Here is a 72,089-nt window from a genome sequence, read left to right on the forward strand (position 1 = left end):
GAATGGACAGCTCTCCGGATAAGAAAAAAGAGAAAGAAAAGAAGGATGCGTGATTATTGTTAACGTCATTAATTTTTATATATTTATTATATTATATTATTAACTACCTTATGTGTTAATTAAAATGAATTTTTCTTTCGAAACTTTAATTATGTTCTACGCTAAATACTGTTATTAATTAACTCATTTATATATGTATATATCGCATCGATATGCTGTAAATGGGTTAATTAACTTCCAGCTTGTATTAAATGCCATTAAAATTATAGTGTTCATAATATTGTTGTGTATAATTTATTGCTGTTATATTTAAATATATAACAGAATTCAATAAATAACAAAATAAACATTTGCGAGCGATAATTAAAATATAAACATGTTTAAATATTTAATTAAAATGTAATAAATACAGATTATTGTCTCGTTGGTATATATATGATATTTATACATTATCTATATTATGGGGTCCTAATTAATACGTGCAAATTTATGTTCACCTCTGTAACACTATGGAGTAGCCGTTCTGCTGTGACGCTTAGATGTATAGGGCAGACAATAGCTTGTATGGGGCTGGAGGTATGAAGGGCCCCCTTTGTCATTGTGTTTTCGAACAAATGAAATTCGTAAAATATTTCTTTCTTAATTAAGAAACAGGCTTAAAGAATTTCATTTTTGTTAGCGAAGTAACATTAATTTATAGGGGTAGGAACCACTAAAGGCACTAAATTTGTCTCCACGCCCGAAGCCCCCCACCCTCTCTCGACGATTATACACGTGTTTGTTGGTTTGTCGCATTTAAATCTTTTTCCTGTACTTAATTGAATTCTTTATTTATTATTTACAGAGGTAAGGAGCCCTCCATTGTTACACCACTAAATTAACTTAACTGACAGTTATATTTTAGAATAAGTATAATATTTAAAAAACCAAACAAATTCGTTAAATTCGTATACAATTCCGCATAAGAAACTAAATATATAGCATATAAATTAAATAAATCGGGTGGCCCAAAAATTATTTGGGCCACCCGATTTATTTAATTTATCGCATTGCCTTTTGTTTTCTGTGTTCTTGTAAATGCAAATTTATAACTGAAATTAAGTTTACAGCAATGTGTTTTGTTTTCACTTATACAAAAATGTAAAAGCATAAAAAATGTAAATAAACATCTGAAGAAAACAATTATTCATTTTTTTACAATTGTTAACTGACTTTGGGCCAACTCTTTCTATATATAAATTGATAGGAACAATCTATAATTGAAAATGTGCTTAAGTTTAGTGTCAAAAATAGAATTTTTAAGTAAGAAACTCTAAAATAAATATATACAGCCTAACCTCCAATAACGGAAACCTCCTAACAACGGCCAACTCTAAACACCATCCATATTTTACGAGAAAAATGAATAAATAAAACCTCTAAACAGCGGGAAACTTCCGAACAACGGTCGTTTTTTGTCTTCTTCAGTGTCCGTTGTTCACAGGTTTCATTGTAAACGAGTTATAAATGAGAACAGAAGCTACTTCATAATGTAATGATAAAGTATTTTTTATTAAATACAATTTTTTAGTAATTTAATAAATTTTAAACATTTTAACACATGAAATGAATAATTTTTTTAAAATTTTTCTAGAGTTAATTTTAAACTTAATTATAATTAACTTTAATTGCGTAATAGAATTTAATTCTATATTTTTCGCGCTACTTAATTATATTTAAGCTGCTTATATTTTTAATTTTATACAATTTTTTTCATTATTAAATAAACATATAAATACATCCGGACACCTCCAACAACGGCCACTTTAAATACCGGCCACCTGTACACAGCGGTCACATTTTTAGGAACATTTTTTAAAAGTAAAAATATATAGAAAACGACCTCCAAATTGCGGCCAATTTTCCAGATATTTTTTCTAAACGAAAATGCGTATAAAATAACCTGTAAACAGTGGCCACTCTTTAGGAAATTTATATAAAAACTGCATTCGAAACACCCTTCAAACAGACCATTTTCCATAAAGTTTTTAAATAAAAAGTGGCTATTTTTCAAGAACTTTTATTAAAAATTTATACAAAATAACTTCGAAACAACGGAAAGTTCCGATAAATGGCCATTTTTTACGTTTTAATATGGTCTTTGTTTAAAGGCTTGACTGTATCTATCTTAATTCTATATCAATATTATCATTAATCTCTTAATTATAATTAAATCATTAACGACAATAGAATAAATCGTAGTTTTATATTTTAAACATCTTTAAAATTAAGTTTAAATGATTTTAACGCATTTAAAACATTAATATGTTTAAAATTAATAACCAGACATTAGTAATTGTATACTCTATTATAGATAATTGCTTTGTTATTAATAGAAAATAAAAGATTATTCGTCGTTGTAGATTGTTAATTGAACAACTGGCAACAGTGACGACTTTTTGTAATTTGGAGTTTAAACGTGACATATACATTGTTATCTGGTGATAAAATAATGCACGTGAATTTTTCTTCTTATCGTAAATTTTAAAATGCTTTATCTGTAAAAACATACCTACTTAATCTTATAAACCAGAATGAAAATACCACTGGGAAAATGATAAAATATTAAACATTTATATATTTTTAAATGAAAAAATTAAATTTAATATAAGTTTTATATAAAATAATTCATTCTTCATACCTTCTCATTCACTCTTTCTGCTTAGTACTCTACTGGGGCTTCTCTTTCCCTTCTCATCCCCTCACTCCGTTTGTTCAACCTTAACTCTCTACTCCCTATTAATATATTTAAAAAAACTTAAATTTATATTATCTTTTATATAGGATGGCCCAAAAGTTAGTAAACTGAAATATACCATCAAACTTCTAATAACAGCTACCTCTAAACAGCAGAACGTTTATTAACGTTTAGTACAAAATAGCCTTTAAATTACTCTCAGAATGTTAATTGTAATCAATTTTATATTTAAATTAATAACCTTAAAACAACGGACATAAAATTTTATTTTTCATACTTTCTCATTCATGCTTAGTGAGACCTTCTCTCCTCTTTCTCGTCTCCTTAACTTCTTCGTTTCTTTAATCTAGACCTGAGATCTACATCCTAATAAAATACTGTATATATAATTTATATAATTTAAAATAAATTTATATTATCTTCTATACAGGCTAGCTCAAACCTTTAAATCACGGACACCTCCGTGTAAGGTCATTTTTCTGTTATAGTCAGCGGCCCTCGCTAAGAAATTTGACTGTAAGCTACTTGAATCATTCTTAAAAGTATATATCGGTTAACTAATTTTCGGGCCACTTTACCATATTTACTTTTTCATTCTTTTATTCGATTATTTTAGAACAATTTTATTAAAATAAAATTTAAATTTAATTTAACAGAAATTTTTTTTCTCGATTTTTCATTGTTTTCGTTAAATATATTCAATTTAAAATAAATTTTAATTTAAAAAAAATGTAAATTTCTCTTTTCTTATTAATTAAAATATGGCGCGATTAACTTTAATTATAATCAGTATCAATTTAATTCTAAACATGAAATTAATTAAAATTAAAATCCAGAAAATGACTAATTTAATTTTGAAATCGATAACAATTAAAATTCTGAATAACGATTAATTTAAATTTGAAATTGATTACAATTAAAATAGTTTGAAAGAGATTTATTTAAATATGAAATAGATTACAATTAAATTCAGAAATAAATTAATTTAAATTTGAAATTAATTATAATTAAATTTATATATATTTCCAGTGTAGAATTAACCAATTTTTACAGCAATAAAAAAATAAATAATTTGCAATTTTTTTAAAGAAACGACCGAGCTTTAATATAATATATTTTAAGAAAATTTTAAAGGATAATTTTGGATAAAAATAAATATAAAAATAAAGCTTTTGTTTTTTGTATTTAATAAAATATTTGTTATAGAAACTGCACATGCTTTATGTATCTGCATTGTCTCATAATTAGCAATATAAAAGAATATTTTCAGCAGCATGTGTTTCATACACGATATTATTCAGTAACACACTAAACTTGAACTATATCTGTCGTATCGAGTATCAAGCTTAAAAGAAAACTTTACAGGTAAATTATTGACAAGTATTTTAATAATTTAATTGCGCTTAACTTAATTAAAATTCAAATTACAGCTAGATATAATGGACATCTCCTTGTTAGTATTTTGCATCATTATGGCTGCTATATTTAGTAAGGCGATTTAATTATTATTTAAACTATTTAGCTCAATATTTAGTACTTAAATAAGTTTAACTACTAATTAATTATAATTAAAATCAGCAATTACACCTCCAATCTGTGGAAGAATGGACAGTGCACCTGATATAACGGATGCAGAAAATGAAAAAGGAAACAAATAATTGTGTTATTTTATAACTTTTATCCATTATTATTCTTTAATTTATGGTAAAGAATAATGAATAAATTGTACTTTTTATGTTTAATTAAGCTGTATTTTTAATTAAAATCTTAAAAAATCAACTTTTATATGTAAGAAATTCACTTGAAAGCAAAAGAAAATTATGCAAAATATGATTTACACATAGACAATATTATTGTCATAATGTATAACTTTTTGTCATTAAATGTAATGTATTATCGTTGATTACAATTAACATTATTGTGTGTTTATAAAATTGTGAAAATACCTTAAAATATTGTATAATTTGTGTGTTGTTTATGAATTTTTGTAATTTTTTTCCCTGGTATAAAATAAAATTTATTGTTTTTTTAGATGTTTTTAATTGGTTAATTGCTTTAAAAATAATAAATTTCATTAAAATCAGAGACAGTTAACCATATTGAATAGGAAGGATCACATCGTAAACAGGTTCGTAAGTAATAAAACAGAAATGTGATTTTTACAACGGTTAACCGGGGTTGGGCCGCCCTGTTTTATTGTAACAAGGGCCGATACTTTCTTAAATACAGTTAAACCTGTGAACAGAGACCACCGACTGAAACAAAAATTCCGGTTACTCAGAGATGGCCGTCATTTAGAGGTTATTACGTGTGTATTTAGAAAAAGAGATGTTTCAAAAAATGTGGCTAATGTTTAGAAGTGTCCGTTATAAGAGGTTCGACTGCATTAGACCAAGATTTTCGTATCTGGTCTTGACTTTCATGTATCTAACATTGTTCTGGAAGGAAAGACAGACAGTGGGAATTTATACGTCTACAATTTTTTCATCTTGCAGCCCAATAAAGTATGTTTAACTTCGAAATTAAATATCTTTTATAGTTATATGTAGCTGTATAAGCGAAAGCAGATGCTTCACTTGTTACGATGCATTTACTGCAGTTACAGCTACACACAAAAATAAAGTCATTGTGTCATTCACGCACCTGGCAAAACATTTGTTAAAAGACATAAGAAAAATAATATAAATAGCGTTTTAAATTTCTCCCTTATCCGTGAATTCCTGGCATTTTAAACATAGATATAAAATATACTCAGGTGTACACTGTATATGAATGAAGATTATCACTGACTTTATCTTGTTACTAGACAAGTGAATGATGCATTATTATAATTATCAGTTTGACTTATCTATTATATTTTGTAACAAATTTCATATCAGTTTCGTTATTTTACCTTATATAATTAGAGAAAAATACATTTTTATTTTAAAATAATAATAATATATTTTTTGGATGGGAAGGAAAAGAAGTATAAGAGAACTCAGGTGATCTGTCAAGAAAGAAGGCTTTCTATGGGAAATTCGTTTTATATTTCGATAATAGTACTTGAAAAAGCGTGTTTGTGTGGTTCGAACCCGCGACTTACTACCGATTTTTGATATTTTCGTCGGGAAAGTTATGTAACTTATTACTGGAATTTTTCAATATCAGAAAGTAAGGAGGGGTAATTCAAAAATTGTCTCGAAAACTGTGATTAATGAATGATCCCTGCTTAAACTAACAAGTAATTACTAGGATGTAGAATTTCCTCCTTTATTTCACAACAGGATTTAACGAGTAACTAACGGGAACGTTATGAAATAATTATAATTTTATTTAAATTTCACAACAGTATAAAATATAATTATCATCAAATTATTAATTATTCTGTGGTCATTAATCCTCCTGTTAGACACAAAGTAATTGTTTATTTAATGATGAGTGATACGATTACAATGGAACGTCGATTTAGCACCACCGTTTACTATTGAAATTGGCACCTAAATTTAATATAGCGCTAAATTGAGGAAAAGTAACCATTAGTATATATTCTCTGACACTTTATCGGGGTGGCGCTATTGGCGGGTGCGCTACATCGAGGTTTGATATGTGTATAATTCTGTAATTCACAGTATAAAATTGTAATTTTTTGATATTTGTAACGTATTTTTTTACTGTATCATTCATTATAATTAATCACGTTTTATTACTTTACTTTCATAACTGAACTTTGATTCATTGAAGTGAAATTACTTCGTAACACAACGTGAAACTTTGAAGTTATTGTAAATAAATATTGATTAATCGTTACGTGGAATTAAAAAATAAACATTTGTACGTGTGTATTAAATAATTATGCTTTATGACGGATGTATTAATTGAGTAATACATCCGATTTAATGAATTCTTACAATGTCACATCCTATATAAACTTTAATTGTGTAATTTTGTTTGTAGTAATAGTGTTTAGAAATTAGAAATTGAGTGGTTTTTGGTTGTAAAAATAGGGTGCCAATGGTCGAAAATACTTTTAAAATATTCAAAATTTAAAGAAAAATGCGTTAAAATAGCTTATAGGATCACTTACCACACAGTAAAGTTTGATTGTCTTGTACGGGTGCATCCCAAGTTCATTCCAGAGGCATGTATAAAACACGTGAATAGACTCGGAAAACACCACGTGGCCGGGTCAATCACGTGAATGCACCGTTGTTGAGCTGAGGTGAGAACCCGCGACAAAGTTCATTGGTTTTATCTATCGTCTCTTGCAGAAAGTGAATAGCGTTGACTGTTATAATTTTAAAAAGCCTGTTGTTAAGGGGTGTTAATTAATTAATTGGTCATAAACCAATTTTAATTTGTATTATTTTTACATTTGCATTGCTTTTTGGAAGTCGTAGAGGCGATGTGTGTGAATGAGCTGAATTCCAATAGACTTTACAATAACAGGCCTTGACAATCACTGGACTGACAAGGCGATTGAACGGCTGTATTATCGCTCATAGGGAGAAGCCGAAGTTAAAAAGAACTTAACACTATTAGTCAGTCTCGGGTTCGCGCCTCACCAACGTGTAGTTTTCCAGGTTTGACATCTTTAAAACCTGAATACTGGGCAGTTTCATATAGGAGAGACATTGCGCTTTAACAAATTTTAAGAAAATAAACATAATTAAGTATAACATCTTTAACTTTCATTTATACTATAATGCAATTAACAGGAATGACTTGAAAGAGGGTTTTCAAATTGTTCTTTGTTTTAATTTGTTTTAAGCAAAAGCCAGATTTCCTACGATGGGTTAACACACATAAATATTGACTTTTATGGACAGATGTTGTTAACGAGAAATTTAATTGCGTATTAGTTGTAAATTAATTTCACTTATCATTATTCTTGTTAACTAACATCCTTGTAAAAGGGAATTTCCAGTTATAGCCATGAGAATCCATCTGTCCAAAAGTATTTATACATGTATAAAAGTAAATGTTTTATTCAAAGGACTGTAGGATTAAAGCAACACAATATACGCGATTTTAGAAAAGGCTTTTAATGGATTACAACCAAGAGGAGTACTTCCAGGGAAGACTTTGTATAGAAAAGTGCGAGAACAGGGTGCACCTCGTAGAACTTTCTATAGTAAATTGCCAAAACAGGATGCAACTCATAGGACTTTCTACGGAGAACTGATCCATATTCGGGTGTTAAACACGTGAAGAAAATTCTTTGACTATCTCGTCATTCGGACGCGAACCCGTGACCAACTATAAACGTTAAGTCGTGTTATCCAGTGGGTGGGCACGTTTTATTTAAAGGAAGTAATTAAGTAAATCTGTAATATTTATAGAGCTTAATGTTAATGGTTTTAAAAAATATTTTATAGGAAATTAATTTCATAGATTATACAAATGGGGACAAGTGCCTAAAGGCTTCGACCTAAACAAAAAAAAAAAAAAAAAAAAAAAGAAAATACTTTATGCAATTTGTTTTAGATTAATTATTATAATAATATATTGAAGTAAATGTATTTAAAAAATATAAAAATATTAAAAATAGTGTATAATATGTTATAATTTTTTCATTAAAGTGTATTATTAAAGATAGAAATTTATTTTTAGTTAGAGAAGGAAGTGAAGGAGAGAACTACTATTATTTAAAAGTAAAATGTAATTTTTTCCTGTTTTATATTTAGTCCCAATTAATTTACGAAGGTGTAGAACTGAAAACAGAGAGAGAAGGAGAGGGGAAAAAGCAAAGAGAGAGAGAGGCAGAAAAGGAGGAAAAGAGAAGGAAAGAAGAGAGAAACGGGAAAGGGAGAAAGAGAGATGTGGAAGATGGAGAGCGACGAGGATAGTGAGAGGAAAAAAGAGAGAGATAAGGAAAAGGAGAATAGGAAGAGAGTGAGATAGAGAAAAACATAGATGTGGGTGATGGAGAGGGACGAAGAGAGTGAAAGGGAAAAAGACAGAAATGAGGAGTAGGAGGGAGAAAGATAGCATAAGAAGAGAGAAGAAGAATGAGAATCAGAGAAGGGAAGAGGTAGGGAGAAACGGAAAAAGAGAGGGAGAATGCAAGGGAGAAAGAGAACAGAAAAAGAGGAGACAGATAGATAGATAGATTGAGAGAGGAAAAGCTGCAAAACAAAATGAAATCAGAAAAACTTGAAACACTTCACAATAAGATGTAAGAATAAAAAATAATTCTAATAATATAAACTGCACAAAAATGAAAAAAAAAAAACATTTCGATAATGAGTACAAAAATAAATAACTATAAATTGAATGTAAGAATATAATAGCTGCAAAAATAATGGCTTAATCATGCCATTTCCTGAATTTTATATATAAACACTGCATGATAATAAATAAATATGAAATCAGAATCATTGACAATAAATTAACTTCAAAGAGTTGATTGAAAATAAAGTTAAATAATGAAAAATTAATAAAAATTATTAAATAAATGTACAGCGATTAGACTGCATGCGATCTTTTATTAATTGCTGATCCGTGAAGCGACGAGTAATACAATAAAACCTGCATAAGCCGGACTCGCATCGTACTGAATACTATTTCCGGTTTGGCAAGTTCCCGTTTCGCACAGGTTTTTTAACGTAGAAAATCGCTACATTTCGAAAATTGTTTCCGTTCTAAACAGATTTTACTGTATATAACTAACATAAAAATAGGGTAGAATAAAACGGCGTTTTATTAGTAAATTAAACTGAAATTATAAGTTAATAACACGGCATATCACTAGCCTATCTTCGTCTAAATATACATAATTTAATAATATATACAAGCTGAACCTCTGAACAACGACCAGTAACAAAAACGTAAAAAAATGGCCGTTATTCGGAGGCTATTTTGTATGCATTTCAAATACAAATTTTCGTAAAAGTTAATCTATAGAACCGTATGTATCAACCGGTGGTACGCGTACCCCAATGGTACTCACACAGAAAGCACACCGGGTGTTCGATTGAGAAAGGCTGAAAAGACATGCTTTATATTCTATTAAAGTAAAAACAACGGGTTACATCTTAATCACTAAAATATACAGTAAAACCTGTTCAAAACGGAAATTTGCCCAAACGGAAAAAGTATATTCCGGTTTATGCAGGTTACACTAGAATATAAAATCGTATTCGAAGAGCGATTATTAAAGTATTACGAGAAAAAATTTTAATATAATGTCATCAGAGTAAGCAATCTTCAAGGTTAACAGCGCGGGAAATCGCCATGTACAGTATACGTAACTGTGACGTCAGTGTTGAAGTAATTTCCGTTTGACTTAGCACACGCGACATCATTGTGAAAGCTGAAGTCTCCAGGGATTTAGTAATAGGATCGATTACTTTCCTAAACGGAAATGATTTCATCAATTCGTTACAATGCCCAAGAATAGAAATTTAATTTAATTCGAATTTTTAAAAGGTCTTACGATTAAATAGATTTTTTTAAAGTCAAATAGTAGTGTACTCAGTAGAAGGTTTAGTTCCTTTTCGATTTGTGGATAGGATAAGGCAGCACAACACACGAAAGATTTGCCTTATAGGAGGGCATTCTATTGAAAACTGACACATATTTACATGTTAGACACGTGAAAAGTTCACGCTAGTAGGTGCGAACCCACGACCAACAACAAGTTTTCTGTGGAGTATTATTCATTCGACCGCGGCTTTCCTTTTTAAATGAATTTTAGGAAAATATGTATTCACATAGAATAATATTATATAATTATGGGATATATATATATATATCATAGAATAACACGAAGCGCTATTATTCAGGTCAAGGATATAATCTAACAGATACATAAAATAGCTGATCAAAATGAATTTGTTCAGCTGATCTTATTTCGAAAGATTCTTCTTCCTGGTCTTCATATACTCATATTGCATCTATTGAAATTACAATAAGCAGTACAAAATAAGCGTGGAAATCGAATCTGGAACCCTACTCGAAAATTAGTTATGAATTCTTATGAAGATAAATTAAATATTAGATGACAATTTCCGATGTAAAAAGCGCGTGTTTAATTTAAAATATTTATTGACATTGAAACAAAGTAAAATGTTTACAGATGGTTGCATTCAGCATGCAATAAATATATATAGTCATTCAGAATATAAAATATTGTACACTGTTATTTGATAAACAGATTTCACGGTTGCTGAGCATGTGGGACACTCGAAAGACATGGTTTCGGACTACACCCAAAGCACATTTATCAGCATATGTTTTCATATTTTGTCCAGAAATAATTATATTTCATGGATTATGGAAGAAGGCAAGACAAGATATGGGACATCTGCCAGAGATGAGTGCGTCTCTGGAGGACACTCTGCCTCTTTTTAGGCATTACACACGTGAAGAAATTTCGAAAAACTCCATGTTGTTAGTCCGTAAATGACGTGAACCCGCGACTAATGGTCAATGGTTCGCCGAGTGAACGAAACCACTGATAGTCCTTTATTTTAACGACTTATTAATTTAAATAAATCCTACAATAATAATTTTCAAACTAATTTTTATCATGGCGATATGAAGATTAAGTATGATGAAAGCATTGAATTTAATCTTCAGGTTACGTGAAATTTTGAGGGATTTATGGAATTTTCTTGCAATATTGCATAAGATAAGCCTCATTTTTACTGTTATTAGGAACCTAATATGCAATGTGATTGGCCAATAATGATGATAGTGAGAAACCAAACCGTCATCAGAAATACCACATGGAAAAATCCTATAAGATTTCATAGAACCTTCATAAAATAAGAAAATACTTTATTGTGCAGTCATCTAGTAAATCAATGAAATGTTGAGGAATATGCACATAGATTGCATGGCCATTATTACTATACGAAAATTAATCATGTATACTATATTTCATAGACTATAGTCATACCTCGATATAACGCTATCTCTATATAGCGTCACCCTCGTTTAGTGCCAATAATAATCATCCTCGTTAATCCTTGGGTTGTCCAATGATTGTCTTACAATGCAATTCTCGATTTAAAATAATTTAATATCGATAATGAACCCCATAAAACATTTTATTTATTCATTTTATGTATTGTCTGGCTACACAGTTTATCCTTAATATTAGAAGGTTAGGATCTACAAAAGAGAGTCTAGGCTAAAGGGAGAGTGAGAAAGAGAGAGAAGGGCGAAGGGATACAGGGAAGGAGAAAGGTAAAGAGGGAGAAGAAAGAAGATCAACAAAAAGTTGAGATAAGAAAAAAGAAAGAGAAAGAGGGTGAGGAGAAAGAGGCCAAAAAAAAAAAGCCTTTTATTGGTCAATTTCTCTTCCTCATAGAAAGAGGGGAAAATGAAAAAGTCCAAGAAAAAGAGACAGAGGGAGAGGAGAAAGAGGTTAAGAGGAGGAAGAGATAGAGGAAGAGGCTACTTCTCGGCCTTTTTCTCTTCCCCTAGAAAGTGGGGAAAGAGAAAGATACCAAGAAAAGGTGAAAATGAGAAAGAGAGAGCAAGAGAAATTACTGACAGGATAGTTTCTTCAATAAAATTAATTCGTTAACTTGTCTTATTAATAAATTCCTGATTTATATTTAAAAATAAAATTGCAGTTTCCACTTTCCAGCACAGAAACACGCATTTCAAAATATCCATTATTTAAAGACAGACAACCCTTCACTCTATGTTTTTGTATACAGGTAAATTCAAGGAAAGATGATTCGAAAAATAAAAATAAATTAAGTGGTTATATATGATGACGTCTCTCATTATACATAATTGTCTAAACGTGAGGATAATTTCTAATCATTTTTTATGATAAATTTATTATTTACTTCCTTTTTCCTTTATCTATAATTGATATATTCAACATTGTCATGTTTCCTATGATGATTAATGATGTTTACAGCGATTCAAATGATAATTTTAATACATTTAGTTACTTTTATTGACTTTAATAGGATTAAAATAAAATAATCCTTAATTGTTTCCAGATTTATTAAGTTCAATGGGGTCAAACAAATTATGAAACGGCTTTACTTACGTTACTGATATCAGGGTCGTCCCTTATATCAAGATCATTACTTACACTTTCTTATATAAAACGCTGTATTGCTTTATAACTTAGCAATTTAAATTTCCGGAAGTTTAGGTGACTTAATTTCAAATTTGGATGCGACATAATTATCCAAACTGGCACATTTCCGGTTGATTTAGTGTACATAATTTAAAATTCATTTTCTACGAAGAAATTTTAAATTATTACTTCTGTTTCAAAATTTTAAAGTTAGATTTAATTTCTATACACAACTTATAATAAAAATCTGCATTAAGCAAACCACTTACGGCATTTTCGGGACATTATTTAAAACGTGAATTATCAACACGTAGTACGCGATCTACCATCAAAATTCTGTTACGCAATGAAAGAGAATAACAAATTTTCATATCGACACCAATTTTTATGCATTTATTAATTCGATCATAAAAACTTGTCTGTATTTTTTTTTTCTATATTTAATTTATGATGAGTAAAAATACAGGATTCTCCACTAGATAACAAAGTATGTCTGTTCATTCCTTTCATTCAAAACAGGTTATCCTTTACACTGTATTATGCAACATGTTAACGCCTAGTATTGAAAATAAAGTTCATTATCCCAGCAAATTCCCGTTATAAAGCAATTCTGAAACTGACTTTGAGTAACGTAACATGGGATAATCTGTATATTGACCTTACTTGATCTTTAACGCAACAGGGATAATTCATATATTTACCTTATTTTAATAATACAAATGAATTTATTTTTATTATCTAGGCAACCTTAATGTGCATTTTCTTACCTATTTTTCTGTATTTTTTGTGTACAGTAAGCGATACTAATGGTGGCAACTAAGTGTCTTAGTTGGAGCACGTTAACCTTATGAAATACAGGAATAAATCACGATTATTTTGTCAGAAAATTAATTTAATTTTAACAAAAATATAATTTTTATACACATTATCATTTTTATTTTATAATAATGGAATGAAACAATATTTAATTTATTTATTTTTAATTAATTTTTAACACTTTTAAGTCGCCTGTCTTTCACAATACGTGCGTGGGTACACGCATAAAATTGCATGTCTTTTAGTTTCGTTTTTGCTAATTACTTATATAAAATAGAGATTTAGAAACTTATAAAGCTTAGAAACGTGATTCTAATGGAAATTTTCGCATTTTTATTTGCTTTAAAGTAATAATTATCGTTAAATAAAATGTAAAATGAAGCCGTTTTTATGGTAAAACACTAAATTTAAATAATCCTTCCTTTATAATAAGCGTTTAAATTTAAAAAATAATCCGTCAAAAAAGTTAAAATTTTGAGTGGCGCCATCTCTTATGAGATTTTTATTTAGAAACTTTTATATAATATATATTAATTATTATAAAATGGCAAGAAGCTTAATTTTCAAGATAGAAGTATTTATAAAAAATTATAGAATCTTTATTAACTCTGACCGCTCGACCTGTATTTACCAAAATTTAATCCTCATACCTCCCTAATACACAAACTTCCATACAAAATTTCAAAAATTTTCGACTATAAAGACACGGGAGTTATAATCAAGCTTCAAATTTGGTAAATAAAATAATGTTACACACACCCATACGCACATACAGACACATATGCTCGCAGAAACATCCATACATACAGAAAAACGTCTACTTTTCCGCATTTCTCGAGCTGCCTCGAGTCCAAAAATGCAAAAATGCAAAAATCTTAAGGGGAAAGGGTAATTTTTTGACAAATTGTACACTCTATCTGTTATGCAATACTTTTCCTCTGGTATGCATAACAGAGGAAAAGTAAGAGAATTTTAAACACATTACACAAGTTCTAGTAACTTCTTACAGTTTGAAGTGTTTACATCCTCAGACACAGCACTTTAAATTGCATTTGTATGCATCTAGAAATATACATACTTATTTTTTCCCAATAACTAAACAGGTATGTAGTGTCAAATGATTGATGTGTTTGGTATTCGTTTGTTTCGAGTCACATCGAAACGAAAGTAATTTCCACATAAAAACAGGTAATACGTGTGTAATTTCTTTCCTGATACACTTCTTGGTATTCGCGAAATATCTAGAATAACCTGTTGTTTTTTTATTATTTTTATTTCAATATCGCATCCTGTTCATGATACTCGAAATAGAAGCAGTGAGAATTACTGGATAAATTTATGCAGTGAAGTACAAACAATTGTAATTTAATGATTCTAACTTACGGAGTTAAATACCGTTAATTTAATTAACACTCGAATTTCGATTTTCTCTCCCCCAGAAAACACTATTTTCCTCTACCTTTGATTATGTCTAACCTATAGCTTTTAATTAACCTGTAACAATAAGAATAACCTATAACCTATAACAAAAAGAATGGTGAGATCCAAAACTTAGTTAACTAGTGTATCACTATTCTATACACAATTCGTACTTTCATTCCGATTTTATTAATGTATGACCGGTATTTGCGTGTGTACCGACGTTTGAGCCACCCTTTAGGTTAAAAACATTCAATCAATTGCCTAAAGGAAGCGATTGTATTATCAGAAAGTGCTGTTTAAGGTGGTCTCGTGTACGAAGTTAGCCTTTAAACCTTATTTTCGATGAAAAAAGGTTGTTTTTGTATGTAAAGTATATTTTTGTACAGTTTTATATGATTATTTTAAAGAAAATGCGTAAATAAATAGAATTTATAGACGAAAAAACGTGGTAAATTGTTATCAAGATAGCATGACTAAGTATATTTACAGATAAATATAGAGGAAGAGTAAATTTGAAAGTCATTAACAGAATTTTTGTATGCGTAGAATTAATAGGATTGTTTGTTTATTCGTAAATTTTACGTAGGAATGATCATCAATTTATCAAAAAATTAGGACAGTGTTACATTTATTTATTTATTCATTCAATTCTTTCCAGTTTAATGAGGAAAACCGAAGCTCATCAAGGTCTCATTTAAATTAGATCGATTTTGTAATCGTTATGCCCTACAAAATCGCCGTTTTTATCTAATTTAACACCGGATTAAGGGCCCTTGACATAATAATATAATTTAGTAGGCCCTAAAATTATATTTTTAATACGTTCTCGTGTTGTGGGTTACATATCCACATCAGGGCAAGGGACTGTATACAAATAAATAAAGTCGAGTTCTGAGAAACAGACACACAGACGTTCTCGTCCAGAAAAACTTGAATATACTCACCTTAATTACGATCTTGGATAGGGGGAAAATACAAAATGATACGAGTATACAAGTAAAATAATTATTTAAGTACGAGTATTAACGTTATGTAAAGGTGAAAAAAGGGGGTAGGTACTGTACTTCATTCATAAACGGAACCGGTTTTCCTGTCACTGTTGCATCAGAGCATATAAAGCGAATTTTCCGTTTTCATCTTGCATTGCCATTCACGCATCCACTTGGATAAAGTACAATGGATACTGTAACAGTAGAAGACAATGCTGACAATCTAGCAAAACGTTTCGGCGTTTACGATTACGTAGTTTTTGCCGCCACTCTATCTGTTTCGGCCATTATTGGAATTTACTACGCTTTCAAGGGTCAAAAAACTACCAAAGATATACTAATGGGTGGGAAATCAATGTCAGTTTTCCCTGTTTCTATGTCAGTTCTTGCCAGCTTCATGTCTGCCATAACACTACTTGGAACACCTGCAGAAATGTATACTTATGGAACACAGTATTTCATGATTATAATTTCGTATGCCCTACTGATACCAGCGGCATCGTATTTTTACTTACCGATTTTTTATAAGTTAGAATTGACTAGTGTTTACGAGGTAAGGTTATTAGATATAATTTAATCTAAATTTTGTATATATTTTATATTATTTTTCTACGTCTGCATACTCTAATATTTATTGCTCTACGTATACGTTCATTGTTATATGATGATTAGTACTTTTAACGTATAAATTAATATAAAAGTCACTTAATCTTTATTAAGTATAAAAAATAGAAGTAAATTCCGAAAGAAATGCGCAAAAAATTTGCGAATATAATTTAGAATTAACGCAATTAAATGCTGCGCGTTATACAACGATTTATGGGAAAAATTCAAATAAAAAAATAATTTTATTATTTAAAAAATTACTTTTGCATTTTTTGCATAAATTATTAAATATTTAATAATGTTAATATTATTTTTCGCCATTTTGATGAGGTGTAAAGATCGTCGAAGGTCGAACTTCATCGGAAATCTATACCAGAAAAAATTAATTTTCGCACATCACACAAAGATATTTGGGAGAAAAAAAGGGGGAAAACCTATAAAAATCGATAGATATTATATAATTTTATTATTATATTATATCATTAATATTATCACTATAATTTAACTTATTAATGTGCGTACATTTATAGAAATGCTAACCTTATTATATATCGTATTGAGAAGTCGTGACCCAATAACCCACTGTTAGTAGGACAAATTAAACAATACACTACAGATGATAATTGCATAATAATCAGATATGATATTTATAAAATAATACAGCAGTAAACAATTTAAAAATTCGTTGAACATCATACAATTTTTGTATTATGTACGGTTTATAAATTACTGTTAAACATCGTCTACCATAGAAAATTACCCATAGAAGTAAACAATGTCTTTTTTATTATAATTATATTCGAACCTGTAATTAATTACATCATATCCTCCTGTTAGACAATGGGTACAGGTAGAATCGGTTCCAGCAATTTATATATTCGATTGTATTCAGGTAACATTATCATCAGAACCTATTCAAGAGAGGATTGATAGTTACACAGAATAAAGTTTGATAGAATACAGATCAAAAAATAATATAACATTTTATTCTGTAACAACAATATAAATTCCTGACACAAAAAAGTATGATATAATGTTATTTTTATGCATTATGATACTGACTGTGCATCACTACTTTCAATATTCCACAAGTGAGGTGGAATATTAAATAATATTTTAAGGAAGCTCAGGACACAGCAAAGTTTTTCATGCCTACATAATTATTTATTTGTTGGAATAAATCACATTTTATAGAAAGTACAGTACTTTCTAATGCGATTTATAGTAGCTAATACGGCCGAACCTGTAAAGAACAGACACTGATCGGAACACAGTTGTTTGAAGGCTAGTTTTGTTCATATATACAACATAAAGAATTAATTAAAAAGTGGCCTCAGTTCACAGGTGAATGATGATAGCGGCTGGCCGTTATTAGAGGTTTGACTGTATATACATTATATAAAGAATTATACGTTTAAATTGGGTAAAAATGTAGAGTAAACGTTATAAAATGTTCATTTTTCATGATTATATACAGAAAAAATATGGTCTCCTTACGAAGGTTTCATTAGTTTTAAAGTAGACTATTCCCTTATTTATATTATTATACGTAAATTACAATAATTATAAGATAGTTTTTCGTATTTATTATACAAGTTAACTTTTTACAGTATTTAGAAAAAAGATTCAGTAAAACAGTGAGAACGTTAGCATCGATCGCATTTTCCATACAAATGGTATGAATTTATCATGTGTACTAATGTTAATGTTAAACAAACAAACAAACTTAATGTTAAACAAGATATAACACTGTACTAACCTGTTTACTGTATAATTGCAGTTAATTTACATGTCTATTGTGCTGTACGCGCCTTCCCTAGCGCTATCTCAAGGTAAATATACTGTAACTACACCTATTAACACCCAGTTAGAAGAGTTTTACTAACAAAAATTCAATTTTTAGTAACAGGAATAGCTGTCTGGACGTCTGTTCTATCAATCGGAGTTGTTTGCACCTTCTACACGACAATTGTAAGTAATAGTAAATGTACTGTACATGTGTACAAATTATAAAAGCAGGCCTACAACTTAATTTCTATAACGTTAGGGAGGTATAAAAGCCGTCATCTGGACCGATTTATTCCAAGTTTTAATGATGTTCGCTGCCATGTTTGCTGTGGCAATTAAGGGTGTGTCGGATGAAGGTGGGATCGAAAAGGTTTGGAAGATCAACGATGAAGGAGGGAGAATAGAATTTTGGAAGTAAGTGCAAAAATATACGAGTTTAAGTATAATTTATACTATAAAATTATAATTTTTCTTCTGTATATATTAGTTTTGATACGAGTCCCTTAACCAGACATACAGTATGGGGTCTGGCCATTGGTGGTTATTTCACGTGGTTAGCCATATACGCTGTTAATCAGTCTATGGTTCAGAGATACTTATCCATACCTACATTAAGTAAGGCGCAGAGGTAAGGAATAATTCTCTTACACATTGTTTAAATGAAGGCTTTACCCTCTTACCCTCATAAAAATAATTATATTTTAGTGTCATCATAATCAATTTCCCTGGTCTGAGTTTACTACTGTCATTAACTTGTGTAGTTGGATTAGCAATTTATGCAAAATACAAAGACTGTGATCCCATAAAAAGTAAACAAGTAACTACCTCAGATCAGGTATGTTATAATTGTGATATTTTTATGTTTATTTAAGTACGGGCCTTATAAAATTTAACGACATTTCCAATAGAAGTGTAACGAGAAAAAAGTAATATAATTAATTTTTCATATAAATTTACAGTTGCTTCCTCTGTTTGTCATGGACGTATTGGGAGAGATATCAGGAATACCAGGATTATTTGTTGCTGGAATATTTAGTGGTGCCCTTAGGTAATTTTTAATCTACATAAATTAAAATTTAAACTTATAAATTATTGATTTAGAAATGAATTTTTTTAAAATTATATTTATTAGTACCGTATCATCGGGAGTCAATTCCTTATCAGCTGTTACTCTTGAAGACGTCGTCAAAGCTTATATAAAACCTAATATTTCTGAAGTATGGGCTGCAAGAAGCACCAAAATTTTTGGTACCTTATTTTATATAAAAACAAAATTATTTTTGACTCATATATAATATATAACAATTTAAATTATGGCTATTTTAAATCATAAAATTTCCCTCGATTACGTGTTTAGTAACACGAAATCCTTGAAGACTTGTTTAAATTTCCCGTAATTGTCGACAAATATATGATGAGTAACGAATTTTAATCAGTTATTTTTATTTTTCCGGCTGTTATATAACAGCAAAAGAAATTGGAGAATTTTTCTGTACGTATGGATGTTAGTGTATGGTGAGGCACAATTTTTACATGAATTTCAAGATAAATAACTCTGTTCTTTTTGTCTAAAAATTTCTGAAACTTTGTATGGAAGCATAGGTGTAAGGGAGAGATGTTTATAGAAATTTTCAGGAAAATCGGACTATTGGTTCGGAAGATATGGCCCCCTTTCTTAATATCCCCGAACCGATATGAAGACTTACAGGTATGGGTAGCAATTATTGGGGATGAAAACAAATAAAGAATGCTGGGAAAGTCCAGCAAAGAGTTTATTCGTATGAAGTAATGTGTTTAAGTAAAACAGTTTTATTTTACTTTTTTCATCTATTGTTATTGCATTAATAATCTCAATTCTAGGGTAGAGTAAAAGCATGATACTTACAAGAAATCCTTCCATAGTTATGTAGAAACTAAAAAGTGCATATTTGTAGCAGTAGTGTAACAAACACTGATGTTAAAGGGCCTATTTATTACAAAGGTTAGAAGGTCCGAACCCCATGAATCCTTTCTTAGTTACGCTATTTATTTACAGTTGGGTTATGCACATAGAGTGAAGACTAGACTTGCACATTAGTTAAACAAGAGTAATCTGTTGCGTTATGAGTCTATAGCTTAGGACTTCATCTTTTTTTTACATTTATAATTATCCGGTGGAGAGGAAAGGCCTGTAATGTGTTATCGCTTAAGGCCATAAGTCTAAGTCCAGCGTTACTCAACATATTTGATGCGATCTTCACAGTTTACTGACCTTTTACTAATAAGGATTCACCACTTTGTAGCTAAATTTTAGTGTTTTATAGCACGTAAACCTTAGAATTTGCATAAAGAACACAATTAAATACTTTAATTTTATTTAATGAATGAGATATTTTACCGTCTAGTTATATTAATATGTAATTTTAAAACGTTTTCTTTAAATTTCAGCTGTGGCATATGGAATTTTAGCTATTCTTCTCGTACTTGTTGCGGAACAATTGGGAGATGTTTTACCTGTAAGCGAGAAATATAATTATCTTTATATAAAAAGAAATGCAGTAACAAGTTTTTTGTCCTAATTACAGGCTGCTCTGAGCATATTTGGAATGGTTGGTGGACCAGTCTTAGGCCTTTTTACTCTTGGCATGTTTTTTCCATGGCCTAATGCTACTGTAAGTATAATAATAGTAGAGAGTGGTTGCAAAGTAACTAGGCATTGCTAAATCGTTATAACTTTTAAACTAATAACGCAATCGTAATAGAATTTATGTACAAACATGCACTAATCAATGAAATAATGAAAATTTCTGCACTGATGGTGTCGAGTGATCGAGCAGTAATTGAGAGAGGCAGCACGCACACAGTGAAAATAAAGATGACCAACAGCCTATCTGTTTAGGAGCGAGTGCAGATTGGGCTGCATTCTATGAGGTGTAGGAATCAGAGGTTGATGTGCAAAGACTGCGGCGTGCAGCAAAGGGTGGTCATTCCATAATTCGTCCGGGAACAACTAAGAATTGTCATTCAAAGCTAAAACAATCACAGACTCGGTTGCGGATCCACAGAATACTGGCAGTCCATCCACATCACAATCTGAAGAAAATGCATTAATGGTCGATGATGCCAGTGTCTACATTAAATTTTAAGTATGTGAGCTTATTTTCATTTAATACTGTACCTGTACAAGAAAACTAATCTTTGTTTCTGTTTTATGTATAAGTTTAAAAATTATGTTGATTTTTCAATGTCTAGTTACTTTCCTCCAATTCTGTGTCGTCACACCAGTGAAAGTAAAATATAGTTTACCTCCTGATTTATTTTAATTAGGGTGCTATTAGTGGCTTTATAACTGGATTAATTTTGCCATTCTGGATAGGATTTGGATATTTTATACATAAGCCCTACATTCCCAAGCTTCCGATATCATTAACAGGTTGCAGCAACAGAACTAGTATTATATCCAATATAACGACGACGTTGATGACAACAGTATCAACGAGTACAGAGTATACTACAACATCAATGCCAGTTCACTAGTAAAATATTAAATTATTAGTTATAATTATTAAAATAAATAATAAATTACAATTAAGTAATAGTTTTTATTCGATTTTTTAGTGAGGGTGGTATACAGGACCTGTACAGAATATCGTACATATGGTACAGCGCCATCGGTTGTACAACTGTTGTAGTAGTTGGCTTAATTGTCAGCTTTTTAACAGGTAAATTATACAATAATTTTGTAAAAATTTCGGTTTAAAGAAATGATATTTTCATCAAGGTTTGATAATAAATGACGTAACAAAACACCTTCAGCATACATACAGAAATATGTACTTTAATTCGATGTAGTCAATTAATACAGTCATTGTATTATATACAAGTTGAAACTTACTAATCCGGCACCTTCGATTATTCGGTACTGTTGAGCCTACCAATGACCGGGGGAATAAAACCACTGAACACCGGTCGTGGGTTGTCGCCTCGCCAACGTTTGTAACACCTAAATAGGGGCCAGTTTCCCATATAAATTTCTTCCGGGAGGCATTCCTACTCGGCAGATCGCCCTCTTTTCACATTGTCGTATACAAACAAAACAATAATGGCAGCTATCAGTGGTGTATTAAGACCTTCCGGGCCCCCTCTATATAAATTTACAACATAAGCTAATAATGTATAATTGTAGTATATAATTGTTCATAAATTGTGACATTGAATAGCATCGGAAAATTGCTTTATATTTTCCAATTTCGGGTCCAGAAACACGAGGCCCCTACGCATGGGCTCACGTGTCTAGTAGGTTTCCTTGTAGGCATCCTTACGTGCCTAGTGGGTATCTTCAAGGTATCCTCACATGTCTAGTGAGTGTTGCCAATTATCCTCAAATAGAAAACACTGCAGTTGTGGCACCACAGCGTTTACTTCTGTTACAGCTTACAATAGTTGATGATGAAGTTGATTAATACAGGTATAAAAATGACCAAATTGCCATTTTGTTACTCTAAAACTAGTTCGGAAATTCTCTATTCCGCACCCGTCTGGTCCCAAGATTGCCGGATTAGTAAGATTCAACCTATATATTAAATATTCATGAATAATTCAAGAAAGATATTAAATATCCGAAGTTTTTATTACTCAAACTGAGCTTTAAAATATCTTTCTTTCCATCAGTTAAACATATAAAAGCATTAAAATATACTTAAAAAATCAATAAATATATAATTTTATCTTTTAAAATAATTTACCAAGGCCCAAAACAAGCTTGTGACATGGATCCAGCATTATTTTCTCCATTTTTTGAAACCATATTTTTCTGGTTGCCATTAAAATTTAGGAGGCATTTAAGATTCGGTGTGCTACACAAGGTACGAATTACGAATTTAAATAGCAATTGTTTTAAATATAGATTTTATGTTAAACACATATTTAATAACTTATTTATATTCCTAAAGAATGCAAGCAAAGAAAAAGTCGAGAAAGGGAACAGCTTTAACGTGTTTCAGATCTCTGAAAAGGGAATGGACGAAGAAAAAATGGAATTTTCAAATGGAATTGCCAACCTTTCTTACACGCCAAGCAGTTCTGATTTAACTTATAAGTCAAACGGTGAACTTAGTAAACGAGATTTGGAGCCATAGTAGACAATTAACACATAATTTATCACCTTGTTGAACGTGTTCATTAAGGGTTGTACTATAAATAATCTCATACACAGGATCTTCCAATAGACGGATATATTATTTTTATATTTGTTAAGTCAAATATAAAATAATAAAATCGAGTTGAACAGTTCATTAAGTGTTCAGCATTTCATATATATTTTCAATTTTTGTAGATAGTCGCATCGTTCATTGTAAACTTATTTGAACACTTATAAATGAAGCATATACAAGCTGTGTAGAGGAATTAATTGTCATTAATATTATTATAATTATTGTAAATAGTAAATATGTCAAGTGTTATATAATTAACACTTAATTGTGTAGTAAATTAACAGTTTATTTAAGTATAAACGTAAGTACAGAGATTTCAAAATGTGTATTTTTGTAAGTAATTCAGAGAGTCGTTAATAATTAAAAATTCGGGATAAATTGTATAAAAGAATATTTATAATTGAAAATAAAATTAATTTAATACTATTCCTAATTAGAAACGATAAAAAATTAAATAATAATGTCCAGCAAGGAGTTACATAACTTTTCCAGCAAAAAAAGTTAATATTGTGTATGGCGCCATCTGTTATCGTACTTTATTGTAAAATTTTTTATACTATTAATTATTATAAAATGTCAGAAAGCTTAATTTTGAGGAGAGGAAGGATAAGAATAATTATAATGACGATTATAACGAGTGAAATCTTCAGTAGACACATGACCACCCATCTATCTCTCTATACCCCTCGAGGGCCCTTACCATCACAAATTACTGTTATACTTTGATGATAATGGTCCTCTAATACACAAAATACCTGCAAATTTCATAAATTTTCAACGATAGACACATAAATTAAGCTTCAAATTGGACGAACAAAATTGTGCCCAATGTAACTTTTAATTGCAGTAATAATTTATTTAAATTAATATAATCGATTAATTATATAAATAAAATATTGTAAATTATAAATAACTAAACAAATAAAATTTATTTGTTGACTTTTTATATTTTTATTAACACAATTTCAGTAAAAAAAAGTAAAATATTTTTCCTGTATTTTTTCCTCTAAACACGTGTATATATGTTATATATTTAAAAAAAAAATACAGCAACGAGTTGTGTAACCTTCCAGAAAGGGTTTAAAACTGCTTGTGGTGCCATCTGTTATGATTTTTAAATAATAATCTTTATCTACTATTAATTATTTTAAAAGGAGCTTAATTTTAAGAGTAGAGCTGAGTTTTATCGGGAGAAATTGTAGATGATAATAGCGAGTAAAATCATTAAGTCCGGCCCCACTCGAGATATGAAATAGGAGTTCCTGTATCTCCCCACCCCCTCGATCTTTAATCACAAAAATTTCACTGGATCAATAACCTTAAAACTCAAACCTCTGTGCAAAATTTTAGAGATTTTTGACAAAAGGAACAGCAGTTATTAAGCTTCAAATTGGGTGAACAATAGCGTGCCCCCTCTACACCCAGAAAAACATTCAGAAAAACCCCCTAAATTTTTTGTATTTATGGACGTTTTAGACTCTAAAAATGTAAAAATCTTAAGTGTTATTAACAGCCGGAAAAGAAAAAATTAAATTTAAAACAGTTATAATTGAAATTATTTATTTATTGTTTTCCTTTGTGCTTTTTGTGTTATTGTAACAGCTGCGCTCTGTTCAAGTAAGAACAGATCGAAGGATACGGAAGTGTATAAATCGATTGTATAAAAGATAAAATAAAAATCATAATAATTTAATTTATAATTAATTTATTTGAAAATATTTAATAAAAAGAAAATAAACATATTTATTACTAAATAATCATGACGATGCTTATAAACGACTATTTTAATTGAGTAATTTAATAAAATTTCCGACATTTAAACGTGAATAAATTTTATTTTATGGAGTTAAAATTATGTTTAACATATGTTATTATTTTATTTATATTAAATAATTATAATTTAGTGCATTTACTTCTTCATATAATAGTTAATCTCACTAGGAAGGTGAAAGATTAGATTGGATTGTAGAAATAAAAACAAAAGAGTTCCTGTAGCACTTATAATTGTTAGAAACCGTGAAAATATCCATGGGTCCACCCGTTGGTGAGACACGAACCCACGACTGCTGTTCAGTTTGGCTTGATGGATAAGACAAGACAATACGAGGGCATTCTGTTAAGGGGGTGCCTCTCAGATGGACTTTCTATGGGAAATTGTCCCTGTTTAGATGTTAGACACGTGAAAAATGACCAAAAAACTTACGTGGCCGGACCATTAGTGAGGTGTGAACCCGCGACTAACCAGCGTAAAGTGGTTTTACCCACTCGGGCAAGGTAAGTGGAAAGAGCATACAGGATAGAAATTAAGTACTTCTCATAAAACTTAAATTGCAATTTCTTTGAATATGAAATTGTAATTTGGGAAAAGACAGGAAGTGAGAACACAGTTTCCTTTTAAGGGGAAAAAAACAAAAACATGTAAAGTTTAAATATCTGAAGTTTAAACAGTAATTTGCTATTTACACAGCAATTTTGCTGTATAAATAGCAAATTGCTGTTTAAACCAGGAAATGAAAATATCTTATAAATTAATCAATCATTTGTCTAAAATCGTGTGTAAATATTATTAAAATGTTCGTAATTTTAAATAGTAACAAACGTAATAAAAAGTACAAAGTATTAAAAACAATTGTAAAAACTTGACAGACAAGTTTATAAATTTAAATTTCACGGTTAAATGATCTTATGCTTTAAACAATACTTTGTCGTTTGGATAGCTTTTAATTAATTAATAGAGACTAAATACATAATTATAAAGTTCATTCATTCGTTAATTATAAAAATATTTAATGAAAAACGTAATGTTTTTGTAATATAATTTAATTGAGTAATTACGTAGTAACTATTTCATAATGCTAAACATTTTTTTATTTATTGTTTGATTAAAATTTTAAAAAAATACTTGTATCAAGAACGTGGTTTTACTTCATGTGCATTTAAAAAAATTAAGCAACGAGTTGCGTAACTTTCCATGCAAAAAACTTAATATTGAGGATAAATATGGGTTTTATATAAATGAAAATAAATTTCAAATGATAATAATGAGTAAAATTTTAAATCCCTCTTTTAAGTCCATCTTTAGCTCCTCACCCGCTTGACATTTAACTTCCGAAATTTTATAACATCAATGCCCTAATTTTCAGAAATTTTCGACAAAAGGCATGGGAGTTATTAAGCTTCAAAGGGGATAAGACATCGTAATGTTTTATTATCGATTAAACTTCTACTGTAGTTATAGTATTGATTTTAATCTTTCAACCTCTAACTTAATTACAATTGTGATTAAAATGCTTTGTTATTATTATGTGTTTCACTACTTTAAAGGTAATCGATAATTAATCTTATATAACAAATATGAATTTGCATGTTTTTAGCTTTTCAATTTGCGTACATCACGCGATATATTTTGTTCAAATTAGAATTTTTCATATTGAGATAACATTTAACATTGAAGGTACGAGTATATCGTACAAGAAATATTCACAATTTTCATTCATTCGAATAATTTAACATCTCTGGAGTAAATAGAAAAGTTTAACATTAGAAGGAATTATGAGGATTTCACATTTGTATCTGTTACTCACCATTTTGAAATACATGAAAAACGGTATGTACTGTACAACTATTTATGTATTGTATATAACGTAATTTTAATTATACAAAAGAAAGAAAAATATAATAATATATTTAATTAGGTTTTTACTTTCCTGGCTGTTATGTATACATAACAAAGGAAAGCATTCAAATAGTGTCAAATTTCACACTATGGGTGTGTGGGTATGTTGGTGTCTATTTTCTTTAATATCTCAAGACGGGTAGAGAATAAGATACCAGATTTGGCATGGTAGCTTGTGTATAAGGGGTATAAATCACTGTTATAATAACAGATAACTTTATATTTGTTTCTAGGTAATGCTTTAAATATGAACGAAACTATAATAAAAATATCTTCACAACCGGTAATTCTGATAACATTTTATATATTTAAAACACATTTAACAATTTGTAAATTATTTTATTTAATATTACCCTTCTATGTAGATTCCAATATACGTTTTAGTAAATGAAGAAAACAACGATATTGTCGGTGGAGCCGATTACAAAATTTTTAAACTGGTGCTTGAGAAATTAAAAACTGTCAAGTAGGTCGAAACTTTTTCTTATTGAACATTTGTACCTTTATATAGTTAACATTTTTCTATATATTAGATATGAAATTGTTCTACCATTTGTATTGACGATGGGAGAAAAACTGGAGAATGGATCTTGGAGTGGGTTGAATGGAAGACTACAAAGAAAAGTAAGGCGTATAATAATAACGATGCTTATAATATATTTTTCTATAAAATCAAGTAGGATTTTGTTAAATGTATTTTTAATTTAAGGAAATTGATTTTGGTTTGAATTCCTATTACGTAAATTACGACGCTTTTCAAGTTGTGGATTACACAGTTACCTTTGATTCGGATGAAGTTATCTTTGTTGTTTCTGCTCCTGAACAACTTTCCAAATTAACGACTTTAATTAGACCATTTGCAAAAGAGGTACAGTAAGTACTTTTAAATTAAAGAAACGGTATTGTTGTCATTGCTCAAATACACGTATACAGAAATTAATATCCCTCGATATAATGTTATTTGACACGAGTATAATATTACTTGCATATCATGACTAAACGATAATAAGGTAGGGTATAAATAACGGTCTTGTGGTAAGAAATGGTAGCCAAACATTCAGCTTCAACGTGGTAATAAAGTGTTAATATATAAATGACTTATAAAAGTAATTGATAACGATTTATCATGTAAATATTTTCTTTCTTCCAGGTGATTAACCATATACAGTATTGAAACACAGGGTGAATATAAGTTATTGGGCACATTTTGGGGAGGAATAAAAAAAGAAAACACAGTAAAGTACTCATATGTATGCTGTTTTATTTAGTACCAATTAAATAAAATAGCTTACACCTTAAATAAATTCTATATGAGCTCCATGGGTAGCCATGTGTAGCACATAAAATATTCACTTTCGCACCATGTGTTACATCAGTTATTATTTCACTGACTTCGCCAATTCGTTTTTTAAGTTCTTCGATATCGCAAACCCTTGTTGAGTACGCTGTCTTTGACAAAGCCCAAAGAAATCCAGTAATGTAATACAGATTCCACGTTCTATAAGGAAATTGGCCCCTATTTAGGTGTTAGACACGTGAACAATATCTGGAAACTCCGCATGGTCAGACGATTAGTGAGGTTCGAATCCATGTACAGCTACCGGCCATTATGGTGACAGTTAAGCATTAAATTATTTCGTAATGGCTAGAAATTCGAGAAAACAAGAAAATTACATTTAACATAATAATACATTTTCCCTATAAACATGCGAAAACTACAAGTTTTGTGCAGAAAATATACCGAAACTCACTTCATAAATAATCAAATATATTTATATAATTACAGGTCTGGTTATTGATATTAGTTACAGCAATAGTTACTGGTGTGTCACTTTATCTAATAATACAGAAAAGAAAGAAGATTGTTCAAGATGGCCAGAAAACATGGTACATAGAAGAAATTTTTTGGTATCTTTTTCAAACCTTGATATTGCAAGGTAAGCATTTGTATAAGTAAAGAAAATAAGATTTTCACAAATATGCGTAAAATAAATCCAGTATTAAAAGACACACAATAACTGTTCTCACTGTTTGTTTAAGATTAATTTCATAAGTGTACAGATTTTAATACAATAATATTCATATTATTTGAAATTCTTCTAAATATGAAACACTACTCTATTAAAAAATATTACAATTATCATTTCAATTTGTAATTTTCATATAATTTCAGGCGGTGAGATAAGCCATATTCGAGACAGTACCACAAGAATAATTATTGGAACGTGGCTATTGGCAACAGTTGTGCTTATTTCAGGTTATTGCGGTGTACTATTTTGTTATTTAACTCATTCTGTTTATGAAAAAGTTCCAACTACTATTGAAGAATTGATAAATGCAGTAATGGAGGAGACTTATTCTTGTGGAAATATATGTTTTTCGCCAAATGAAAAGTTATTAATGGTAAAATTGTTACTATCAGATTTATACTTTTGAAAAAAATCATAAATTTCTTAGTTCTTTGTATAGAAAATTATGTAGTAACGCCCATGAAAGTACTACTAAAAATCCATCTGTATTTTACAGGGGATAGAAAATGGATCTCTAAAGATATTAGGAGATTACATAAAAGATCATCCTGAAAATTGTGTCAATAGTTATAAGCAGGGTGTCGAATATTCTTTGAATAAAAAATTTGCATTTTTGGGATCAAGAAGTATAATAAACGTGCTGACAAAAGAGATGGGAGAGGAATTGTTTGTACAGTCAAAAGACTCCATTATTAATTACATGATTGCATTTCCTGTCAGGAAGTATTTTACTCTAAAACAAGAATTTGATAAAATGTAAGTTTAAATTAATTATTTCTTTTAAGAGCCATATGGAATAGGTTGATATATTGTGATACACAATACAAGAAGGTCAATTTGAAATTTTATATGAAGTTCCATAAGTTTATAACAATAGGAATTACGTTGACCTTCTTTATTTCTTTGACAAATAAAGGATGGTCACGAGTAAAGATGAATAAAGTCAAGTCATTTTAATGGTAGAAACTCGACGTTAATTTATTTATCATTGTAATCTACTAGCAAGTAGGCCCAGCGTTGCTCGGGCAAAAGTAACGATAGCGAAGATTAAGATTATTACCTTATAGTCACAAAAAAAGAGTAATTTCATCAACGAACTAAGTTTTTCTAAAGAAAGGTCGAATTTGAAAATCGAATGTTCTAATATTGTTCGATTTTCACGACGTGTTCTGATTATATCCTTCGATTTTCATTGAATGTTCTAAAGAAGAAAGGTCGAGAAAAACCGAACTAATCTGTTTAAATTTGAAAATCGAATATGTTCCAACATATTACTCTTTTTCTTTTTTTTCCAGCGCCCTTAAATCTTGCACGTCGCTTTCTCTTGTTCTCCATTCTTACTTAACACTTCCATTGTTACTTAACACTTTGGAACTTATATCTAGTACCCTAACTGTGCACCAAATTTCAACTTTCAACTCCTAACCGTTTTAGCGAATATTAAGATTATTACGTTATAGTCAACCTTACCCGTTTTCACAGAATGCAAGAATTGGGTCCTCCCTGTTTCCAGACTAATTACAGAATTTTTAGATAGGTCTAAAAATATGTTCGATTTCCAGCAAAAACGAAAAACACTGCAGCTGCGTCTTGCACGTCGCTTTCTCTTAACCCTTCCATTGTTATGTAACACTTCCATCAACGATGGAAGTGTTAAGACTTAATCCTGTCCTCTCCCCGTGGGGAGGAATTTTCGAAAAATCCCTTCTTAGCGTGCGTTCTCGTGACGTGCCCTAACTATGTACCAAATTTCAACTTTCAACTCCTAACCGTTTGTGCTCTTAACATTTCCATTGTTGACTCTTCCATTCCTAACGCTTCCATTGTTGACACTTCCATTGTTACTTAACACTTACGTTGTAACTTAACATTTCCGTTGTTGATGGAAGTGTTAAAACTTAATCCTGTCCCTCACCCCGTGGGGTTAGGAGTTGAAAGTTTTAAATTTGGTACACAGTTAGGGCACGTCACGAGAACGCACGCTAAGAAGGGATTTTTCGAAATTCCTCCCCACGGGGGAGAGGACAGGATTAAGATTTAACACTTCCATCGTTGATGGAAGTGTTACGTAACAATGGAAGGGTTAAGAGAAAGCGCCGTGCAAGACGCAGCTGCAGTGTTTTCGTTTTTGCTGGAAATCGAACATATTTTTAGACCTATCTAAAAATTCTGTAATTAGTCTGGAAACAGGGAGGACCCAATTCTTGCATTCTGTGAAAACGGGTAAGGTTGACTATAAGGTAATAATCTTAATATTCGCTAAAATGGTTAAGAGTTGAAAGTTGAAATTTAGTGCACAGTTAGGGTACCAGATATAAGTTCCAAAGTGTAAATATTAATACTTTAAGCACGTCAAATTAAATAAAACATGAAAAATCACCATACTAACATAACTAAATACGTTTAGAAATTAAATCGAATTATTCGAAAAATAAGTATAGTCTAAAGCAGTGTTTCTCAACCTTTTGGACCAAACGCCCCCTTTGTAAGACCCGCTTCTTAATTCGCCCCCCTATAAATTTTAACTGATAAAAATTGTACGATAATCCCTAATATAAGGTAGATGACTTTAGGCGTTAGTAAGATATATCCAAAGAAATTTGAAAGGAACAATAGTAGAATAACATTTATTAGTTATAAATTAATTTAATTTACAAATGTGATATTTTGTTCTCTACTTTTAATCGATTTAATTAGAACTTACAATATAAAGCCTTTGTTTAGAAATAAATGACCTAATACGCATTAGGTGACCAGTATGCATATGGCAACTCTCTCCTATAAGTAATAATTAACTTACCTATGATATACGGAACAAAATGAAATACGTTTATTTTAAAAATAATGCAAATATCATATATGGCGAGAGCACAACAGATCACATTAAAATTCAAATTTAATAATACTCATTACTGACTGCTCGACCAAATGATTGAAATCGTTGCACACGCAAAGCGAATCTAAGACATGCGCACTAGGGATTGCAATACCGGACTGTACGATGCAACTTTGTATTCACAGTCCAATTAATTTTGCCCGTTAGGGAGACATATAAAACATTGAATATACATTGTAGCAATTAAATACCAAAGGATAACAATATTGTTTTACAAAATGTTTTATTCGCTTCTTTCGCAACGCAATATAAAAATGCAGCGGCCCATCACTGCAAGCGGGTATTCAAAATGATTTCGCCCACGCAAAATGACTATCGCCCCCCAAAAGCGTATAGTCAAATAATCGCCCACTGTAAGTTTTCGATCGCCCCCAGGGGGCGATATCGCCCAGGTTGAGAATCACTGGTCTAAAGCAATGGTTCTTAACCTTTTTAGTGGTCAGCACTTCCTTGAATCTGAAAATAAGCTCTTGCACCCCTCTTAAAAAATGTGTGTATATTTTTTATTTAGGAAAAAAAATTATTGCATAAACAAATGCCATGTTTATTTACAATATATATTATTATATCACATAAAAACCAATATTTAAATTTTAATGGCTAGGTTGTTGTTTATTCATAATAATTTTATTGAAACGAGGCTATTTTTTGAGAGAGCCAAGCGTAAGTCATTAGATGCGTTTAAGCGATTTCTGGATTTTGTTTTGATGTGAAAAAGTGCTGAAAATCCCATTTCACAATGGTAGGTGGTAGAAAATGGTAAGTGTCTAGTGCTGTTTTTGCCAGTTGGGGATAAGCTTCTAACTGTTTACAACAGAATTGTTCTAAGTCTAGTTTTTCAAATTCCATTTCCATAGGCAATTAGCTTTTTTTTTTCTTTTTTTTTTCTTTAAAATTTTTGAATCTTGCACCCTGAATGCTCGCACCCCTGAGGATGCACGCACCCCAGGTGAAGAACCACTGGTCTAAAGGGAGAAAATTGAATAAATTATATTACATTTTTTAGGTTTTTTTATATTGATATATTCTTAACTTTTTATCATTTTATGTATGTTAAATTCTCATAAAAAGTATTGAAATATATTGTGTAAATTGCTATACAAAAGACATAATAATCTGTCAAAAACGTAATGGGTAAAATCACTTATTTTGTTTTGTGTAACTCCCATCAGTTATCATCACCACTAACAATACACGGCTGTGTCGTGTTCGTAGCGCCATCTGGAAGTTAAATTTCAAACTAAATATAATAAAACGTAAATTCGTTTTGTTCGAAGCGTGTACACTTTAACGTCAAATTAACGTCATTATCACGCTTTCTTTTAATAAAACTGCAAGAATGACATAAAATTGATGTAATGGCTTACATTATTCAGACAAACCTAATGTACATTTCTGTAAACAGAGGAAATTTATACTACTTTATCATTTTTCTTCATAAATTAAGGCTAATTTTAATAACTTCAGCAAGAAAAATTTCCTTAACTACGATTATTTAAGAATTAAAATTTAATTTGTTTATGGTACTTTCTCTGTTTATCATTTATGGATACGTCAAACATCGCCATAGGTTATGTAAACTTGCTATTATAAATGTAAAAAAAAGAAAAAATAAAATAAAATAATAAATAATAAAATACGAAATTCACTTTAAAATATATCGATTTAACTCAAAATAACATGTATTTTATTAAAATTATAATTTTGAGTAGAAGAATTAATTGTTTAAAATCTATATGTGCTGCACTTCTCTAGCAGTCTCTAGAGATATTATTTCAACATAATTTCGAAGTAAAGTATTGATTAATTAATAAATGTAAAAGAATTATAAATACAATTTAAATTAATTTATTTAATTTTTATCATTGTTTATTTAACAGAGTCTAAATTAAAAATATAAAGGTTTACCCACTCGCATACTCAACCCGCCTACACTCTGATTTAATCTTTAAAGTCGTAATTGCTAAGTAAAATATTCACTTCTTTTTGTTAATTTAAAAAAATTAATTGAAATAATCACTAAATTTAATAGTTTTATAATGATTAAATTTCTGAAAACATTAACAAATAATAACAGTGTAACAAGACTTTCCCTACTATTCACACCTCAGTTCCTTTTTCACCTAAGCAGCGTAAGTAAAGAGAGACCCAGAGGGCCTAAACCTCCTAAGAAATTTGAATGTTACAACATTACTTATATACATTATTTACGACTCTGCTCTTAATCCACAGTGGTACAGGGGTGACTCTTGGTTTGCACGTTCTAAATAGGGTCTACCTAATAACTCTTTACCTTTATTAACATTAAATGCTACAGTTTTTACCGTGTTATTATTATTTTTACGTAAAATTATTAATATAGAATAATATCTGATGGTGACTACTTTATCTTCATTGTGTTTGTTGTACAGGTTCTTTACTCTCCCATCAGTTTCATGCTGGAGATTCATTCGTTTTGATGCTATCCAGATATTTCGGAGTAAAGTATTAATTTGTAGCTTTCTGTAGACAGTTCTGACAACAAGAAACATTCCTATATTATGGCTGTCATTAGTTGTTAAATATAATAAAGTAGAAACAAAGAACATTTCTTACATTACACTTAAATTACGAGTATTAAGAAATGATGTCATATTATAAAAGAAAGTAATAAGAGCACAGACAGTAATATCGATTGTTGTGAAATTAATTAATATTTAATGTAATTTTTATGTCAAACATTCGAGAAAATATAAAACGAAAAAATTCACTAAACACATTCATACACTCGAACCTTCAAACAACGGACACCTCTATATAGATGCCAAAGAAATTATCTTTCAAATAACATTTCGTCAGTGTCCGTTGTTCACAGGTTTGGGTGTGTAAATGTCAATACTTCTCTAATTATTTATTTAAAATTATATGCATAAATTTATTATAAGGATGTAATTGTATGTATATTTTTATTATTATTTTTTTATATTAATAAAACAAAAACCTACCTAAAAGAGAAACATACTTAGCACTGTACATCAGCAGTTTACAAAGGTTTCACTGAATTATAAATTAAAATATTTCCAACAATGAGTTGCGTAACTTTCCGGGCAAAACAATTTAAAATAACGTGTGGAGAATCTGTTAGGATATTTTATGACAAAACTTTTTATATGATTAATTATTATAAAAAAGCAAGAAGCTTAATTTTAAGAGTAAAAATAAATTTCATAAAAAAATTTAAATGACAATAACGAGTAAAATATTCATTAAGTACGACCCTACTCGAGATATGACACATGTTAACCCTCTATTTCCCACCCCTCAAACTTTAACCTCCAAATTTAATAACGTCAACCCCAGTACAGAAACCTTGCAAAATTTCAGACGTTTCTACCAAAAAACACAGGAGTTATTAAACTTTAAAGAGGATGAACGAAGTCGTTTCTACCACACACACTAACATCCATAAAACCTTTAAATTTTAAGGTCCTCTGATACCACAAATGTAAGAATTTTGGGGGTCATTTTTTTAAATATTTGAACTAAAACATCTTTAAAGATATTCATAAAAATTGAAGAAAGATTACTTTTTCTGTCATTAAACATTGTTCTGGGAACAATTTAAATGGAAACTTTTTAAAGTTAGTTTCAACTTTCGATCGTTGGATAGTAAAATTAATTACTTTCTCTGTTACTAATGATAGAAACAGCTCTTACGTAAATGAATTTTAAGGTCATTTAAAATAGAGTAAGATTGAAAAGATTAAGTATAACTTGTCAATAATTTATTCTAATGAAGTTTTAAACATTTTTAAATCTTCAGACAAGAAAGTAAGTTTTAAAATTATTTTTAGTATAAGAAATACAATTGGTAACTCGTGGTTGATGAAGAAGAGGTGAAGAAAAATAAAAGCATTATGGAAACAACAAGAATGACTTCAAGAGATAAAGATTAAGTAACATATGAGCACCCTCATACGAAGTTGATGTGAAAAAAATTCTTCTCAACAATTTACAAAAACCAAAGGTACAAAGGTCAAATTAATTCCAAAAACGGTATGGATGAGATAAAAAGTATAAACAAGTGTAAACACTAAGTATTCATATAAAATATACACATTCTCTATGATCGTTCAGTAGCTAAAGGATTGTAGTGCTGAATCGACAGCATCATTGTGTAATTACTTTGGATAAATCTACGTGTTGGAAAGATCGATTACCTCATGTGGAAGAGAAAAACCATCACTAAATCCGCGGCATCATCCACCATGAATTTCTTCGAGTTTATGGAGTATTCATCATCTTGAAGATGATGAATAGTCCACATTCTTCAAGACCGTATTCCAAGCCCAGAATCTTCATTTTCATCTTCGAGTCCACAATAATCCAAGAAAAAATAACCTCGAGCATGGCACAGGTTGTTATTTGCTAATTGAACCTTTCCACTTGGGAGTATAGTCAACATTGAAAGAATTCTTATAAGATTATCACACAGATCAAAGGAAGAGGAAGATGGAAAAGAGTGTTAGGATAAGGCACGTGCACTCTGTCATAGGAAAATACTTTTCGGGAGTACATTTAATGGGAAAATGGCACCTATTTGGGTGCTAATTTATAGAAATTTATGACAGCATCAGTTTAAGAAAATGAATTATTAACATAATTAATTCTCTTAAAGTGCATTTCTTAATGGGTACGAGAATTAAATACACCTGCTACTTATCGACATCATTCACTATAATGATCCAACATGCCAGAATTATCTAAAATATTACACTGTTTATTGATAAAATTAAATATAATTGATTTACAAATTTTAATCATTTCTAATGTAAAAATAAAAACATTTATATTGTATTTAAACTTTTACAATTAACCCGCAAATACGATGTTTTTCAGCATATAGTGCGTAGTTTTTTTAAATTTTATTTTGTTTACTAACAAGCGCTTTTCGCCACAGAATAATCAATTTATCATTTTACGAAGTGAAAAAAATTGTTCATAAATAACAAATGTTTTAATTAATTTCAAATATTGCTCTAATTTAAAGTATATAATAAACATATTCTTATATGGCAGACATTGAGAAGATTGATCATCAGAACATTCGCGAAAGGGAGCTCTATTTGTTAGTTTCCTTAGTGGTGCTGTTACTAACAAGACGTGAAATTTTTAAGACTGCAAATTGTTAATAAACAGTCTCTACGTTTTTCAGTTGTTTAATAAAAAATGCAAAAGGGGTCCAATCTACTTCCTGGACCCATGTGAAGCTCTTCACCGCCCAATTTATTACATAAGTTAGTATCTTTGACCTACCACTTGTTTAAATAATAATATGGATTTTAAGAAGCTAAAAATCCAATCCTTCTTAAAATCCATATGGTTTATTTTTGTGTGGTTTGGTTTGGTGTTGTCATAGTCTGGTTTATTTTTACATAATTTTTTCACTTCATTTTACTTTTTTTTTACTGTCTATTTTTTACTATCTACTCTCTATCTTATTTCTTTATAGTCTCTACTCTCTCTCTATATATATATATATAAAGAAAGAGAGAGAAGAGAGAGAGAGAGAGAGAGAGAGAGAGAGAAATGCATAACATTCTTCTTGTCTACTTTCTAGATTAAATTATTTGTACATGGCAACCTACACCTGATCTACCGAGAGGGGATGCTTTCCAGGGAAACATAATAACGGAAACTGGCCCATATTTAGGTTTTACATAATAAACCCGGAAAACTCCACGTGGCCAGCCTGCTGGCACAACTCAGCTACTGATTAGCACGCTACTCTTCAGTTCACAGAGGAAAGGAGTGAAGAAACAATACCCCACACTGATAAAGAGTGTATTGAATTATGCATGATATATATATATAAAATACAAGAGTATTCTGTAATAACGAATCATTTTAATGTCGGATCTATACTAAACTTAGAAATTGAAGTCTAAGAAATAATAATCTTCATTGAATTTTTTAAAAAAGTTGTTACTACTGTAGCAACTATGATGGTCTTGATCAGCATTTCTCAAACTCTGGATCGCGATAAAATTATAATGAGTCGCGAAATGACTCCCCAAATGTTTGAAATTTATGGACTGAGGGGACCCTGAAATGTCGAGAAATGCAAAAAAATTCCGGGTTTTTTTTCTGTTTGTATGGATATTAGTATAAGTTGATTTCGTTATACAATATGCAGTGACTCTATTTTAACCAGGTTTTTTTTAAAATAAATTTTATATTATAAACATTTGAGTCGTGGAATCATTACAATTGTATTGGGTCGTATAACATACATAAAGCATGATTTGAATTTAAATTAGATTAAGTGTATTATATCATCTCATATTGAAGAAGACTTGCTTAAAAACAGTGTGAAAGCAACACGATAAAGAAATAAAATACTTTTATCTTGATGAAAACAGTACTGTACTGTACTATAAAATAAATGTACAGTGGTAAAGCAAAATGATCCAAGTATCAAATATACAAAACAGTTTCTTTACCTTAAATGTATACATGTGCTAAGACCAGTGCAGTGCTACATGAAACAAGTGCAAATGCCTATTGATTTCATCTTAATAAGCATCAACAGCTGCAGTTGCAGAATATTCTGAGGTTTATTGCTAGTTGATCTATACATCTGACATGAATTGCAATTGTAAAATGTAACTGATTTTTATAAATAAAAAGCATCATGTTTGCGAGTGACCAAAACACCTTCAGATGGAGACTTTAAAAAAAAAATTCAGCGACTTCATACGGTCGAAGAAATTTCGTGTTTGCAGAAGAAGAATCGTTCAAGACATCAAATCAAAACAGCAATTGTGCTGCTGTACAACTACAGGGTGACAAGAAGAAAGTTATTTGTGACATGCTGGAAGTTATAGGTGAACAGACCAGAGACGTCTTCAACGCCATTTTAAGTGAATAATGAGTATGGAGTTAAATGGTTTTTGTATTTTCTACTCTGTTGTTTAAAACATTTTCAAATTTATCTGTTTTGTAACAGTTTTCTATTGTGTTTAAACAAAAAACCTTTTCTTTGAATAGTTGCCGTACATGTTTCTGAAGAGTTTCCATGTACACAGAAATAAATATGCGCTCATTTGCCATGGACAATCAATTTCTTTTTTTTAAATCAAGAAATACTTTATGATAGATAATTTACATTTGTCAGCTTACAAATAATGTGTTGACGATAAAATAGATTTGATTTCATAATACATGGCGATCTGCCAAGAAGGAATATCTTCTGTGGGCACTTTGTATGCAAAACAATCTCCAATTAGCTGTTAGACAAGTGACGAAAACTTAGTAAACACAAGTTATCCGCTAGTTCACTAGCGTAAACCCACGACAAGCTATCAGTGTTCAATAATTTTAAGCAAATTGCAAATATTCTCTGTGTTACTTCAAGTATAAAATGACTTTATCTGATATTACATGCTATATATATAAGTGTGTAAATATATAAGTGCTAAAGCAAATGCCTATTGATTTTATTTAATAAGCATCAGCTGTGTGTAATAACTGTTAATACACACTAATATAGCAAATGGTGATTTGGAAAATTAAGATGTATTAGTATAATTGAGGTTATAAATCTGTGAACAGTTTTGTTTCTCATTTGAAATGGATTTCAGTTTTAAAAATCCAGAGAAAATATGATGTAATGTTTTATCTTGAGGAAACCGTGTTTTATGTTTTCTTTCTTGCGAAGACACAATGCACTGACAGTAGATTTAAAACACTGGGCAAATTTTCATCCTTTATTCGGTTGGAACGCTTTTTACATCGCGCGTTTCGGGCCGATGCCCCTCTTCAGCCAACTTTTATCTTTTCTTGGTATCCGTTATCTTCATGTTAAACCATGTTCTTCTCTCAAATGATGATATTCGCCGTTTCTATATTAATAATTTAGTTTTATCTTGAGGAAACTATGTTTTATGTTTTCTTTCTTGCGAAGACACAATGCACAATGTAATAAAGGATGAAAATTTGCCCAGTGTTTTAAATCTACTGTCACTGTATTGTGTCTTCGCAAGAAAGAAAACAAAACACGGTTTCCTCAAGATAAAACTAAATTATTAATATAGAAACGGCGAATATCATCATTTGAGAGAAGAACATGGTTCAACATCAAGATAACGGATACCAAGAAAAGATAAAAGTTGAAGCGGCGGCGTGTGAGATCTGTATACGGAAACAACTCTAGTCACTATGCAAAAGAACTCCCAGATAACATGCCGGTAGACGAATTTCAGATTCATGCTGTTGGAGTACTTGTACTCTGTCTATGCTTTCGAACGAGGTGCGGTCCAGTCTTTAATGGTATACAAACTCTTAACACCAACATTTAGGAGGTAACAACCCCCAATAACTGCTGTGCTGTTTGTACACATGTATTTGTAACACGTACAGACAATTTTAAGTTGGCTGAAGAGGGGCATCGGCCCGAAACGCGCGATGTAAAAAGCGTTCCAACCGAATAAAGGATGAAAATTTGCCCAGTGTTTTAAATCTACTATCACTGCATTGTGTCTTCGCAAGAAAAAAAATGATGTAATGTACTGTACTTTCCATCTGAAAAATAGAATTAATTTGTCATTAAATGCGTTCAGAATAACAAGTATAAGTGTTTTATAAAATATAATAGAATCTTTAGAAGAGTTCTCTTATCTACGAGCATAAAGTCGCCTATTGTAAAGTAAAGAGACACATTTCCAAATCTTTTCATAAAATTTAAAATCTGAAGATTTTAATGGCAGTCTTACATAAACTTTTATTAAATTATCAAAATAATTATCCTACCTTTGGTTTAGTTTCAGTCCAATGTTGCATCTTGCAAACTGTTTAATGTCTTGAAACATTTTTCGTCTGCAAGAGAGAAAAATAACAAAACCATTACAAAAAGAACACCTCCTTAGAGAACATAGAGTGTAATTACCGTACCTGCAAGTGAGCAAAGCAGATAGCCAAATATTATGCAAAAACGTGAATATTATCATGAATGAAAATACTAAATATTTCATAGAAGTATGAATTTCAAGAAAGAAAAATGCTCAATGGCAAAATACTGTTGCCCAAAGGATCCCAAATAAACAATTCCAAATACTGAATTTTATTGGGTATTAAATTGCTGCACAAAATTCCAAAGTTCTTGATGACAAGACATTAATTTGTTTTGCTTTCTTCACAAATCTGAATTGTATCTCTTTATTACAAAGAGTTCCACAGACAATTGCTCGTATTCCTTGTAAACGATAAACATCAGCAGACGAAAAAATAACAAATGAAAACGTATTCCTCCAATGATAAAACATGAATTTATGCAAATCTGAATACTACGGAAGACAGCTTCACCAACAAATTTCTCATTGTTTTTTACGTAAAGATAAACAGATAAGTTGAAAAAGACGAGATTAAACATAAGAACTAACATTGTAAATGTAGAGAACAAAACAAATCTTTTCTTGTAAATTCAAGCCCATCTTTTCGATGTACCTACGTTTCCTAATACGAAATGTAATGAGCATATTTAGTTACATAAAACTCATTATCTCTGGAATTTCCATATTCCCATTAATAAAATTAGATAAATTTAAATTGAAAAATTTATGTGAAAATAATGGAGATAAGAGTAGAAAGTTATTGATTTGATCATTTTCTTTATAAATTAATCTATAATTGGCTATAAAATCAGCAATAAAATGTCCTGAGCTTTTAAGCTTTATTACTGAAAACAATTAAATAATAATTTAGTTCTGTATTTTGATCATATCTGCTTAGTTTTAGGAAATTTCAATAAATTTACAGTTATAGCTGTAATACAGAGTAATGGAACAGTCGCTTGCTTCGTTTTTATTCGAAAAGTATTAAAGTTTTATCAATTTCATTAATTAACTTACATCGTAAGCTCAGTATCATTTTCAAGAACTCTTCTGCTTTACTATAATGAGCAGAGGTCATATAAAAGTTTCTATGACAAAGTTAAACAACACCATTTAATTAATCTACAACAATTTTCTACGTTCAAACATACATTTAGTACTTCATAATTTACAACTATGAATTTGTGAGGAGTAAAACAATATTTTATTTTACATCTCCTTGAAATCTAATTTAAAAGTTATGTAAAATGAATTGATTGCAACCAATCTGGAAGTTTAACACGCAGCAAATTGAATCCGTATTTCAAAATCATCTTTCAAATGTCGTTCTTCTTAAAATATTCTAGCCCATTTGTAGCATTTTTCTCATATTCCATTATAACGATTATCTGCTTACTCGCAGACACGAACTTTCGTTTCGTAAGTTATAGTGTCTATTTCCTTCCTCTAGGCATTATCAGGTGCACCAGATAAAATGTGGTCAGATCAGACAGGAGGACAAAAATAAAGCGGAATGCAATCAATAGAAGTGTAACAATTTTGTCATTGGAAAAATGAACAATTCTTCATGTAAAGAACATCAACATTGTTTCAGCGTGCCATTCAGAATGCCTTTCACTTCACGTCATCCGTAATCGCTTCAAAAGTATTCTTCATTTCAATTCAGCAAAAAATTAATTCGTCCTACAAAGACGTGGAGTTCCAGTCGTCTTGTGGCGACAGCTGCCTTCCTAATGCTATTTGAGATTCTTTTGGACGATCGATCTGGGCCATATATTCTTCTTCTGCTGACATAGCATAATGTTCACAGACATTTAATTTATCATGCCAGTCGTGATCGTGCATGATAAATTACGCCGATCGCATATTCTAGAATACGAGTGATGATTCGTAAAATGGAAAGAATATGAAATATTATGAAAATCCAGTCCGGTTGCGAAGATCAAACACGCGACATCGCTTCTGTCGGCACTGCAATTCCTGCACCACAGGAGTTCACAAGTGTGCGTATAGGCATATATTAGGAAGCAGCGTTTGGAATAACGGTTACGTCGGTTTCGACGCACGATATTGTCAGTCTGCTTGTGAATATACGCCACTATAATACATCACCGGATGTTACGTTTCATTCCGTTCCTCATCAGACCATCACCTCAAAATCTTATCTGTATTTCCTTCATTGTGGATTTAGTTCATTAAAATTATACTTATCTCTTTATAAATACGGGCATATGAGGTAATTTCATGCAAGAGGAAATTGAAAGCAAGCGTCACTTTTGATCTTTGTACATTGACAATTAATACTTTCTTAATTAACAAGCTTTCAAATAGTTTATAAAGTTATTTAAGTCACAATAAATTTCGTTTTAATGTACGAATATAATCACAATTTTAATAAATATGAACAGATTCTTTGATACGGTAAACAAGTAAATACATTTTAATTAGCAATGTAAAGTTAATAAATGCTTCATACATTTTAATTGTTGTTCATGGATGGCATAGAATTCAGATTTGTCCTAATTAAATGTTGTGAATTAGAAAAGTTAGGTGATTATTCATACAACGTTTTCAAATTGCCTCGTTTAAAAATACGTCTGTTACGTAGAGAAATTTTCCATTACATTGATTATTATGTATATTTTTCATTATTTTTCAATACAGAATTCTAAACAAATAAGTTCTTCTTTAGTATTGTAAATTACTGTACTTACTGGAAAATTCGAGTAAACTATTAATAACATAGCTATAACGTCTTCCTCACTGCCATTATAGCTACGTTCTCAGTTAACTGGTAACTATAGGCAGAGCTTTGAATGGGAGACTGACCGTTATTTAAGTGTTAGACAATTGAAGGAAACTGGAAAACGATTATCCATCCAGTGCATTGGTGGTTTTATCCTCTGCCTGGTAGGCAACATTATATCTTACAAAAAAACTGCATACAATGCGAACAAAACTGAATATTTATAGTAATATGTTCTAGAGGTATAGGACTAAGAAAAAAAATGTTCCAATGGTAAGAAAACTTACAATAAAATGATTTAATTCATTTATATGTCAAAACAACTTAATTAGATTTATGAATAAAACGTTTATAAAGAAATTCAAACTTCAAAGTTTGCATACTGAAAAATTTTATTACACTGAAAAGGTATAAAGTATACAAATTTATTACAGATATAACATGAAAGATACAGGAAATAAGTCAAATTTTAGTGTTGGTCCAGAACATTTTATGTATATTAATTGCAAAGTGAGCGCGTATATTCTGTTTATTATGTACCATTTTTTAGAAAGTTTATAAAAATTTCAATTTTAACAGTATTTGCATATGATATATTTAATTATTAATTCCAATATTAAAGAAATAGTAGAAATTCCATATCCAGTAAATAAGAGTGTGAAAGAACTCATGAAATCTGTGATGGACAATGGATAGAATGACATTAGTTTCCATAAGTTTTGAATTAGGTAAAGCGTCCTTTACAATTTTGTTGAAAATTCCACTCTCAAGACACCGTTTTATTCTGGAAGTATATAAAAATTATATTTTATAATCAATCAAACCTAATTGAATGTTTCTTTGAATATAAAATTTTCTTTAATTGGAATTATAATCAAATTTATAACCCAGTTAGTAATAAAACAAATTATTTCTTCGCAAATTATTATATAAATAACATTATTGTTGATAAATTTCTAACACGCATTCACATACATAAAATACAATAGCGATATATCAGTTATGATACTATATCAGAATAGAAGTAATAATAAGCATAATACCAATATTAAAAAAATACTTACATTCTGTTAAATGCTTTTTTGTATTTAAAGTTCTTTCTTATTGGAATTGCAGCTACCTGATACAAGAAATAATCTCTAGAGATAAGAAAATTCTCTTCTCCCATGAATTTTTGCAGCATATCCAATACACTGAATGGTGCGAAGAGGCAATATTTCTCATCTAGAACTCTTTTCATTCCATTGGAAAAAGTATCGACGTTCTTATCTGGATGGTCTTTCATGTAATTGCCAAATATTTTCACTTTTCTTGATTTTCCTTCCTGGAAACAGCAGTATATATCTATTTTTCTTTTATAAATAACTATGAACTGTCTCCGCATTCACTATTTTTTCTACCATCTTTTACACTTTCTCTTCACGCTCACTCCTCTCAACACCTTCATCAATCTTTTACCATTAGATACCATTGAGTCATCTTTGTCTTCCGAACTTAACGATAATGTAATTTGTCTTTGCTTTCAGTTCATTCTAGGCATTATTTTCCATCACAATACATTCTAAGTAATACGATTTTTACTACAGATATATCTATAAGTGGCCAAATAAATACGGTTTATAAGGCCACAACAACTGTTTCTCACGTTATAAGTTCGAGTCTAAAGAGTTTCATCATAACTTAATTTATTTTCAGAAATTAGTTTTCCAACACTTTAAAATCAATTGATAATTTATAATTTTGAAAATAAATTGTAAAAATTGTTCATAACAAATAAGAGATTTAATTATTCAATTAGGTTTCAATTTATATTTTATATACTTACCATAAAAATTTCTTCTAATGCTGAATTTTTTACTGTTCCGCAGAAATATTTACCGTTTTTCACTGCAGTAATTAATTCTTCAATTGTTGTTGGTACTTTATCATACAAGGGATATGTCAGAAATGAGAATAACACTCCTCCATAAGCTGTCACTAAGACGGTTTTTACCACGAGCCACACTGCAATTGTAATTCTCGTACTCGTTTTCTTTACGTAACTTATATCTGCACCTAAATGTATCCAATATATATCATTATATAGTTACACTATGTTACAATTTATCATAAAAAGTAACATTTTATAGTAGTGTAGTACAAAGATATGAATATAGGTTTACGTTTTCGGTACTTGTGTTATCATATATTTTTTTATATATTATATACAAAGATAAAGAAATTAGAAAATAAGATTATCTTTAAAAAATCATCATGTACTAATTACCTTGCGATGTTAGACTATGAAACAAAAACCAGACAATTTGGTTAACAGAAGATAATGACTTATTTTGAAGGAAATAAAGTGTCATTCCAATTGCTACAACCGAAGAAATTACGCAAATCCATGTCTAAAAATGAACAAAAATGTTAAGAATTATACATTTCGAATGTGATTTCTGTGAAATAATTAAATTAAATTGAAGTTGTAACTTTATGTAATTTAGTTTATAGTACAGCTGAAAAGTGCCAAGCTAGTAATTTGGCCGAAAAGTATATTGAAAAAAAATGTATGTTACTGAATAAAACATCTGTGTAAAGGCAATAATTGTTCACTGAAGTCTCAATACTAAGTGGTAATAGAATAAACTGAGATAATCTTGTAATCTAAACCACAGTATTTGTGTTTATGTTACCGCTAAAGCTCGAAAGCCGTTAATGTGTACATTGCCAAGCTAATCTCCAGATTATCTAGGGTAATCGGTTAACGTGCGGAATCAAGAATATTCCGCATTTTACCTACGTAATCTGCATATAAAAGACTTCCGTATCGTTAAAGATGAAAAGTTTGTTTCTCTCATTTCTTTTCCCCATTCCTTTCCTCTCTACCTCCATTCTTAGTTTGGTTTCGACAGAGTCTTGTCGTCGCCGGTTGTTTTTATTTCTCATAATTTGCGTCGGCTGCTAGTGTGTAGCATAGCTAATTCTGTTTTCAAATTCGTTTCTGCTTGTTAGCGCGTGAATTTGTGTCGTGATTTTTTTAATATAGATAAATTTAACTCATACTATGCAAGCAGGCACCGAATTGGTGAGTAGAATGAAGAAAAGATCCTTCGCAAACCTCTTTAGCCAAGATTCAAAATATAATAGTGTATTAATGACAAAACGAAAGTATGATTCCATAATTGAATATATAAAGCGAATAAAAGTTTCCAAGAAAAAAGAATCATCTCGAGATTATCGAATAATTCAAAGGTATGATGTTTTGACTGTACTAGGCTGTGAAAGACTCATTAAGTCGTTGTCAGATGCGCGAGAAAGTGTGAAAAAGTTTGTCCATGCCGAAGAATTGTTTGACATATTGTATTCGACTCATTTGTCAATTGACGTCGGTGGAAGAGACAGAATAATCAAGCAATTAAAAACATTTTATAAAAATATAACTCAAGCTCAAGTACAAATGTTTTTGAATTTATGCTAACCTTGCAACAAAACAAAAAAGTGCAAAAAAAGGGCTTTTTGTAAAATCGATTATTTCATCGCATTTCAGTAGCAGAGGCCAGGTGGATCTCGTTGATTACCAATCCCAACCAGATGGAAAGTTTAAGTTTCTTTTCCTATACCAAGACCACTTAACAAAACTTGTATTAAAGCCATGATGTGAGTACATCAAAACGGGCGGATGAAGTAGGCTATAACTTGCGCGATATTTTTCTCCTTTTTGTCGCTCCAAGTATTTTGAATTCTGATAACGGACAATGAATTTTGTAATAAAATCTTAGAATATATAACACAGTTGTAGCCAGAAATCGAAATGGTTAATGGCAAACCTAGACACAGCCAAAGCCAAGGGTGTAGGACGAGCGAATCAAGACATTGAAAAACTACTAACTACTTGGATGACTGATAACCAAACTAAGAAGTGTAATGAGGGCGTACGATTTGTACAATTCATGAAGAATCGTGCCTATCATTCTTCAATTAGAACAAGCCCATACTAAGCCATGTTCGGTTGTCCCGCAAAATTGAGATTGTCTTTTTCTTTTATACCACAAGGTGTATTACATTCGATAAATACCGAAGAAAACCTTGAAAAATTAGAAGATTCACAAAAGACTGTGATTATGGGATCACAGTCAAATCTTACTTAAGAGGACATTCCTTTAGCTCCTGCTTCTACAGAATCACCTGTAGAAATACAGGTGATTCTTCAGAAGAATTTATCGATAGTAATCTTAAATTGCCTTCTACACCGTTAATTGAGGATACCGTTATGAAAGATATTCAGTTTCTCTTCACCTCTAAGAAATCACCTCTGCATGTTAAAGAAGTCATCACCGAGTTACCCTCAACTTCAACAGAATCGCCATCACAGTTTCCTGCAGACCCTGTAAAGAGGGCTATACAAGACACTGTCTGTATTGTTTGCTCAAAAGCAGCATCAAGTGCTCACAAGTGTAAATCGTGTGATATGTTTGTTTACGTTGTTTGTGGTGAAATAGATCCAAAAGACAAAGGGTGTGATAAGAATGTATTGTGCAACATCCATAAAAAGAATATGGATCAGAAAATACAGCGTGTCGAAGCCCGGAAATGTTTAGAAAAGCAAGCAAAGAAAATGTTAGCAGTTTCTAATGCAAAGCACCCAAATGTCGATGAAGGTGTCTCTGTGAGAATTAAAGTACCCGAAGAAAACCGCAAAAACTGATGCAGGCTCAATTTTAGCTGTTGTTCTTAGTAAAACAGAGGAGGGCTTTTATAAATTTGGTACTAAAACGGATATTTTAAAAGAATTGCATGAAAAATCTGAATTTAGTGTTTGCAAAGAGAGATTTTTAACAAAAGAAGATGTCCCTGCTGTAGAAACATCTTTACGTCAAACAGCAATAAAACAATACCTTGGTACTGGGCAGGGTTTCAGAAAATGTGACTGCAAACCTAAATGTACAGTACCACAAATAGGTGTGCTTGTCGCAAAAACCAATTGCTATGTAACTCAAAGTGTCACTATTCTTTAGATTGCACTAATAAGTAAGCACAATTTTATCATGTTTTGCAAATTTATTTTCCTAATTGTAATAATATTTTAAACCGTTTGAGTTTTTGTATTACAGTTTTTTAATTAATTGATGATTGATTTTATCAACTAATTTGTTGATTGTTTGGTTGTATTAACTTGATTCTTTTAGATATCGAAAATTAATTACATAACATTATGTTAATTTAAGTGTACAGAAACGTTGCTGTTGTTCCAGCAAAGATGTTACTATTACTTTACCGAATGCCTAGTAGGTAATGTGCAGATTAACTAGATAATCTGAACATTACCTAGGTAATTTCAGAAATGGAACAATTTTCGAAACTTTAACGGATCACCCTAGTTAATACGGAGATTAGCTAGATAATATACACATTAACGGCTTTCGAGCTTTAGTGGCAACATTTATACTAATTATTGTCTGTATTTTAATTATTTCCACCTGATATTGGAGAACATAAAAAAGTAATACAGTGGACCCCGATATAACGCGCATGTCGGGCGGGAAACAACACCCGCGTTATAAGGTGAACCGAGTTACACCGAGCGGCGCGGTGTAACGCGGATCACCTCTTTACTTCAGCAATAATGTCAAGCTTTACTTTCACACTGTAAGCTTTTCTTTTACTCATCATGCATACAATAATTAAACACTATTCAAAATACATGCAGAAACTCAATACATACACAATTACTCAATACGCAGTAACAATAAAATGCGCTACTCACTAACGCCGCACGGACCTGTATAAACGTGTTTGAGCTTATCGCGTCGCGAACATCGCCCGCGCTATAACCGAGTGCGTGGTATAGTGAGCAGCGCTATAACGAACGTCCACTGTAATATGAGTTTCTGGACGGCTGAACCCCTCACGTGATTTTGTCCAAAACTTTTTGCAATATAAAAATAAACGATGTTTTGTCGTATGAACTTGAAATTTGTACATACATAAGATAAATAATATCCTGCTGGTCATTAAAATTGTGGCTATCAGGATATTATTTATCTTATGTATGTACAAATGCAAACAAAGTATCTACATTAACGTGTTCTTCTCCAAGGTGTTCAATTATTTTTTAATTTAATATTTAAATGTGTATACTTGCTTCAAACGAAAATGGCTTTATTAGAGAATAAAAGTCAGAAACTCGGCTAGGAGAAGAAACAACAAAAGTGAGTGGATCAAAAAATACTCCATGTAGATAGTCCACTGACTGAAGTCTATCAACAGTAACAAACAGATAAGGCAAGCCAATATCCACATCCTGAAACAAATATAATAACATTAGGATTTATATTTACATATTTAAATTTAATACTAATTTACTCTTTTCTGTATTCTTCCAATTAATCCACTCCAAGAACCATTTTTTAGTTTTATTCCTGTTTCAGATTCAATAGGATGAACAATTTTGAATCTATAAATAGATTTCTTTATAATTATACAATATCCTATATATAAATAATTTTAAAACAACTTACTTTATATACTTCAATTTTTCTGCTATCAATTTTAGTAAATTAAATGAGATGCCTCCTACAATATTCTTTTTACTGTCCACTAATACATGTGGATACATCTAAATAATTTATGAATAATGAATGCATTGTTAATATTTATTTACTATCCGATATAGAAATATGTCTTACCGGCACTGCAGTAATGTATACTTTGGAATAATTTTTATACGTTGTATTATCTAAAAAGTAAAAAATCGTAATTAGTTTTCAAGATAAATTCTAATTTCAAGTATGGAAATAAATAAAGAATGCAATAGCCGGTTGTGTTTGTATACTTAATGAACGGACTCTAGTTACTAAGTTCATAACATATATAACAAATACTTACCATACACTTTCATAGTAGCTACTAGTGCCAATAGGAAAACGATTAAAATGAAAAATTTCATTTCCACTTTATGGCGTATCTTAATTAATCTTGCAGCTGTAATACCTGCTTTATTCTATTTAAAATTTTACTTCCGTATAGATACTCGTTAAGAAGTTAGAGTAATATTTAAATATGTATACTTTGTTCTTGTTGCAGGAAATTAATACAAGAAAATAATGTTTTAATAAAGTTTTGTTTTCCTTCCAACTTACGTTAACGGCATTATATTTATACAACAAACTTAATAAACAGGATAAACACATAATACAACGATTGACGTATTATCCAACATGTGAAAGTTAATTGAAATCGATAAAAGTTTATGTACACTATTGTTAATAAGTAAATATTAGCTTTAAAAGTCATCAAAACTCCCAAAAAGTATGAACTCATGTTAATCCAAACTGAATAATTTTAAGATAATTAGAACATGATTTATGCTTTACAACAATAAGTCATCTGTTATCCATGCTTAACTTGGGTTTAGCCAGGTTCTCATTGGAAAACTAATTTAAACATTTGAAATAAATGTATGAGCAATGTTGATGATGAATGATCTCAGTATTTTATAGGGGTGGACAATCTTTCAGGATAATGGATTTCTCCCTCACCACAATCCCATTGTGGGTTTCTCGCCAAATCCATGATGATTTTAATGAAAGGTTGTGTAAGTGCTCATACGGAGAGATAAAACTAAGGAGACAGTTAACAAAAACAAAAACATTGGAATTGAATTGTATTCTACATCCGTGGAAATGAAAATTTGTTTCTTGATGAAACAAACTAATGCAAATAAAAACATTTTTCATTTATATAAAATACAATCCTATGGAAAGGAATTCAGTTCAGGATTCTTTATATTTTTTAATTTAATGTTTTTGAAAGTACGATTATTTTAATTATGTTACATAAACAAACCCCTAATGTTGTTTATACAAGAATGTTTGCACATTAAATTAAAATATGTTTACCATCCGTAGAATTAATATCTGTCCAAGTTGTCGACATTTTTTCGCTTTTTCAAACATTGAAAATTAATATTTGAAACCTGCTTACAACTGGATAGAGAATTTCCAATTTCAATTTGATGTTACAGAATACGTATCATCCTTGGATATAAATGGAAACCTGGCAAAAATATTTAATATTTTAACCAGAAAAGAGAAAATTTTAAAAATATATATGTTAAAGATATGAAGTTGGTGATGCAACACTTTTCTCTAAAATACGATTGATACGAGACATTTAAAGTTCAACTGTCAGAACGAAAAGGTAATTATAGTAACCTCTCGTTATGTTGCTCTTTTTTGGTCTACCAAATTTTAAAAGCCCTCAAGTCTATAATATATCAATTGCCATTGAATTTCTGTTTGCAACGTAACACGGTATTTTATTCTTACCACTGTCCTAGAAAATACAACTAGAAACTGCAGGCGAAATAATAAATTCCTCAAGATATAAATAAAAAAAAAACAGTCGGAGAAATCAATTATCATTTGTTTCCTTTTGATATTAGAAGTTGTTTATTTATTGGATTCAAATACTGTCTCCTCATTTAAATGTTTCTGTGAATTCGAAATTTCACACCTTTATGTAAATTCAATACCCTCAATTCACATAAAGTTGTCAAATTGCGTAACTTTATTTTTTATTTTAGAAAATTTTTACTCTAATTTCAAAGTTTTACTATTCTATTACGTTTAAACATTGTAATTATCTAATTACATAAAATTCTCATATTGAAATAATAACAAGCAGAATAAAAATATGAGAGCAGCAAATGGGTAAAGTGAATAAAACAAGCGAACAGAATACGTGAAGTTTTATGGGTTTTCTTCGTCTGTTTAACACGTAAATTGGAATTATTTTTTCGTAGAAAAGAAAGTAAACTTCACTTTGACAGATCGTCAAACTGTTGTATTGATTAATAGCATCAAAGAAAAACACAAAATTTGTTTCTCGAATAAAGCGGTAGTCATGACAATATTGAGAAAATATTTTTATAACTCTGACAGATTTTTGTTTTTATAACTTTCATTTACAAGAAAATATTAATTCGATACTTTCAGAAAATTTTCCTTTCAATTTAAATATTTTCTATAGAGCTTAATATTTTAGATAATTATATATCTTATTGAAAAGTCTATATTACTGTTATTATTTGTTCAACTATCAATGCAATCAATGACTAGAGTTGCACAAGAAATATGAAATGCAATTTTTAAAGTTTAAAATTAATTTATCATTTTGAAATAGTATTTAGTATTGAAAATATGCGTAGAACGTACGTATGTTTTTATCTTATATAAGAATTATTCACAATTTTATGGATTTAAATAATTTCAAAGGATTTCAGACAAAATTTTACCATTAATAATTAATAAGAAGCAGTTATGAAGATTTTACAGTTGTATGGATTTCTTGGACTTATTGTCATTTTCGGACACGTAAAGAGTGGCAAGTAAAACTTTTTATGCATTTTGTAGAATGAAAATGATTAATATACAATATTTAAAATATAATAATACAGTACATTCAATTCGAATATTTTTAAAATTATTTATTGATATATTTTATTAACGTGATCTTTAAGTACGTGTAAAATTTTAAATGCTCTTCCAATCTTTTATCATAAGGTATAAGGCACAGTCAACAGAAAATCGCAAAATTACCATTAGAAGTGGGGAGGTTGAGAAATACTGTAGTAATTTTCACACTTGAAACTTGTGAGTGGCGACAGTATATGCCTGTGGCAACATGTTGATGTGCAAGAACATAAGACAATGGTTACCCCTCTTTAGCAATATACGACGCAAGAGCTGTGTATCTTCGTTGTTCTGCTCCTAAACAACTTTAATTAGACCATTTGAAAAAGAGGTACAGTAAATACACTACTTTAGATATAGAAGCAATGTTATTCTTATTAGTTATAACTCATTAAAATATGTGTACAGAAATTTATGTTTTTATAAACTGTGTATAGACAGTGTAATGTATGAAGGCAGTTCCCTACGCTAGAAATAATTATCTTAATACTGATAATAAATTATTATTAAAAACAAAATTTGTTATTAATGACGATAAAATTCATAATAATATGTATACATTACACATTAATAGAAAAACAAATATATTTAAATACTTACATTTACTGATATCTGTTATAACAATGAGGACTGGTGTATTACTTCATCTGATAACACTGAAAAGAAAGAAGATTGACCAAGCTGATCAGAAAGCTTGATCTATAAAAGAGGCTTTCGGTATCTCTTTCACACTGATATCACAAGGTAAGTAATTATAAAGTTTATAATTACATTTAATTATGGTAAACGATGTCAGTATTAAAACACATACTAACTGCACTAACTTATTTTGATCTTCGTAACTGTACGCGAATTCTGGGTGTACGTAAATTTATTGCTCCTGATATTAATGAGAGTAATGATTTCAGGAATGCAGAAATAATCTATTATGGTGATTGAGTTAATCTTTTTGTAAACAATAGCATATTTCTTTTCTTGGAAAAGTGATATTATGAAAACTTCTGTCAAATGTAATAACTATTTAATAATAAGATATTTTCAACGAATATTTCTTCTTGTTATTTTTATAAAATTTCCAGGTGGTGAAATAACCATATTCAAGACATTACCATCAGAATGACTATTGAAATTTGGTTATTGTGGGCACTTGTGATTACTTCAGGTTATTGTGAAGTACTATTTTCTTTCGAAACTAATCCGGTTAATGAAAAAGTACCAACGACTATTGAAGAATTGAAAAATGCCGTAAAAGAAAACAGTAATTCGTGAGAAAATGGATGTTTTTCGTCAGATCAAAAGAGGGTAATGGAAATCATTTTACTGATATAATTCAATTCGATTTCGATTTTTACTTTTAAGAAAGCTCATAAATTTCTGATTTCTTTAAAAAAATTATTACATAATAACGTTTATAAATGTATTATGAAACTATTTTTTAAAACGCAATTTTTATCACATTTGTACTGTGGAACCTCGCTTAACAAGCCTAATTCGTTCCAGATTCTTACTCGTAATGTGAAATATTCGTTAAGCGAAACAATTTTCTCTATAGAAATGAATGTAAAATATGATAATGCGTTCCACGATGAAAAAATGCTCAAATGTGTTATGTATAACATTTATTCAAAAAATTGTATAATATACACTGTTATGGAGCGTGAATCACCATCTTTTCTTCTAGCGCAGAATGACCCATACTGGAATGAGAATTCGATTTGCAGAAACAAAAAACTAATCACAGCTAATATGTTTGATAAACACGCCAAACGATATGCCAAATTCTTGGGTTATGGAAAGGCTATAATTAAATAAAAGTTAAAACCAAAGTCTGCCCAAAACGGACCACCTTTTACTTTTCTTGCGTTCCAGGCAGTCTCATTCTTGGCAACTGACCTTTCTGTGTAGAAAAGTAAAGGGTGTTCCCTTTTCGGCAGACTTTGGTTTTAACTTTTATAAAAATAATTTTTCATCGGACGACAAATTTACAGGCTATAATTAAATGTTACAAATTAATTAATTTGTCTAGAGGTAGGCAGTTATGTTTCCATTTCGTATTAAATTTAATAATTATAGATAGTTAATTTTAATTCAGACATTTCTAAAATTTAATTTGGAATCGGTCATTAAATTTAATGAACCAAGAATTTGGCATATCGTTTGGAGTGTTTATTATACAACGGGCTATGGTTGTTGATGTTTATAAATAATATGTGTGAACACAAGTTTTGAAAAATATGTGATCCCATGCGACACTAAAATGCTAGCGGAACCAGTGCTAAACATACTGATAGAGCATTCCGCATGCGCACAATTCGGGACTTCCCCTCTCTTCGTCAGTCGTTATGCGAAACATCGCTCGTTAAGCGAGGCAATTTATTTACAATTTGTTTTGCTCGTTATGCAAGATGCTCGTTAAGCGAGGCTCCACTGTATTTAATCACAGAATTGGACAATGAAGAGAATGTGGAATCTATAAGAAATTAGCAAGTGATCACATGCTACTAACTAAACACATTGAGGAATCATCTTATAATTCTTTATCATTAAAGGACATGATGAGTCTTGTTATTTTTCTCTTCATTGGTTATGCAACTTCCATTCTAAGTTTTATTAGTGAATTTCTCAAAAACTGAATTTTTACGATTAACATTTGTATGTTTTTCAGATCTATGAAAACTTGCATCCATAAATAATACTAAAATGTATTTGACTTGATCATTTTTTGAAGATTAAGAACTTCCACACTCTCGTATACTTATAACACATTTTCTTTTCATGTGATAGCTAGGTGTACTAACTTAGAAAAAATTAGTGAAAGTATTTTCTGTATACCTATTATTTCGTTTGAGAATTTATTTCGACCTTATTAGTAATTCACGCAATTTTGATTTAATTAATTTTGTTCAGAAAATTAAATTATTTTTTAGGTAATTTTTTGTTGTTTTATTGTTTCAGAGATCCTTTGTACGGAGTGTGGTATATATTTTGTTTGGTTTTGCATATTGGAATATTCGATTTTGCCCAAAGGTGGCATTTGATTTCTTCCTTTAAAAGTGTGTTTGTAGCAAAGAAATTTCGAGAGACTATCCACTTTTTGACGTGACAACTTAATCCTCTTTGTTTTATAGGTGGGTGTAATTAATTTCTTTATATAATGTTGTTTTTTTTGTTCGGATAGTTCTCCGCACAATTTTGTTTTTTTTCATATATGGATATTTTGTTGAAATTTTTTTTTGATATCGCTTTGTATAATACGTTTGCTTTATTTATGAATATTTTATTTTTCTCTGTAATAACTTATGAATTGTATTTGTATATTAGTTTAGTTAGTAATGTATTTGTAATGATTTTTGTATTCCCCCATCATGGGTTTTTCCCGTATGACTAAATAAATAAATAAATAAATATAACACATTCGCCTCATTATCGCATCTTTGAACTCAATACATTAAACGTTTAGATAGTTTCCTCAAATTTATAAAGAATTTGATTGCGTAAACTTATACTCATTTGGAATGCGATGTACAGTACAGTACAGGGCAAAACAGGCCTAAAATAGAAACGAGATATGCAATGAATAGTCTAGATTACAATATAATTAAAAATTGCAGTTTAGTACCGTGACGATATTTGAATAAACTTGTCGATTTTTAAGTTTAGACGTAATTTGACACTTTAATAAGTAGTTTGGCATTTTTCCTACTTATTCGCAGGAGGCGAGTACTTCGTATGTTTCACCATTATCTTGGCCATAATAAAAATAATATTAGCTATGAAGGCAATTACTGTATTTAAATACGTAATAAGTTTGTATTGACATTACATATTAGCACATTTGTGCTGCTATTATTTTTGCTGTAGAATTTATTTTAAAAAATTGTTTGAAATAAACATTATTGTAGTGATTTATATTAATTTCATAATGTTTCCATTTAATATTGCAAAAACAGTCTGTCGCGGTTTCTTTTTTATACAAACTTTACCAGTGGCGTGCTGTCATTGGAAGCGATGGAAGCGCCGATTCCACCTTCCAATGACCTTCCCTTGTATTTTATAAAATATAAATTTTCATATTTTAACGTAACTTTGCATTAATTAAAATTAATATTTTATTATAACTGCATTATGTATCTTTTACAAATTTCTATACTACATGTGAAAAAAAACGATAAGATTGCTATTGTATATTCGAATAATTCGGTGGCAGAAAGAGTGTCGAAACCGGGTCAGTTTCCAATCAGCCAAATTATATAGGCATTGGCACATGCGGTTTACAGTGCACCAACCTCACCTGGTTCAGCTGGTAAAGCAACACACGCATAAAGCATGTAATTTTATATCCCGGACTGGTTGTGGGCTGTTAGCCGCCTGCCTGATAGATGTTCGGCCACCCTCGCCCGATTATGTGAATCACGAGTAGAATAGGTCAACGGCGGGCAACCTCCCGCCGTTGACCTAGCCTACGCCTTCCGAGCCGTAGCTGGCCCGCGGGCCAGCTACGGCTCGCGAAAGGTTTCTATCCGGCCCGCGAGATCTTTAATAGATTATTAAATTGCAAAAATAACTAATTAATAGTTATTTTTCCATTCTTTGTAATTTTCAAAAACTATAAGAGAAATAAATGTAGTAATTAACTTTTTATTTATTTATTTCATAGTTGCAGACTAAAAAAATTACGAGTCACAAGAAGGCGTCATTAACTACTACGGTCCGCGGAAAAAACGTAAAATTTATTCTGACCCATGTTATAAAAAAGGTTGCCCACTCTAGACTAGATTTATAACTTAACCCAACCGATAGGACTTTACTGGCATGTTTTTATGATAGTTCTGTATAGTTGACAAAAGTTTTAAAAAATCCATTAAAATATTTGATATATTTATTCTGCTTTTATTCTGCTCTCCCATCTTATATTACTTACGGATTTCAATGTTAAACCGGTAATATTACGTTAATTCAATTATTATGCTTTTGTGTCCTTTATCGTAGCTTAAATTTATCTGTGTATACTAGTACATTTATCAATTAACAGGACTTATTATACTGGAAAATTATGGATGCAGATATTTAGTCTTACTGATCAGAAATAATATTTTTTATTTAGTTCACCTGTAAGCTTGTGTTTCGGACTTGTTTGTCCCTCCTCAGCAGGCATTCAAATAGCACTTTAGTTTCTGTATTTCCGAACTTTTTTAAAGATTCAAATATACTTGTAATCCATATTAACCAAATAATTCAAAACGTATACATTCTGGATTATTCTTTTCTACTTAAACTATATTCTATATTAAACTATATAAACTATATAGTTTAATATAAAAATAGAAAAAGCTCTAGAATTTATTTTCCTTAAATTTACGATTTATGTATCGGTTGTCATAAAAATCTCTTTCCACTTCTTTCCCAAGACTACAGATATTAAAGTACAAAGTAACTAGTTTCGACCTATTTCTACTTAAGTAGTAGTTAAATAATTAAGCGATTAGGGAATTAGAAACATAAATAAACCCTTATGAAAGAGCTGAAAATTTTACTTGAACAGAAGCTTAACGGAACCAATCTCTTGCCGACTACAGTGGGGTCTGTTCTCTTCGTAATATTAGATTGTAAATTTTGGAAATTTCTGTGAACACTTGGTCCTAAAACGAATTAGTTAGAAAACGAACGACGGACAATCTGTTAAGTTTAACATATTTAGATTTTTACAGCTATGGTGAGAAACGTTTAAAATCTACAGTAACCCTGTCGCGTCCTTTGATATATACTAGTGATGCGACAAAAGAAGCATTTGACATTGACCGGTATCGGCACCTCGGGATTTGGCACGCACAAACCTACCTGGACCGTCTCTGATTCCATTCATTAGCCACTCGTAGGGAGCTATTTCACTAAGTGGATTGTTTTAAGATTTAAAAAGTAAAGAATATTTTGTTATTTTTATGTTCGTTTCTTCACAAAGTTATATTTAATTATAAGTTTCTTTAAAAGTATATTCATACAATTGAAGAATTTTTTGTACTAGGTATGTATATTCGTCACACATTTTGTTTTACCAAGTAAGTTTTTTCTGATAATTTTAATTTTAGCCCTTATATCGTGGCTAGTGATTCAAAAATTTATTTTAAAAAGTTTTGGCTCAAGACCATATAATGAAAAGAAAACATTATTAAAATAGAAAGACCGTTGCCTAAATTAAATATAAATACGTCAACAAAAAAATTTCGACATTTTGACGATAAAATTTATGACGAATGACGTTCTGTATAGTTGACAGGACGTCAAAGTAGTTTTGTGTTTTGTATAGTTTCGTGAAAGTGAAGCAATTTGGAAATCAAAGCGGAATAGAATTTAACATTGGTAGACAATATAAAGTAAATATTGAAAATTATAACAAGATAATTACGATTAATAGGTATATCTAAATTAATAGATGTTATATGTTTTTTCTCAAATCAAGACCTGGCATTTAGAGGGCGTAGGGAATTTATTGAATCTAATAACGGAGGTAATTATATTGAACTTTCTTATTTATTAAGTACGTCGGATAATTTATTAAAAATACATTTAAAGGAGTATACGGTTTTTACTGGCTTATCGAACAAACAAATACGAACGGGCCCTGACGCGCAATTAATTGATTGCCCCTGAAAGTCGGCTTCTTGCAGAAACACAGCTTCCCTGTCATCAAATGTCACGGCACGCCACTGTTACTTTACATAGATTTATATATCGCTCACCGGCAAGAAAAGTGACATAACTCAAATATGCAGTATTTGAGAAAAATCTACTTAAAGAATACTATAAAACTTAGAGTATAAGCTGCTTTTAAATTTCAGGTAAATATTTATGGCGGTAAATTCTATTATATTCTACAGTATAGTAATTATGGATCTCTAGCTCTGCTCTCGTCGAATATGAGCTGTTGTCAGTTAAATATTATAGGTGAGATCTTTGAGTTATGTCACTTTTCTTGTAAAAACTTTTATATTTTGCGAGTTTTTCTTGTTGTGAATGTTGGGGCACTTCATACATATTTTTGAATGACATAATTTCATAAATTCAGTTTCGGATCAATGTTTTTTCTATCTTCTCTTAAATTTTAATAATTTAATAATCGCTTATTATACGTGGATGATTAAGGCGCCTTAGTCATCCACGTATAATAAGCGATCTATATATTTAAATAGACAAATTACGATTCCGTGAGTTCTTAGTCATAATTTAGTTTATTGTTTTGTATCAGGTTTATTCTATATTTAACAAAACGCTATTTTATTTGGTAAACACTATTGTCATTTTCATCATCCTGTAATCTTCTAATGGTCTTTTTCAGAAATCATTTATTACGAATTTAATGTTAATTAAATATGTTGTAATTCATTAATTTTATAGAAACAGAAATAAAGATTCGTTTATAATAATGTGATATAAAAGTTTTTACTCTAATAAATAAAACTAAGTTAACTTACTAATTCAAAATATTACTTTGTTTCTGATTATAAAATGTATTCAAAATTATTATTAATTACTTCAATAATGTACAGTACAAAACAATTTCCGATTAAATAGCTTAGTACCTATCTGAAAAAAATTATTTTAGTTTTTAGTTAGTTGTAATTTAAAGCAGATTTTAAACATATAGTAATATATAGAATCGTAATGTATCGCGGGAATATACACAAAGATAATAGTTATTGTACTTACACTTATACTTGAAAACTTCTTGAAGAAAAAGTAAATAACAGCTTTAAAAATATCCAGTAATTTATTAATTATCACTATATTTATTTATTATAGTCGTCACAGATTTTATCACACAGCACACTAAAACTCTTATACCACACGATCGAATAAACCATAAAAACTGATAGTAGAGCATGGGTTCGTTTCTGAATAACAGGCTTGTGCTGTAGTGTTTGTTGGGTTTTATTTTATTCACATGTCTGAATATTTGTCAGTTGCCACGTGACAACTGACAAATATTCAGAGACGTAAAAGAATGGCATTGTCTTATACTTTTAACTCAAACCTTATGCTACACGACTTTCAAATATGGCTCCTTCTGCATCTACAGAATTCTGCTAGAGTATAAACCACTTGTAAAAGCAGTACTGGAAGGCACAATTTACGTATCTGGCTGCAAATGCAGGTATTTAGGTTTAAAATGTAATTATGATTAAGTGTTCAACTAGATGAAAATATTTCCAAAATGCAAAATTCTTCTGGAAGTTTATATGCAAATTACGCAATTGGGTTAATAACAGAGTTGCAAAACCAAGGGAAGAGAATGGATTGTTAAAGTAAGCTAAAATATTTCATAAGTGAAAGTTATATCGCGTAATATTTGTGGAAAACACGAAATGTACAAGGAGTGGCAGAAAAGTAATGATATTGGCATAACTGAGAGAGATCTGCCAATACTGCGGACTTCCTTTCTATGTAGCTTGTACTGTACGTCTGTCCCTCCTAGACACAAAGTAACACTTTCAACTTCTTGAGGTAGCTATGTGATTATAGAGAGCGTTATAAATAAAGTATTGTTTTTGTAATTAGTTATGGAAAATGGAAAAGTGAAATTTGGAGCAAACGTTGTGCCATCAAATTTTGTGTTAAGCTTGGTGAACCCGCGAATTTGGCCTACAAAATGTCGCAACGAGCCTATGGGGAACATCCCTTATCATGAGCACAAGTTTTTCGGTGGTACAAAGCCCTTTTTGTAGGACCTGGAAGCAGTAGAAGACAAACTTTACTCAGGGAGTCATTCAACATTGAGAACTGCGGAAAGTGTGGAACGAGTGGGGATTCCTTGAGAGGGTCACAAAAAAGATGCATCGAGTTATATGGGATATTACGGACACTTGGGTGCTGCACCTTGACAACTCCTATTGTCACACGGCCATCTCCATCAACTAGTTTTTGACAGAAAAAGAAATTTCTTTGGTTTCCCAGGTTCCCTATTTGCCTGATATTAGTCCGTGTGACTTGTTTTTGTTCCTAAGATCAAAACCCATTTGAAAGGACGTTATCTTGGTACTGTCAATAACATCCAAAGAAGCGTAACTGTGTTGCTGCAGGCGATTCCAGTTCAAGCCTTCCAGCACTACTACTACGAAAACTGGCAACAATGCCTCTGCCGATGTATAGCTGCCCAAGGGAACTACTTTGAAAATAACATTAATGTATAAAAATAAAATAAAATTGTTGCGAAAAAATTTCTTTTCATTACCTTCTGTTGCACCTTGTATATTTAAATTATGTTAAAATAATATATAATTTCTTCGAAAAATAGAGATGTTAATTAAAACCATATATCTATACTGTTTTTAAATGCAGCATTAATCAAGTAACGTTTTCTGAACCAATCACGAGAAGAAATTTTAAAATTTTAGGAAAGAATAATTTCGAATTTATATTTAAAAATATTTACAGTTAAAAGTTTTCAGTTAATCAAAAGCAGAATTTCATTTTCACAACAACAAGTGATAGGAAAATTCCATGTTTAACTGTCGGTCCGTAATCACACTTAATAAAATTAAATTATTGATGTGACAACACAAAATGAAATAAACCAGTAATCAGTTGCTCAACTTTCCAAGCAACAATTAAAATTTTGGTGGTGCCATCTGTTATCAGTTTTTTATGTAAAATAATTTTTATTTGTAAGTATTATGAAATCGCCAATAGTTTCATTTTGAAGGTAGGGATGAGTTTTATAAAAAAATTGTATCAATAGATGCTAATAACGAGTATAATTGTTATCAAGTCCAACTGTACTAATCGTACAAATAACCATCTTCACCGTTTCCTCCATCTTTTATGTCTCCATCTTCATGTCTCTACAAAAATTCACTGGCATCATTCCCTCTAATGATCAAACCTGCCTGCAAAATTTTAGACATTTTCGACAAAATGCACAGGAATTGTTAAGCTTGAGAAAGGATGAACAAAATTGTGCCTTCATACAAACTAACATGCGTACATACAGAAATTACTCATGAGTTTTTTTCCTTGTATTTCTCAACGTTTCAAAGTGTACTAAGTCCAGAAACGTAAAAATCTCGGTGGTGTCATGTTTTGACCCAATGTCATACTCCCCCTCTGTCATAACAGCCAAGAAAGTAAAAGTGAGCATTATATTTTGTTTTTTAATTTATTCGTTATAAAATTACTAACAGAGGGTTAAATAAAAACATAAATCAGTAAACAAGAACACAAGTTCATTTAATATAAACAGAATTTGATTATATCCTTACTTTATGTCTGAAAATACACAAATTAACGGTACCAGAGAACATTGTTCTAGCTCAAACATTAATCAATGTAATTACTGCACTGACATAGAAAATGTTCAACTGATATGAAAGGAATATAATTTTAGAAAATTTTATCAAGATATTATCATTGAATCAAAATTATTAGTGTTTTAAATATTTAGAAAATAAAAAAAAATTCTAGAGCAAAAATTATTTTTGTTCTGGTTCTTATATATAACAGAGGGAAATTATGGCGACCGCACGAAAAATATCACCTACAAGATTTTCATGTTTGGCCTGAAGACATCGGAGAAATGCATAACAATATCAGGTCTATTTCCGTATTTATGGATTATAGGGTGTGTGGTGAGCACAATTTTGTCTATCCACTCTGAAGCGTAATCACTCGTGTCTTTTTCTTGAAAATTTCTGATTTAGATTAATAAAGATTTTATTACTTACTTGCATTAAATATATTTTATAAAACTCATTTTTACCCTCAGAAACAAGATTTTGCCATTTCATAAAAATTAATTATATAAAAACTTTTTGAAAATAAAATCTCGTAACAAGTGGACCCACATACAATATTATTAGTTGGAAAGAAAGGTTATGCAACTTCTGGCTGAATTTTTCTATCAACGGCGAATATTTGATATACCAGTATAATACTTTTTTCTGTAAAACACTTTTGTCACCGTATTTATCAGTTGTTACAAACAACTAAATAATTTAATTCATAATTTATTAATATTTTATATAATAATTTATATCTTCAAATGATATGATCCATTTTTCTGAAGAACTATTAAAACATTACAGATCTCTTTCTTGAACGTAAAGGTTGAAGAAGAATGTACCCGAATTTACAAGAACTGTGCACAAGCTGTTTAATTGCACCATGCCAAGAAACAGCGCTAATCTTTGGTTTACAGCCGTTTATCACACATATTTGTTTATAGAAGTGAATGCAAATGTACCATATACATTCATCACTACTCTGAGAATAATGCCATTTCTCTGCATAATACTTGGCTGCTATTCTGTTTTCCTCTGTTCACTGTAAGTTCACATCTTGTAATTCTAATCGCGATCCGTTTCTTTTTATATTTATATCTTGTATTTATTTTCAGATGCTGAACACATTTAAGGATATCAGAAAATTATGATGTGCCATTGAAGTAAAACGAAAATTTACAGTAAGCATATTTAATATTTATATTCTGGTAATTTGTATTTGTTCGTTCAGATTTAGAATTTTATGAAAAGATTCGGAAAAGTCTCGATTTGTCTTTTGATAGGTGAGTTTCTCTTCATCGACAAAAAATCCCGTTTAAGGTTATTATGTATCTCATTAAACAAACGAATTATTTTCTGTAAGTGTTACCAAAAGCGAGCAAATTAATAATAAATGTTTCGAATCGGAAACAAAAACTGTCTTTTAGTATAACAGAAATTTCACAAAATTAATTTAAATATTTTAGCAGAAATTATTATAAAGTATGGTTGTACAGTTTCGTTGGCTAGAGACTCGAGTTGTTTTGATCTAAGTAAACATTAATTATTTTGAACTAATTAGACTACCATTACCATAGTCCCTCAAATAAATACTTTTTTCCTACATTTTATCTTCTTTTTTCAATCTTTAGACTCTTGTTTAGAAACTAACCTACTGAGGCTAGAGTTTGATTCGTTCGTTTTTTCAGACCAATCATATACTTTTGTTGTATTTTGTTTTTGCGGAAACCGGGAATGATATATCATGTAATTATCGCCTGGGACAATCACTATCAGACCTAAAAAGATTCCCGAATAAAAGTTGAGCATAAGACCGCTTTAAAACGATAACTTTATTTACCCAAATGGGGAAACATCCAAACGTGTGTTGAAACGCATTAACTCCGGTTGTGAAGCATGACAGTTTTGACACCACAAGTATATTTATGAAAAATTTCATGACTCTCAATGACCTGCTGCTACTGAACCAGCTAACATACAGGACAAGTAGTTATCTGTTCGGATAAACACGCCAATTGTGTGGAAGTGGCCTAAGCGTGTCACTGCTAGTTTAAACTGTTTCTGATATGTCTGCTAGTCAATTTCTTACTTTTTTATACTAAATTGTTGCTAATGTGTGGAAAATAACGAGAGAATTTTTGCGGCGTAATTCATTTAGTCGAAAAATTGATATAATTTTAATAATTTGTATAACTAGCAGCTCACAAAATAGTAAAACGGGCCGCAGATTTCGCACCCTTGGATCTCGCACTCTGAATAAAAAGTCTCATACTCTACCAAGCAAAGAATTGACTAAACAGGAATTTTGCGATAATTTTAATCTTCATTTGAAATGCACCAGTAATCTTGAAGTAAAAAAACAAATTGAATTGAAGAAAATTAATTTAAATATCACTTATATCTGCGTAATATGGTGTTGTATTTAATAAATGTTTCTGTGTTTGTATTGTCCAAAATTTCATTTGAAACACCATAATTTTAGGTTCAGTATACAATAATAAAAATGCTGAACTTTGGCAATTCTTCTTTAAATAGATACATGTTGAAGAAGTAATTGATCAAATACTTTCGATAATGTACTGAATACGTAAATATCTGTGATTATTCAACGTAGTATTTTCACTATAATTGAAATTTCTCGGTAATATTCTTATTACAAAAACATTATATGATTGATTCATTCGTTAAATATATTGCAATGTTTCAAACAATGTTCAATCATTAAATTAAAAAGTGTATATATAATTACGGTACTGAAGATTGATCTAACTATAATATTGTAAATAACTTAGAAATTGCATGTGTACTTTCGATTATTTGAGTCCGATTGACTTGGATTTCGAATTATTTAATTTAAATCATACGAGTGTTATGAATTTTATAGTTTCATATTTTCGTTTCCGTACATAAATTATATTTAATCACATAATTTCTGAGAATTACTCATATTTGTTATACAGAAATACTTAGTGTACAACAGTATTTACCAAGTAAAGTTTAAACGAAAGTAGTGTTAATGTCATAATTGTATTAAATTACTATATGGCAAATAAATTGTAATCATGTCAACGATAAGCTGCAAGATATGAAAACTCACTTATTTCTTAGTATTTTTTGAACGAGAACGAGAATAATTCAAAACTTGTAGAATTTCAGATTTTGAAACGGGCTGACCCTGTGCGTTTATCGGATGTCTTCGTGTGTCTAACATTTGAATAAGAGAATATTTTTTAATAAAAATTCTTTAAAATTGACATTCTGCGAGTGCAGATGGACCGTAATTTGCTGACTACACGAGTAAGTAGCGATTTAACACCTAATTGGCTTTTGTTTCCGTTGATTGACAATATGTAAGTTGTCATCTGTAGCATTTTTAGTTTTACTTGTTTTCTGAATCTAGCTATCAAAATTTTTGGAAACATTCCTATATAACCATGGAAATAAAAGTTCAGGTATTAAAACACCTGACTAAATTGGAACATGTTATTTTAATTGCATTAATTATACATATCCGTTGGTTATCGTCAAATATCTTTATAACATATGAAATTAAAATTTATTTATTAAAAACTGTTCAATATGGAAATATTATCGATTTGTTAAATCATCCATAATATTTGTAATTATACAAATATTATAGATAATCACTATATGGATAAATAAATAATTACAAACGTATAAAATAATCACAGAGACATGATATCAGTGAATTGTTCCGTAAAATATTACATATTCCGATAAAAGAATCTCGTAGCAATTTTCCAAAGAATTTCTACTAATACCTATATGCGATGTACAGAGATATAACTTACTTTTATAAATCAAGTTTCTGTATTATAAATTTTACTAAATATATAAATATACTTACTAGAATTATCAAAATATGAGAAAAATTAATTCCTTCCTAATAAATATTTGTTTTAAGGACCATACAATACATTTTATTATTGCATTTATCAATCAATTTGTTTGCATTTCAGTCATAAATTAGAAGTTATTGTTATATATTTATCTATTTCTGTTATTTCATTTCTAAAACAAACATACAAATGGACATGCCATAGTTTGTTTACAGATATAATGAAATCTGATAACTTTAAAACGTCATATTAGCTTATAGTTTCCGATGCACGCATATCATAGTAAAGACGAAGTAGGAATATACAACGCAATATTAAAATATACTCACTTGTATCGTTTAACAGCGACGTAGTTATTATTTTGTAAGTCTTCGTTTTATAGTGTGACTTGATCGAGTTTCCAGTTGTTCCCGTATTACAATATTTTTTAATATCTGATAAACTATTATAAATAATGAATAATCTTCGTAAGTATTTTAATTTTTTTCTAGTGTAGTAATTTAAATTGGAACTGAAACTATCCAAGTAAAACATTGCTAGTTGGGCTGCAATTTTCAAATTGCAGACGTATACAATTTTGTTGTTATCAATCTTTTTGTACGTCGATCATCTGAAGAACTGAATTAGATAGCGAAATAGAGCCTCTATATAAAATGCTGAGAAGCAAGAGATATACCCCGATTAACCAAAAATTATTACTGTATGTCGAAACTCACACGGTTTTAATTCAAAACTTTTTATTATACAGTTACATTATCAGCATGATTTGTTGCTGTCATAGTAAATATAATGTATAAGGTTAAATTACTACTGGAATCCAGCCTAAAGACGAGAAGCTTATGGGCAGAGGTCTAAATTATCTATAGCGAAACTTTTGGTTAGAACCGGAAGTCAAATGATTGTTTTTGAATAACAAGTAATTAGAAATCGCACCGCGGTATTGTAGCAATTTTAAGATAAATAATTACTTTTTTGATTTTCGTCTATTTGGTCGAAAATTATAATTAGGTTTTCCTTGCATTTATTTTTTAATCATTACTTATTAAACTTTTTACTGTTATTTCTTAAATCTAGTACTCATCCTGTAATTAATCTTTATAAAAGCATTTAACCAGAACGTAATATTCGTTTTTCTTAGTGTAAACTTCTCATTCCACATAACATCTATCACATTACGTAATTCAACAAAACTACATGTAAATTTTTTGCCATAAAAATTAAAATAAATTCAAAATTACTTCAGTATCTACAAAATATAATATTATTTTTCTTATTGTAAAATGTTCAAAGAAAAAACATTCAGAAATTTATACAAAAAAATTTTTATCATCCGACGAAAATTTAGAAAAAACATTCAGTAAAATTTCAAATATTTTCTAACTTCTCGAATTATCACAAGCAGAACTTTCGAAGAAACGTTAACAAGACGTAATATTTAGACATTTTTTGAAATTAACTTTTATAATGTATTTTTGCTTTAATAATTAGAATGGTTGCCAATACTGAGAATTTTGCTAGTGTTTATATTTCATTATATTTTATTAAAACAGTGAAAAAATCATTTGAAACATTTATGCCTACTGTAAGTTTGCAGGAAAATAATGAAAAACAACGACAAACACAGACTTGGGCTACACAGATATAGTTACAAAACATATTTACTGTACTTTGTATTGTAATTGCGAATTCGAAATACATTACTTAAAATACAATATTTATGTGTAACTGAACTTTCAAAAACACGTGTGAATTTTATTTCCTTCATATTCATGAGAAAATCATTAGATAAATCGCGGCCTTCGTTTTCAGCCCAAAACGTGAACGACGGACGGCCGAGCGCCGCCATCTGGCAATTCTAGACGGTCGATAATGGCGTTCGCTATGTTGGGAAATAAAAGATCGATTTAAAGTTTTTCATTTATTTTGTGTTTGGGGTTAAAATTATGACGTATAATATTGTAAACCGGACCAAGTTAACTTGAAGAACGGCTTCTACTGTACTACAGTATTTCAGATGCGACTTTTTGTTTTCAACTAATTTTAGTCTTCATTGAGTACAGTAGAGCGTCGTTAATTGGAACGTCGGTAATTGAAATGGCCGGAAATTGGAACGATTTTCAGTCGGACTGTGTCGTGCTGAATCGAACGTTTTTGATACTAGATTTACTTCTAAAGTATAATTTTCATGTTTTTATATTCTTCAATATATTTATTTTGTTTGCACAAAATAAAAAAATAATTTTTAACGATACGATAGCCTCGATTATTATTATAAAAATTTTCGTTAGGCTTAAAATCGACGAAAATTCAACGCGAAGCGACACGCAACGAGAAAATTCAACGGAAGCGATACGAACGGAGAAAAATTTGAACATCGGACAGGTTAATATATTTTTTCGTACAAATTCGGAAATTGGAACAAATGACTAATTGGAACAACCCCAGTCCCCAATTGACGCCAATTTTCGACGCTCTACTGTACTTAGGTGTATTAAATTGATAACATTTCAGTCATTGTTATAAATATTTTTATATATTTCGATTTTATAACCAAATGTTCGAGCTTTTATAAATTCGAATTTGTTATTGCATATCAATTGGATTATATAACGATTGTAAACGTTCCAGAAAATTGATCAAATTGAAAACAGTTCGTTTCAATCTCGGCAATTCTCATCATTCTCAGCGGAAGGTGTTATATAAAAATTACTATGGTTGTTGAAATACTTAATATAAATGGTGTTTGCTTAGCAATAATTATTGCCAATCAAATTATTAGAATAGGGGTAATTTATTAGAATAGGTTAGGTTAGGTTAGAACGTGCGTCCCCACTGTTTCAGAGACAAGCTGCCATGTTCGCTGCCATAGGTAGCATTAACCATTTATAATATATGCACTCGATTTAAGTCGTTTGTTGCCGCTGTACATGATACTTTTTCCGATTTCAACAGATTCATACAGTTTATTTAGGTAAATTTTTGAATTTAAATCAGGTGACTTTACGTCCACACTACAAGTTTACATATTAGTAATTGTGGCCTCCTGCTCCTAAGCTTTCCACATCCGGCTTCGACATTCGTCTCTCTAACTACTCTTGAGTCTAAGTAAGTACAGCTAGACAGCCTTACAAATGGCAATAGAAATTTAATAAAATATTTATATTCTATCTGTAATAATATAAAAGGTTTCTCTGAGTAATGCTTTTTCTTTGCAGATTTGCATTTAACTACTTTTCCATTAACAAATGTAGTCTTATGAAGATGTGATAAAGAAGAGCTAAAATAAAATCAGATATGTATCCATAAACTTAAATAACTCGTAAAAATAACACACATAACTTAAGTCGTCATATCAGAAAACCATTTACATAAATCGAAAATAATTTTTCGTCTGTTACTTTAATTATCCGATTACCATTTTAAAAAACTTTTTTAACATAGATAATGGGAAACTACATTTCAAAATTTATCCACAGGATTCAAAAAATACAAATTTTCAGTGAAGAAAACACTACAAAATGCATTTGGACCCGATCAGATCGTTGTCTGTCTTACAACTTTCAAGTTATGCTTTCTGCTTTTAAAGTTTTTGGCATTGAACCCTTCGAAAAATGTAGCTGTTTCGAAGAAGAAAATCACGGAATGCCACAAAATAAAACAAGCTCATTCTATGATATTTACGTAAAAATGATTGAACTGTTCTTATGGTTTTCCTCGTTTTATCTATTTGTTTTAACATTCAACGAAAGTTTATGGTGTTACGCAACCACACGTGTATACGGTAAATATGCCAGAGAAATGCTCGTCGTCATTCTAATTTTGAATATTTACGTCGTTGTTCAATTTTCAATATTAAAGAGAAATAAAATTTCTGGTCATTTTATGAAAAGCACATACAAAGATGAAAAATATTTGCCACTGGAAATAGAATTGCCTATGTTAAAATACTTGGTAAGCGTGTTTCTCTTGGTTTTGATTGTTTCGAATACTGTGGCAATGAGCCTGTTTCCAACAGTCATAAGATACAATGGAAGTGAATTCGAAGCAACGATCTGCTGCATTTACCTATCGTTTTTGTTTCTGCAATTCATAGGACAGATAGGTTCAGTTCTTCTAATATGTCTAGTTTCTGGAGTGATCATTATAAAGCGACTTATGAAGTTATCTGAAGAATTACAACAAACAAACACAACTTCTTTATTACTTAAAAAAGAATTACAAAAAATCTGCGAAAAGCACACAGAAATTTGGGAGATTTTTGAAATGATGAATAAGCAATGGGAAGATCTCGCTGCTTTGATCTATGCTCACTTTGCATATGAGACATGCTTTCTATGTTTTGCCACGATGTTTTTTGATATTGATGTTGTTATTCGAGTACTTTTCGGCGGCATTTCGGTGATGTTTTTAACAGGATGTGTTTTTATATCATGGGGCCTTTCTTACTTGACATCTACGGTAATTATCATCTTTCATTTCTTTGGTAATAGTAATTTAGTATGTAAGAACTATTATGTAATTTTTATACATTAGTTTCTGCTAAAATACTAAACAATAACATTTACATTTTCAAACATCAAACTACTAACTTTTCTGCATTATTTGTTTGTAGACAGAAATATATAATATATATTGTGTTTATGCTTTCCTGACAATCAAAACCATTTTAATTTTCTATAGGAAAGTAATTTTTATAGAGAAACTT

At 30.1% G+C, this 72,089-nt stretch overlaps 1 protein-coding gene and 1 long non-coding RNA gene across 2 annotated transcripts; both read left to right on the forward strand.

Annotated features, from left to right (window-relative positions):
* Positions 1-3,958: 3,958 nt before the first annotated feature.
* On the forward strand, positions 3,959-4,554 carry LOC136979817 (uncharacterized). Its single transcript, XR_010881449.1, has 3 exons — positions 3,959-4,102; positions 4,168-4,225; positions 4,316-4,554. It is a non-coding gene; the product is annotated as an uncharacterized lncRNA (long non-coding RNA).
* An 11,608-nt stretch (positions 4,555-16,162) lies between these two features.
* LOC136979820 (sodium-coupled monocarboxylate transporter 1-like) lies at positions 16,163-23,599 on the forward strand. The gene is made up of 15 exons (XM_067275847.1): positions 16,163-16,547; positions 18,211-18,276; positions 18,381-18,432; positions 18,504-18,571; positions 18,648-18,802; positions 18,876-19,016; positions 19,094-19,223; positions 19,348-19,436; positions 19,521-19,636; positions 20,816-20,883; positions 20,953-21,039; positions 21,695-21,903; positions 21,986-22,089; positions 23,117-23,232; positions 23,320-23,599. Exons 1-15 carry the CDS (start codon positions 16,182-16,184, stop codon positions 23,503-23,505), a joined length of 1,953 nt encoding a protein of 650 aa, XP_067131948.1. The 5' UTR covers positions 16,163-16,181; the 3' UTR covers positions 23,506-23,599.
* The last annotated feature ends 48,490 nt before the right edge of the window (positions 23,600-72,089 follow it).

Source organism: Centruroides vittatus, unplaced genomic scaffold (genome assembly GCF_030686945.1).
Source record: "Centruroides vittatus isolate TY-2023 unplaced genomic scaffold, ASM3068694v2 contig_644, whole genome shotgun sequence".
In the NCBI taxonomy this organism is placed as follows: Eukaryota; Metazoa; Arthropoda; class Arachnida; order Scorpiones; family Buthidae; genus Centruroides; species Centruroides vittatus.

Coding starts and splice junctions, on each gene's coding strand:
- LOC136979820 (XM_067275847.1), top strand. CDS start 16,182: ATGGATACTGTAACAGTAGAAGACAATGCTGACAATCTAGCAAAACGT. Junction 19,017..19,093: donor ACATTAAGTAAGGCGCAGAG/GTAAGGAATAAT, acceptor ATTATATTTTAG/TGTCATCATAATCAATTTCC. Junction 21,904..21,985: donor ACATCAATGCCAGTTCACTA/GTAAAATATTAA, acceptor TCGATTTTTTAG/TGAGGGTGGTATACAGGACC.